General features: G+C 32.9%; 2 protein-coding genes across 2 annotated transcripts; one reads left to right on the plus strand and one right to left on the minus strand.

Moving 5' to 3' along the window:
• Window positions 1–1,629: 1,629 nt before the first annotated feature.
• Window positions 1,630–9,262, minus strand: LOC132726256 (ankyrin repeat domain-containing protein 54-like; the record flags this gene model as incomplete). The annotated part of the gene is given in 7 exon segments (XM_060711535.1): window positions 1,630–1,677; window positions 5,190–5,261; window positions 5,860–5,958; window positions 6,496–6,500; window positions 7,198–7,261; window positions 7,608–7,821; window positions 9,025–9,262. Coding segments are annotated over 7 exon segments (577 nt in total), but the record flags the coding sequence as incomplete, so codon positions are not given.
• A 32-nt stretch (window positions 9,263–9,294) lies between these two features.
• Window positions 9,295–35,658, plus strand: LOC132726255 (chitobiosyldiphosphodolichol beta-mannosyltransferase-like). The gene is made up of 13 exons (XM_060711534.1): window positions 9,295–9,634; window positions 10,337–10,417; window positions 11,535–11,638; window positions 19,930–20,078; window positions 24,246–24,335; window positions 29,685–29,795; window positions 31,042–31,154; window positions 31,467–31,505; window positions 32,108–32,170; window positions 33,200–33,310; window positions 33,976–34,090; window positions 34,985–35,060; window positions 35,432–35,658. Exons 1-13 carry the CDS (start codon window positions 9,436–9,438, stop codon window positions 35,594–35,596), a joined length of 1,416 nt encoding a protein of 471 aa, XP_060567517.1. The 5' UTR covers window positions 9,295–9,435; the 3' UTR covers window positions 35,597–35,658.
• The last annotated feature ends 36,431 nt before the right edge of the window (window positions 35,659–72,089 follow it).

A 72,089-nucleotide genomic window follows, 5' to 3' on the forward strand; every position in this document is an offset into this window, starting at 1 on the left:
TATAGAAAAGAAAGGTTTTTCCAACATCCCATTGATATAGAAATAAGATCTTTACAAAAAAGTTCTCACATATGTTATGCTGTTAGTCATTCGGCGAGCAAAGGTGAGAAAGTGTACGTAGAATGAAACAGATACAAAGCACATGATATTCACACCCAGCGCTCATTTAGATTGTATATTTACGGACAGTGGTATCGTTATAATTACTAGACAATCCTTATGTTATTCATATTTCAACACTAGTGTTATTGACTGATCAAATACGGTGATACTATCATGGGTGTGGCTCTCAGATTCTTGGTGTTACTTATTGGGAACTGAAATTCTCTCTATATAATTATATAGATAAAATATAATGTCAGTCCATAACAACATGTCTGCCATATAGTGTTAGAATTGTAGTTTTACCACCATAAATTGATGAAACTTATCATATTAAGTCAAACGACAAGGATTTTTATTATTGGCACAATCAGGCACCTATTCAGAATCAATGCCAAATTAGTTTAGTTAAGATACAAACAGGCTCTTGGGAAAAAAATCAATGAGCAATTATTTAGCCACATGAGCTGAAATATTTGTAGAAACACCATGGTTCAATCACTGGCCAATCACTTAAGGCACAGACAAATGCCTAATATATAAACCATCACTCCCATTTTAGGCACAAATGGGAACTTTAGTAGGGGTACTTGTGCAAACACAAGGGTGGCGGCATGGTCGAGAGGTTAACATGTCGAACTAGTAATCTTAGGATTGTTGGCTGCATGGGTTCAAACCCTGTCTTGGGCAAGCTGTTGTTTCTTAGAGCAAGAAACTTTACATTCATTGATTAGTACTCACTGGTTCCAGGAAAGGATATAACTTCCAACACAATTTAACTTAAAATAAATATGTATAAACTAAACGCAAGGGCGGAAATAGGAGATTATCATTTGTTTTGTACAGTCTAGTGTAGAATGTAAAAAAAGACAACATTTACAGTATTCTAGGAAATCATAAGTATAAAAAAATCATTATTTCTTTAAAAACTAGAACTCCGCGAGTCGGATGTGTTGCCTTGTGAACAATATAGTTTAGGAGAAATGGCCAGGACAAGAAAATTAACAAAGGGCAATAACTCAAAAAATAAGAAGTGCAGAGCAGCAATTTCTTTGCACTGCACTTCTTATCAATAAGATCTATCATCCTATGAAGTTTCAAGTCCATAGCTTTTATAATTTATGAGAAATGGCCTGGACAAAAACAAAGTATGAAAAAATTAGGAAAGGCAGAGTACCGGTTCTTGTGCACTGCACTTCTTCTTAATGAGATCTATCATCCTATGAAGTTTCAAGTCCATAGCTTTTATAGTTGAAGAGAAATGGCCCGGACAAAAATAAAGTATGAAAATTAACAAAGGGCAATAACTCAAAAATTAAGAAGTGCAGAGTACCGGTCCTTGTGCACTGCCCTTCGGGTTATTGAAAGAAGCATGCATACCAAGTTTGAAGTCCATCAGACTTATAGTGACTCAGTTATGGTCCCGACAAGCTTTTGGGGACGCCGACACCGACGAAAAAAATAACCCCTATATGTCGCCTTTTCAAGGCGACACAAAAAGGAAATTTTTCTTTCTAAAGTGCTTACCTGCTTTTAGCAGCAGTGTTACAACAGGTATCTGGCATGTACAGGCCGCTAAAACAGAATATGAAAACAAAAACATTTAAAATACATACAAATGTGTCAAGCTATCTTACATAATTCCTCTTTTAATAGGTATAATAATAACAATTCTATTTTTAATAATTATGCATACCTCAAAACACGGTGGAATTAAAGCCATACTCAAAAACAGAAAACATATTTTCAAAATCCAAATTGAATTGACAGTTTTAGAGGTGCATAGTTATTTATATTCCAAAAAATCATTAAATAACTTGGCATCATTTTTACTGTACTTCTAAAGGAGAAGGGATGTAGGAGTAATTTAAGCACATTTTAATGATTCTGGCACATTTTTTATAGGTAAAATCTGTGGTAAATTGTTTGCATACTAAATATCTTAATTGGTCATGCCCATCTTTTAATTTCAACAAACCATTCATAATCTTTAGGGACATTTTCAAAAGAAATATTGACTGAACAGTAAACAGTTCCATGATCAGACTTTAAAGAGGTGCCGTCTTTACTGGTCTGAACTAGTTGCATGGGTAGAATAAGCTGCCACCAGCATCACTTTAGGTGATCTTCTTTCGTGTGTGTGTTTTGTTTGTTCTTTTTTTGTTTTAAATCACAACATTTTAAATTTATTTGAAAAAAAAACAACAACTATAAATCTGGAGGCTTAGTGTTTGAAAGTGATTAATATAAGTTGCAAGAACTTGTTTCGCAATTGAGCTTAAATAAATATGTTTAAACCAAATTTACTCGAACTAAATTTCCTAAACCAAATTTACTCGAACTAAATTTCCTTTTCACTCTTTTCCTTTCACTTCATACTACAATATCAGTATTAACGATGTTTATTAACAAAGTGTTTTCTTCAAAATAATTGGAATAAAAATAACAAGAAAGAATTTCTTGACATTTTCCTGACAAGTAAACAACCAAACTGTGTCATTTTTTGTACATTTATTAATCAAAACATTACAAATAAGAATTATACAGTTGTTTCAGAAGAACTGTTTTTAAGACAAGGAATGCCACAAATGCAGCTAAAGTATCACATGTTCTAACAATATTTAGTTCCAAATTTGTATGCAACATCCATTTTTTCATTCTAAGTTCAAGGCCCTTTTTCATTATAAGTTCAAGGCCCTTAAACTATTTAATATTAACACAAACTATTTTTATACAAAGATCAAAGACCTGTCAACCTTTTGCAAATTGCATATTGCGAATTTGTAGCCGAGATAATGATTAGAAATTTTGATTTTTTTTAAAAATACTTTCCAAGTTCAAGGGGGATAACTGTCAAAAAACATCTGACCATGACCAAATTAGAACTTGTCTTGTATTTTCTGGTAAAATACCAGCACAAGCAATGTCAACCTTAGACATACATTCCTACAAAAGTTAGAGCAGAAACTGAAATTTTCTTATTTTTTTCTAAGTTCAAGGAGGATAACTCTGTCAAAAATAATCGGACCAAAACAAAATTCAAATTTGACTTGTATGTTCTGGTTAAATACCTGCACATGCAATTTCATCCTTACATACTTTTCCACAAAATTAAGAGTGCGGAAACTGAAACTTACAAATTTTTCCAACAATCAAGAGAGATAACTTTGTCTGAAATCATCAAACAATGTCAAAATTCAAACTTGGCCTGCTTATCTATATGTCAAATTTGATTTGAATGTGTACAACTGTTGGGGAGATAATGAACAGACACTAAAAATTTCTTATTTTTTTCAAATTTCAAGAGGGATAACTCTGTCAGAAATCATCAATCCATGACCAAATTCGAAACTGACCTGTTCATTCTTATGATATATCCACATATTAAATTTGAGTTGAATATGTTGGGGAGATATTGAACGGAAACTGAAAATTTCCAGTTTATTTTTTTTTTTTAAATTAAAGGGGCCAAAAATCACTGAACCATGACCAACTTCAAACTAGACCTGTGCATTTCTTTGACATATCCATACATCAAATTTGAGTTAAATGCATACAGCTGTTGGGGAGCTAATGAATGTAGAATGAAAATTTCTTTTTTTCAAAGTTCAAGAGGGATTACTCTGTTAAAAATAATCTAACCATGACCAAATTCGAACTTCTTGAGCCTGGTCAGGGTGGCCAGACTGAATACTGGTGGCTCAGGCTGATTACTGGCTTTAAACAAGGTAAGGTTTAAACCATACTTTTCTAATCTCCTTCAATCCTAAACATCATAATCATTCTTTTATGTCAAATGAAAATAATGTGTGGTAGAAAACAGTGGACTATTGTTTGATACAGACTTCTTGTCATTGTCTAGGTTAGTCCAACACATTGTGTGCCAGGGCTTATTATATATTATAGCATAAAATCGGCTATTTTTCCCTCTTTTGCCCATGTTATAACGGGGCCAAAACCATGCGTTAACATAGTCACGCGCTCTTGTTATAGCCCGGTTTTACCTATGCGCAATACATACAGGGCCCAGTAAACAAACAAAAAATGTCGATTTGGCCTGTTTGCCAGAGTCATGCGCTCTTGTTATATTGGAATTATTAATTCGAGGGCCTCAGTCGCATAACGGCGAGCAGCATTCAAGTAATTATGCTGGCAATACGGCGTATAGACATCGCCGCTTATCTTGGTTGTCGCCCTTTCTTAGAAACGGACAGTTGTCAATGTAAACAAATAGAATCTGTCATTCAGTTTAATCCCCCGATTAACTTACAAAAATGGAAAGCACAAAATGAATATAAGAAAAAGTTGTTTTATTGACGTTTATATTGATAAATGTTCTGTATGTTTCTTTGAGAGAAAAATGTTTTATGCCTGATTTTTTTTTAACTTGTGTGCTTAAAAAAAACTGATTCTGAATCTGATGTCACTGATCTTTTTCCTACCGCCAATCTGTAATCATTCTAGGAATTTCTGAGGCGTCTGTTTTGTCTTGGGTAGAGTAATGTTTAGTTTTTCTTAAGTTAATATATCTCCAAAGTTAAACTTTGTTAAATCAATTTAAATTCGAAATTTCGTTCGGTTCTCAAGTTGTTGGCCCCGGAAAAAATAAAACGCATACGTAAAACATGTAGAGTTGGATAAATACCGTTCAAGCACAAGGATTTAATGTTTGTGTTTTATATATAATATACATCATGACTTTGTTTTAAAATTTTATGCTATAATAGCGTCAACGCACGTTTATTTCGTGTTATAAAGTCTGCAGAGTCCCTCGGAACTGTTGGAGCCCTCGCCCTACCGGGCTCGGGCACCAACCGTTCCTCTGGACTCTGCAGACGTTATAACACGGAAAAACATGCGTTAACCCTATATTTATATGACAGTCACACTTAGATCAACACTTGTAATATCAATTTGTAAAATTGGTTGGTCTTGCAGTAAAAATATTGAGACTATGTCTAAGAATAAATACATTGTATTTAGTGGTGTTCACCCTAAATGGTTGACTGTGACTCTGTTATGCCATGTCAGGGGAGTTAAATACAGCATCAATATGACACAGTCTAACTTTAAAAGCAATCACTTACCTAAATGCAATGGAGTGTTCCCGATGAAATCTTTTTTATTTGGATCTGCTCCTTTATCAAGCAACACTTTCACTGAAAAAGAAAGTCAAATGCAGTTTCTTATAGGGTGGTGCTGTTTTTTACCACAGAATAATTTTTTTAATATTTTCGAAAAAGTTGTTAGAATGAAAAAGGACTTTGTTTCACTCAGGTTCCGCATCTTTACTTTAAAGTACATGTATTCAACAAAGTTTAGGTCAATGATCAAGGACAATATGACTAAGGACCAGTGTGCAAAGATTGCCATAACATTTACTTTTTCCAGAAGATATAACATATAAGGGTTTTTTCTTAACATCCAATTATGCCTTAAAGGCACATTGAGCTTAGAAAATGCAAATATTTTTCTCCTTTTATGTTTTAGCAGTCAATGCTGATAAAGTAATTTGGTATTTTATTTCTGTCACAGTTCAAAAATGTGCACTATTTAGGGGAGATGATGATGTGTAAGCAGCCGGGTAGCTCAGTCAGTACAGCCACAAGGGAACCTGGGCCTGAGTCCTGGTGAGGCTACACATTTGTGTCACACTATGACATTTACATTTTTATTTCCATTTCACAATTTATTTCAAATTCAGCGCTGTTTTCTTTGAAAACTGAACAAAAATGAAGCTTTGAAAAAAATATATACCTATTTGTTGGTAGCCTTGAGAAGCAGCTATATGAAGGGGCGTCCTTTTCTTGTCATCTTCACCGGACGGGTCGGCCCCGCCTTCTAGTAACTCAACAACTGAAAACAAAAATAATATTTTGATATTTACATAATTATATACATTTGTATAATGATTCGCAGCAGAAATAAAGTTTGAAATTCATACATTATGACCTTGACCCTAATTTCAGGACACATAATGACCTTGACCTTGATTTCACGACACTCGTAAAACCTGTGCTAAGTTCATTATCTCATTATGCTCAACATTTTATGATTCAGAAGAAACAGAGCAGACATCAGATTTCTTACCAATAAACAGATGGATGTCCTTGGGCATATTACGTTTTAATTCCGACATATAAAACTCGTACAAAACCTTTTTTGAGAAACAGTCTGCAATTCATCAATACATGGACAAAAAACAAGCAACAGCAGACTTATTTATTATCATACAAACAAAACGGGCAGGATTTTTTACCATTTAGAATTTCATTAACTTAAGAAAATCATTTTTTACAGAAAACAAGTATCACATGACTGGACAAAGTCTTCCTTATTTTTAAAAAGCCACACCATATTTATCTAACCAGTCATAATTTATTACGATGTTACCTTTTCTAATTTTCAATACAATCTTTGTTCAATACAGACATAGATCACAGATTCTATAAGATGCGTATAGTCAACGAAAATGGGGAAATTTGATGAAATTTTTTTACCTACTATAACATTCACTTTTTTCAAATGATTTATAATTTCCATAAAAACCTATTTATGCCTAAAACTGTTGAACTGCTTTGGGGGGAAATCTACAGAATTATACTAAATTGTTAATTTTTAAACACTTTTGTCAATACTGCTAGATGTTATACAGAACTAAGCAAATGTGGATTTTTCCACCACTATCTGTGTGTCGCTTTATCTTCAAGGTGCACAACATGCTGAGCTTACTTTCAATATATTTTTCATGTTGTAAACCCAATATTCTCTTCGGAAACCATGTTTGAAAAAAAAACAACCCTATATTCAACCTCTTCTTTTTGCAAATATTCACTGAAAGTAATTATTGTGTTTAATCTCTGGAAATTAGGGATTTTACATTCAATTTTAGAGTGTTACATAAACCATCTCATCATGTGAGTGGCTCATTACACACTCAAAAATCAAAACAAAATACTTTTAATTCTAGTGTAAAATTAAGACCTTGACTTATAAATAATCTGACCTAACCCTGACTTATAGATGATCTGACATACATGTATAGGCAAGTCTTATACAACAATTAAATATATTACGCCAGTGATTGATGCCTACAGGAAAAAGAACTTACCTGTCACATAATCATTGTCATTACAAGCTGCTCTCAATCTTCTCTCATCTGAAAAAAGTTAAGTTCTGACGTAGGATGACAAAAATAGCAAAGTTTTATCTGTTCATGGGAGAAAACAAAAGCTGCAACATCTCTAACCCCCACTAACATGTTAGTAAGAAAGTAACTAACAACTTTATTTAATGAGGCTTGCACATTTGGTTTCCTGATCTCCCATGTGAACCTCAGCATATACATACATTATGTAGCATAAATTATATATTATCAACATTTACAAAACGTGTTCAAGACTGCATGTAAGTATTTGAACCAATGATATGGAGGAACTTGAAAAATATAACAACGGTGTGAAGAACCAGTGCAACTTTTAACAGCATCCTGGCACAGCACTTACCGACAATATTTCTACATGTTGTTCTTCCCGAGTGAAACTCCTTCAGTCGCTGTTTACGATGTGTAGTCGACACTTTAATCTTTCCAACGTGACATTCTTGCTTCCCGACTAGGTGAGTTTCCATGAAAGGCACAAGAGATACAAACTGGAGCCCGGCAGGACCCTGTGGACTCCATGAGGAAATCTCAAAACAAGGAACTTGGAATGAATTTTGCTGGAAATAAGAAAAAGACATAAGCTTTGTAGCATGTAGTGTTTAGTATAGTTCTTTAAAAAGTATTAGATTTATATAAAGTCCGGTTTTACACTTTTTCCTAACCTTAGGCTATGGGTTATATGAATATTAAAGTAGCATGCCTCCAGACTTGTGCCAATTTTTAAGAAAATCTTGATAATGTACGTACGTATTTAAAAGTAGAATATTTTGAATTATACAAAGAAAGTAATAATTTATGACATAATATGTTATATTATAGTGACAAAACTGTTATATATGGAAATATCATGGCCTGGGGCGACATCGAGGAGTTTTCTCTACAAAATATGATCCAGGTCGTAAAGCTGAGAACATTTTCTGTAGGGAAAACCCGCTGTAATTTCTCGTGTCAAATCTGGTCTCGGAAAATCTCGCGAAAATGTGAACTTATGTATCTTTGATACAGATTTAAAATGTATGACGTCTCTAAGCTTCCTCACCATTTAAATATAGCTCTGTGACACTTGAAATAAATTTTTTATCTCGAATACTTTTAGCAAGCATTGAAAATTTCAAGCTGGTTGTTTGCTCACCATTAAAAGATGCAACACACCTGTTTTTCATGATTGCATAAGAGCGCTATCTTATCAGTCACTGACTTTAATTGACATTCAAGTCTGTGGGTCAATTTCCAGCGGTAGTTAGATTATGACAAAGCATTTTTAATAATTATAACTTGTAAATTACACAAATTTACATCGGTTAACGAAAACTTTTTATCAAAGGTGAATTTATTTCTGATAAATCTATCCGATATTTTGTCATATCATAAATGGCCGAACATCATGGGTACCGGAACATCATCAATAAAATTATTTGAAAACAAAATACAATCATGGCTTTCTGAAAATGTAATATATATGACATGCCAGTTACTAACTTCATCATTGCCATTATTTATTATTGGAAAATGCTGTACAGCTAGCCTCGACAGTGCATATAGGATAGAGGTATGTGACTCACATATGGCTAGAACTTTTGGCTGGTAGTACAGGACTGTACGGATAGCCACTTCAATATATTTTGACTAAGGTGTGGTTGAGTAGAGTGATGTTGGGAAGTTGGGCACACAAAATTTTTTAATGACACAATTTTACAAAGTATTAAAAAAGAAATTTTTATGAAAATAGCAATTTAGTCTTTGTTGAACATGATATCTACCTTTTGTTCAGAACCACTTTCTACATTAGAAAGATTGTCTACATCTGCCTCGTTACTACTTTCATCTGTTTCCATCTTTTAAAGACGTCACACTTCGTTATCAGATCATAGTTAAATGAAACAAACATTTACCCCTAACGAATTTGCAATTATGTTCTTTAAATCTGCATAAAATATCTAAGAAATTAACTAATAAAGCAAAATAAAAAATAAAAAGTCTATGTCAAATAGACGCCCATTATACCTTCTTCAATATTTTCAAAAGCGTCTGGCCCGCTAGGATTATTTTTTACTCAATGATGCAAGAGGCGGAAGTCACTTCATTAAATGACACATGTCAACAGACGTTTACTTTCACTTTACGTTTATAAAGTTTAATCAGAAAATAACCGAAAACTTTAACCTGCAAAGATGCTGATTGTTGGAACTATATTTCTTATGTTACCTCCGACAGTTTTTGTTCTGTACATCCTGTTGAATTATTTTGTGGCTGGAAAAAGAAGTGTATGCATAGTCGTTTTGGGAGACATTGGCAGAAGTCCTAGGATGCAGTACCATGCAATGTCATTTCTTAAATGTGGTTTTAATGTGGATATAGTTGGATATGGGGGTATGTTTTATGTAATCATGTAATGGAAATGAACTGCGAATTATGCTTGTTAGGCAAAAAGTTATTAATAGCAACATTTGATAATTATCCCCTGCAGTTTTCAGTATAAAAAGTTACTAAAAAACAACTGTAGAATTCTCAAGGCAATGCTTAGATAGAAGAATGGTAAAAGCTGCTGATTCTTGTATTATCTGCACCGCCTTTTGATTGCAAAAGTTTTACATTGGGTAACATGTCGGGTTTCTTGCTGTCCTAACCAGTAACAGGTAATGGCAATGGTTTGTCTTGTTGAAGTGGAAAGAGATTTCTCACCAATGGTGGTAATGGAACCCAAAACCCCTGGGATTAGAAATCTGATGTTCTACTCCTTATGGGAAATAATATATGCAACTAGATGGCAATGACAGCCTCTGATGTGTAAGATCCAAGGGCGCCGCCCTCCAAACATTAAATTGTTCTGAAACTCTGAGACTGAAATACCTGACCTCTTGCAACCTGACCTCTTGCGGATTTTGTCCCCACACTTTGATACACATTTTCTTCCCTTCTTTTTGTGCACTGTTGGGTCAGTGGGGTGGTTTTGTTTTGGCGACAAGATATTTGTCAAATTTGCAGTGCAAGGGCATTATACATATACCATATGACTGTTGCCGTAGAATAATACTTTTTGTATGCTAAACAGTTTTACTTTATTAATTGCAGGGTCAGAGATTCAAGCTGACTTAAAGAATAATGAAAAGGTGGATATTCACAACCTTTTGGAAGTACCCGGCATTTTCAAAGGTTTGAAATTTTCTTCCAAATATTCTACAGTAACAATTTTTATTATTAGAATCCTGGATGATATATAATTTTGATATTTAGTATTTGAATTTAAAATCATCAATGTTAACAATTTATTGCATGACATTAGCTTGTCTTATTTTAATTTAGATAATCAGTTATGTATATACTATTGCTTTATAGTTATATAACACACAGTTATGCCATATATTATTGTCACAACATCATAATTATAAGCATGGGTGGAACATCAAAACATGTTTATTTCATAAGTTTGGACCATTTAGATAGATTGACAGTTATGTATCATATGAATAGAAACCTTTTGAAGCCTGATTGGCAGGATTTAATAAAATGGCTGGGGCATATAGTGTTACCCCATTCTGTCTCTCTGTCATTCCATCAACATTAGTTTCTGTTCATTATCTTGGCAAGAGTTCACACACACTCAACTTTGACATGTGGATATATCATAAGAAAATGCAGGTCAAGTTCAAATTTGGGCATGGTTTGATGATTTTGGACAGAGGTAATTAAATTTTGCCCTCTGTTAAGGCATGAAAGGCCATGATGGCTCTCTTGTTGAAGGTCACTGGAGTTGAATAATAAGTAAATCTAGCTTGACAACATCCTTCACTGTTGCCCTAATACATTGGTATTATTAGCCTGACTATTCAAAGAATATGGAGAGCTTTTGTACTCACCCTTGTGTCAGCATCACACTTTGGTCAATTTTTTGTGTGTAAGTTGGTATCTCAAAAAGTACTGAAGGGAATGGGTTGAAACTTCACATACTTATTTTGGAGCATAATAGGTCACTGACCAAGGCACATCATTCTAACATAGTTTTCATGGCCCTTTTTGAACTTCTACATAATCTTGTTGTTCTATGAAGCACTGAGAATTGTAGAGCATGATGTCCTACCAACAGCTTTTGTAATATGTTTGATAGACTTTTATATCAATAAAACTTTAACCCATCTTTTGAAAAAAAAGACAATCATGCTATCAAAATATGACCTCAGATATGTTTTCTTCAAAAATCAAAGAAAGAAGAAAATTTATATTAATATATTGATATATTTATATAATGTAAGAATACCATTTCTTGTTTCAGGATTTCCTAAATTATTACTGTATGGTATCAAAGTCATATGGCAGTCTGTAACACTTGGTTTGTCGTTGCTTTTGCTGCCCAAATCTGGATATATACTCATACAGGTATTTGAATTTTGATTTAATTAACACTTTCACCGCCAGAGCTATATAATGTATTTACCAATAAAAATAATTCTGCAAATTAAAGGAACTAACTCAGGGCCTTTTTACCTTCTATAACAGGGGCCGGTATAGGGCTGCTTCCCCAAAGAAAATTTCTTTAAAATCATGCAGTTTTCCCCAAATATTGAATTTACATCAAGTTTTTTCTTCCCCTTTTGCAAATATAACATGTAATTTTTCCCCAAAATTAAGGGCTGGGCTGCTTCCCCAACCTGTGAAAAAAAGCCCTGTAACTTCATCTAATATCATAACAGATTGATGCTTATTTTTCATTTGAATTTCTTATATATTTTAGGTATAAATGAAAGAAAGTGAATGAATTTAAAATAAAATGATTTTTATGATGAAAAAGGTACCATAAAAAAAATCAACAACTCTAACAAATGATATATCCCTCTTTATATTGGTATTGCCTTAAAGATGGTACCCTGAGTAGAAAGGGAAAATATACTCAGTGAAATGGCTACAAATGTTGTAGTTATGTATGTAAATATACTGTTTCTTCTTTGGTTGTTTTGATTGTGTATTCTTCACTTAATCTTTACCTTGCAAAATTTGTATCCTTGCAGTGGGCTTGCTTTAAATTCAAAAATGTTCTTTGGTTTTATAATTAGGAGGGTTTCTTTCTATTTGAGATATGCGTTTCCCCCAAAAAAAACCTGGACAGAGCATATTAAAGGGACTTCACACCCTTAGATTTTTTAGGACAAACCAGACTGGAGGTCTATAAATGTATTGCCAAATTTCAGATCTTTATCTCATTGTTTTCTTCAATAATCATTTTTATTTTGCAAAAAGACCTAAATGTGGAAGGTGTTTAAATCTTCCTAGCTCAAAATATTTTTTTCTTCATACAATGCAGTTTTTTATTGCACCAGATGAGCTATGTAAGATTCTGAAATTTATGTGTTTTTAGGCTTTGACCTCAGTGGAGCTTCTTCATTAAGTTGTCCTCAATTCACAAGAACATTTTTGAGAAGCAGCATAAAAATTATTGATTGATACCTTAGATATTTGGTGTCCATTGTTACTTTTCATTGGCCGTAAATTTATACCCATGTGGGAAATTCAGGTGGATTAGGTCAAGGGAACTGAAGCTTAAAATTATTAATTTTCTTTAGATTTCCTCATGATAAAGACAGTCACTGTGTTTTCAGATTTTTCAAAGCAAGCATTATCCGTCAGTTTTATTCTGATATTGTGAAAGTGCTTCTAAGGCTTGAAATTTGACCCAAAATATTGGCCGAGTGGTTTAGGTCCTTGATTTCAAACCACTTGCCCCTCACCACTGTGGATTTGAATCCTGACAGTGACCTTGGAGGAAGCTATCCAGCTAGCTTACAGAATTCTATGTTTCATCTGAGGTGCATGAAAACAATGGAGGTCTTCTGTCACCAGTAAAGCTGGAAAGTCACTATATGACCTATATATATTCTATGTATGTGCCACATAAAACCCAACCAAAAAATAAAAACCACAGAATATATAATTTCCGCTATTTCTGTAAAATCCTTGCGAGTTGAAAAAATGATCAACTGAAATAAGATTCATTTTATCAAAAGGTATTTCTTTGCAGATTTAAATGATAATGATATTGTTTCTTAATTCAATATAAGATGGAATGTTTTCTCCTTTTCTATAGTTTCTTCTTCAAGTTGTCAGCCCTGCAGCCATTAAAAAAAGCACTTATTTATATTAAAATGCTTAACATACATGGAGGTAGGTAGGTACATAATGTAGCAAATTGTATATATACATGCTAGATTGCATTTTGAATCTTGTCCAGCTGTAGATATAAATTCAGGCTGGCCTGGCTCTATACTTTTGGCATTAAGCAAGTCCTTAAAGTCACTGGTATTGAAAATATTACGTTCCGAGATGAAGTATGGATGCAATGTTTTATAAATCAAAGAAGGACATTTTTCTTAGGTATTGATAGTTCATTCACCAGGAAAAAGAAAGAGAATGTATATATTGAAAAACTTATAAACAAAACTTGATGATGTTGATCATGATAATAACAGATTTTTTTCCAAAAAAGGGGGTTTTAAAAAGAATAGTTTAAATTAAATTTTCCAAAATTTTTCACCCACTGTAATAAATTTCTGTAAAAATAAAATTAAACCAGCATGAAAATTTAGTAGGGACGAAACTTTTGTTTGTAAATTAAAACACAAATTAATTTTTCCTTTGGATGGAAATTTAAAACCAAATCAAAGGGTTTTTTCCAAAAAAAACATTTTTATTTTGAGTTTTCCCGTAATTGGTTTTTCGGTAATGGTTTTTTGAAAAATTTAACACCCAGAAAATTTTTTTCTAGTCCTTGAACACAAAACAGCCCCTTGAAATTGTGAAAATTTCAAAGGGTTTAAAAGAATGCAGAAGTACCCTTTTAAAAAAATGGTAGGGTGGTGTAGGATGGAAAAATTTTAAAATATATAGAAACCTTTTTGTCTCTACTCTATTATGCCCCTTCTGGGGGCTTACATTTTTTCAAAAGGTGCAGGGGGGGTCTTATTAGAACTATTAAAATGGGCTTTAAAATATATTTATCAAAGATATAATTCAATTATGAAAATCACTATTCATTATTATCACATACCCGTGCAAATTTTGCGACTCCGTAAAAATGGTATTGCATGGCCGTGCATATATTTTGTAATCAATCTTGTGTAAAGACATGCTTAATGTTAGCATTATTCTATAGGCGCGTCAATAAAAACATGACTCTTTTTTTCGGTTTAAATGGACTTTATTTTGGGTATGTGATAAATAGAATATTAAATTTGTGTAAGTTCATTACTGACTTAATTGAACTTGTTGAATAAAATAATATTATGCTCGCCAGAGGCTCACATAATATCTTATTCAACTCGTGCAATAAATTCAGTATTGAACTTACACTCATTCAATATCCTCTATTTATGATCTAATATATAATACAGGAATATATATTATTCTTAATAATTTCACATAATACTTGAGTGTCATTAATAGCTATTTTTGAATAAAAATATTTTGATTTTTGGATTTCTCTTTTATTATGGATTATTAGTCTATAAGGTAGGAGGTTTTTTTTCCCTACAAAATATGGTAGGGAAGTTGGGCACTGATTAGAATGGGTAGACGTTAATTGGAAACAGTATGGTATATCAAAGGTGTTTTTATTGTTAAAACTCACAGATTTCACTAGCTCTTGTTGTTTTTTTTGTTGTCAAAAAGTTCATCCATATATCATTTCCTTGATGAACAGTGATTACACTGGCTCAGAACACAGAAGTTAATAGCTTTTCTAAAGGATTGTTAAAATTAATGGACAGTGTAAAGTTATGACTGCCTTGTCTGTCTCATTAGTTTATTTTATATGACAATTCACTATGTCTAATGAGATGGAATTTCTTCTTAAGGTTAGGTAGGTTGGCTGGTGTCAAGTTTCTGGCCTCTCTGTTAAAACAGATGGGAAATAAAAAAAATGAAGTCTGTATGTGTTTTTTACTTCATTGATATGATGTTAAATGGTTTGAAATAGCACCTGCTCCAGGAAATAAACTTTTATTCAGGCATGTATATCGTACGTAACACATAATTCGGTTCAATTCAAAATCAACTCGGCCAAAGATTTAATTTTCCCTAACAGAACCAAAAGTGATTTGACCTTTGCCCTCATTATAGAGCCTTGTCTGTCTTCATACTTGTCCAATCTAGGCAGATAGTGGCCTTCCGCTTTTCTAAAGGTGAAATATGTTATTTTAGATCAATTGTTTCATATAATTGTTAAATCTAAAGAATAAAGGTGAAAATTTACTGACGATAAAATACATAAACATAAGGAAACCCTTGATATTTCTAATCTGCTGGACCGCCCTCTTTATCTAAATTAGTCAAGCAGACAATTTATTTCCTGGGCTTCTATTTTTTAGAAAGGAACATTACTGCGTGCTATAAATAGCTCTCAGATGCTGTTTTGCAGAAGGCTTAACAGTGATATGATGCACTTTTCCAAGATAAAATTCTTGAAATACTTAGTTTGAGACAACACAGAATTGTTTTTCCAACAGAAATTAAAAACTGAAGGCTGCTTTAACTCCAACCATGCCAGAAATCTTATACATGTATGGACCTAAAGGTGATATTTTGTATTTTGCAATTGAAATTGTTTAGACTTAAAATCAATTTTTTCAGAGGAGGGCAAATCCATTTCTCAAATCCAGCAAACTGACTTTATATGATATGACATGATATGGTATACGCTAAAATGACATATGAATAACTCTTTGAATGTTAACAAACTTAAGCTTGCCTTATAATGCCACCATGCAGTCTTAAGTTTGGTCAGACTTAAACACTTACCCAATTTAAATACTATAATAGGCTTGTCCATCTTTCAATCTGGGCAAAACCACTCATCATTTCTAGAGAAAAATTCAAAAATGTACGGACTCAGAATAGCAAAAAATGAACTTCATTCATGCACCGGTCACATGGGTATAGGCAGGGTATAATTATTGGCTTTTCAGTTTCAGTACTTTGATACTGAATTCTCTTGAAATAGCACAGGACAGTTCCAAATTTAAACTAGGTCAAGTACATTTATTATATCTTTTTTCAGGCATAAAGCCATTGAAAGAGAGTAAAATGCCTTGATATTTTGACATCTTAATGTTTCAAGGATGAAAATGAAACTATTTCGCTATCTGTATAATACAAATAATGTCATCGAAGCACCAATAGAAGCAAAGTTGATACAAACATTCTAGAGTTATGGCCCTTGTTAGTTAATAGAATAGCTTAGTAGTGTAAAATGGAAACTTGACTAATATTTGGGGAATCCTAATAAGACATGGTCAGAATATATAATTACTAATTTACTTAGCTAATTTTCCTGACCAAACTTGTTACAAATAGAATTTACCAAGGCACTGTAGAGTAATAGCCATTGAGTTATCAAAAAAAAAAGAAAAGAAAGAAAATAATTTTTAGAGGTCTTAATGAAACTTGGTCACATAAAAAGGAACATAAATTATGTGATATAAATTTTCATTCTAAATGTATGCCTATCAAAATCTAACCCAGGGATTGTAAATTGTTCTGATCTTTTGAACAAGACAACTTCCACTGCTAAAAATAGAATTCATATTTACTTATAATAATGATAGAACTAATTAAAAACATCTTTTAAAGTATTTGGCTGATATAATTAGGGATTTAAATATCTAAATTATTATTATTTAAATATTAGGAGTTGTTTCTTCTTGCTAAAAGGTGAGCGATTTTTGGCCAACATGCAGTTCTCTTGTTTGAAATTTAGATCGAATACAAAAAATGCTTCATTATAATCATCATGCATGCTTATCATAAGAGTAGAAACAGAAACTACTTTTTTAAATGAGGAAAATTGAAAAAAAACTGTAAGGATGTGATAATTTTAATGTGATAATTAATTTTGCTAAAACAATAAAATGCATACTTTAATAGTCTATAAATATATTTGTAAGGAATAAGGTCTCTTCTTGTTGTAATGACAATATTATAACAACTATTTTCTGGTGAGTTTATTATGCCTGAGGTTGAGGTAGCATTTTGTTTTTTACATTTCTTTCTTCCCATTTTACCTAGCCATAAAGTGAGCTCAAGTGTCAGTTAATGAGTTTTAAGCTGTCACCCCTTCTGTATCATAATGGTTATTTCAGACCGTCTGAATTTCTCATTAATAAATAAAGAAGAGTTTATAATAGTAGAATACTGGGGGGGGGGGGGCTGGAAATTGTGCCATTATCTGTTAAATGGACTTGTCCACAAAACACATTAATGATACATTAAGTCACTGACTCAGGTTCTCTCAGGATGAAAAAGTCAAAATACAATGTTTAGGTCATATAGGGTTACTCAGAGTTGAAGAGGTCAGTGTGGGAGGGCTTATAAAGGTCAGATGAGGTCATTTTTCGAGAGCACTAGTACATGAAGAGTAAATGACCTCAGAAAAGGTCATGTAGAGGTAGTTCTTCAAAGGCAAGGATGAATGACAATTTTCTGAGGTCAGTGTCTCCGATTATTGAACTGTGAAAAAATGGTCTATACATGACATAGCACTATGCAGAACAAAGAATGTACAATGAGTTTTAATATCCTTATTCAAGGGAATGGCAAAATGGAAAATTAGGACCCATGCTGTGAAAGTCTCTAATTGGAAATATAATTAGGGAATTGTGATTAAGGGGAATATGATCTACTTGTTTATCATACTTATCTCTAAAGCTGAACTAAATCCTGGAATTGTTGTGTTACAGAGGAGAATTTTGCAATCGGAATTTGAGTGGTTTAAAAGAAGTATTTTGCCACTGAAGCCACATGGCTGAGTGGTGAAGTTTACTGACTAGTCATCACTTGCTCTTTGCCTCTGTTGGTTTGATTCTCATCAGGGTACATTTATATCTCATTTAAAAATAAGTTTAGAATTATCTTTATCTTTTTCACAAATTTATTCTATAAAAGATTTATTTTGGATGATGGTTAATTTGTGAAAAAGATAGTAAAAAATAAGGTTGTAATATACTTATACTGGTGGTTCCTGCTTTTGTCTAAAAAAAAGGCAGTGAGGGGAAAATTCAGCTTGTGAAGCTGTCATGCATTGAATGAGATTATAAATATTGATGTAATTTGAAAGAATTTAATTTAAAAAAATCAATCAATGAATAAAGTAATAAAAAATAGGGTGTGTAAATTAATTAATTAATGAAATTGATTAAATGAATTCTAATTAATGACTGAAAATGATTTATTGATTAAATTTAATTAATTTATGAAATTGATTGATTAATTGATTGATTGATTGATTGATTGATTGATTTATTGAATGAATGAATGATTTTATGTATGAAAATGAATGAATGAAATTGAATGAATGAATAAAATTGAAAGAATATGAATGAATGAATGAAATTGAATAAATGAATGAATTGAGTTTGAATGAATGAATGAATAAATGAAATGCGTTTGAATGAAATGAATGAATAAAATGAGTTTGAATTAATTAATTAATTAATTCATTCATTCATTAAATGAAATGAATGAATGAAATGAGTTTGAATGAATTAAGGAAGGGGAAGGAAGGAAGGAATGTGAATGAATGAAAGAAATTGAATGGAATGACTGAATGAATGAAATTAAATTGATCTATTAACTAATCAATAAATGATAATTTTATTGATAAATCATAAATAAATAACATTAAAGTAAAAATTAAACATGATCACTTATTGGGTTACTAATATAGACAGACATTATCTTATAGACAGACAACATGATCTTTAAAAAAGGAAACATTTACTAGGAAAAATACTTTAAATCAGTAACTCTTTTACACAGATTTAATTGTTATAAAAATATTACATATTGAAAGTATTACCATTACCATTCTTGCCTTTAATTTAATTGTTGCTAAGATATAGTTAGGTTTATTAAATTGTATATTGCAATGCTGTATGGGGATAATTGTTCGTTTATTATTAGCGTTCTAGAATAGTTAATAATAACTTGTCAATAAGATTATATAAAAATAAAAAATCTCTGGCTCCAAAGTAGATTATTTTAGATTTTTATTTTTATCGGGACATAAATCATCTCCGGGACAGACACCTTATTTCCGGGACAATCCCCGACATCTGGGACATTATGGCATGTATGGGTTTAATGTTGAAACTGTGCATATTCCATAAGTATTTCAAATATTACATGTAATAATAAGTTTAACCATCAGATAAGATGGTACAGAATGTGATGCCTGAACTTGGGCCACAATGGTTGCATAGGTAGAATCTGTTGCAGTAATTAACTACCACAAAAGTGAAGAATTCTTGAGTCATTCACATTTTGTTGCTTCCTATAATTATGCCCCTTGGAGTGTCCAAAAATTTTGGTTGCATCTTAGAGGTTGCTCTTCAGAGGTTAAAGTCCTTGTGAAGTGTAATTTTGAAAGGAATCAATACTGTTGTTATAAAGAGGTTATTGCAGAGGGCCACTCAGTACAGGGGTTAAAATGTACTCAAATTTAGGACTACTTCACCCATAATCTCATTACTTCGCACAAGTTTTAATGAAAAAGCGAAGTCCACTTCGTCTTTAATTACAAAGTAAAATATTTCTTTCTTGTACAAATCACACTCAATACAAATGCCCATAGGGTTGTTTACACATATATGTAAAGTACCTAATTTGAAGTAGTGTTTTTTCAGAATCCACCATGTATACCAGTGTTTCTGGTTGTGTGGGTAGTGAGCTGGTTGCGTGGCAGCAGGATGGTCATCGACTGGCACAACTATGGCTACACAATAATGGCCATGTCTCTAGGTCACACAAACCCATTGGTCAAGTTCGCTAAATGGTGAGAGGTCATATTTTCATCTTGTAATTATAATAAGAATTTTATTGTGTATTTAAGATATTTATTGTGTTTAAATCTATATTTTAACTTTAGTTCCCATTTTGAGAACAGTCCATTCTCAATATTGGGGATTTCAAGATGAAAAAATTGAAGATGGTCAGCAGTGAAAGCCTGGTGAGACAGGGTTATTCTTAATAGGACAAAAATCATAATCGATCATCGGAAATAACGGAAGAACCCTTTTTGATCAATCAGTGATTATATAATTGGAGAATTTACAATAATGAAGAAAATATGTAAGCATCATGCTTTAATACAGCAGAAATTTATTTGTAAAACTTCTTTATTATCCCCCGCCGAAAATTTTCGGCGGAGGATATAGAAATAGTCTCCGTCCGTCCGTCCGACCTTCGGTCCTTCCGTCCGTCCGACATTTTTGTCCGGAGCATATCTCTAAAAGTATTTGAGTTATCAACTTGAAACTTCATAGGTGGATAGACCTCATTGAGGAGGAGTGCAGTGCACAAGAATGATAAATCTACCTTGCATGATTTTTGAGTTATTGCCCTTTGTTATTTTTCAAAATTGATTTTTGTCCAGAGCATAACTCCAAAAGCCTATGAGATATTAACATGAAACTTCATAGGTGCATAGATCTCACTCAGGAGGTGTGCAGTGCATAAGAATGATAACTCTACCTTTCATAATTTTTGAGTTATTGCCCTTTGTTCTTTTTCATACCTAATTTTTCACCTGAGTGGAGCATAACTCAAAAAGTGTTTGAGATATCAACATGAAATGTCATAGGTGGATAGCTCTTATTGAGGAGGAATGTTGTGCGCAAGAATGATAACTCTTCCCTATACAATTTTTGAGTTATTGCCCTTTGTATTTTTTTCATGCTATTTTGTCCAGAGCTTATCTCAAAAAGTATTTGAGGTATCAACTTGAAACTTTAAAGGTGGATGGATCTCATTGAGGAGGAGTGCAGTGCTTAAGAATGATAACTCTACCCTGTATTATTTTTGAGTTATTGCCCTTTGTTATTTTTCATAATTAATTTTTGTCCAGAGCATAACTCAAAAAGCCTTTGAGATATCAAAATGAAACTTCATAGGTGCATAGATCTCACTCAGGAGGTGTGCACTGCACAAGAATGATAACTCTACCTTTTAAAATTTTTGAGTTATTGCCCTTTGTTCTTTTTCATACTTAATTTTTCAATTCAATTTTTTCTCAAAAGGTATTTGAGGTATCAACTTGAAACTTCATAGGTGGATAGATTTTACTGAGGAGGGATGCAGCACACAAGAATGATAACCTACCCTGCATTATTTTTCAGTAATTGCCCTTTGTAAAATTTGTTATTTTCAGCCATCAGTATTCACATAGGTTTCAAATCTGTAATCACTATAGCCATCAGTTTTTCATTACCAAAAGACCTCTTAAAATGGAATTATTCCGCTCTACTACATATACATAATCTTCCAATGAGCAAACACATTCGGCTGGGGATGGCCATGTTGACATGGCTCTTGTTAATATTCTATATAATATATTTTGTGTAATTACCACTTTATCAACTGAATTAACTGAAATTTAATAAACTAGTTTAAAGATTTACAATGCTCATCCTTGAGTAAACTGTATATCAAATAAAAATCAAAATCTATGAAATTGTAATGTCTAATTTAAATAAATCCGTAAGATCTCTACTGAATAGATATATTTTGTACAGGAGAGGCTGGCTCTATATTGGTAGTTAGTATTTTTAGTAAGGTTTTACCTTCACCATTTTGCTTGTATTAGGTTATATACAAACACAATTCTTTCATACAGGTATTTTGGAAATTATTTGGTACATGTATTTTATAATTCTTTTTCAAAATTAAAAAAAAAATTTGTAAACTTAAGGCAGCAGAAATATATGATTTATACATTATAAAGTTCTAAAATAGATATTGAGTACAATAAATATTTGTAAGTGATGTTGTACTTGGCATGACGGCAATTGATACACTGTATATATATTTATATCAACATACTCATTATGTTTATTTTTGTATATTTTGACATATTAACAGTAATATTCCAATGAATAGAAGTGGTTTCGAAATAATTATAGAAAGTACATAGTTATTCATAGAAATTGAAAGTCATATTGAATTTTTTACTTTTCATGGAAATTAATTGGATCACAGACTCTGGACATACATTTATGTTTCAGAAGTGGTTTCAAAATAATGATATTACATAATTATTCATAGAAATTGAAGGTCAAGTTCATAATTATTCATAGCTATTGAAGGTCAAGTTCATAATTATTCATAGAAATTGAAGGTCAAGTTCATAATTATTCATAGATATTGAAGGTCAAGTTCATAATTATTCATAGAAATTGAAGGTCAAGTTCATAATTATTCATAGATATTGAAGGTCAAGTTCATAATTATTCATAGATATTGAAGGTCAAGTTCATAATTATTCATAGCTATTGCAGGTCAATTTCATAATTATTCATAGATATTGAAGGTCAAGTTTATAATTATTCATAGCTATTGCAGGTCAAGTTCATAATTATTCATAGTAATTGAAGGTCAAGTTCATAATTATTCATAGAAATTGATGGTCAAGTTCATAATTATTCATAGCTATTGAAGGTCAAGTTCATAATTATTCATAGATATTGAAGGTCAAGTTCATAATTATTCATAGCTATTGAAGGTCAAGTTCATGATTATTCATAGAAATTGAAGGTCAAGTGCATAATTATTCATATATTGAAGGTCATATTGAAGTAACGTCAGCTAAGACCACATTTTGTTCATAATTACATGTGCATGTATATTTTAATCTGTATCAAGTTATGGAAGATACCGTAAATGAGAACTTGACGGCTATATTTGAACACTTATTAATCAGGAAAAATCAGTTTTTGGATTGTACTGAAGACATGCCGGGAATCAATTCACTGTGAATAGAAGATTGTGTTGTAGCTTTTAATTAGATTTTGTAACTGCACCTGATCCTTGTCATTATATAAGATTTTTATTTTGTTCAGATTTGTTATACATAATGGCATACATGTATTATTATGATAAAAGTAATTTGTATAGAATCTGTATTTAGAATTATAGTGAATGGATCAATCAGTTGCCATGGAACAGATTAAAGAAAGATATGTTTATGTTTGTATGAAATAAATATTTTAAGGTTTGAGGGGACAATCGGACCCCCTGAGAGTATTATGGGGATGAAAAAAAAAGGGTTGCCCAGCCTGAGAGCCTATAATAAATTATAGAAAAGTAATGTGAATTTTATTGTGTTTTAATGACTCAATGACCAAAAATGTCTAGCTTGCTGTTATTTCGACATTATGTATTTAATGCAAAAAAAAACAAATGATCTTAATTGCTGGGTCTAAGCTTTTCAATAAGCCCTTCCTTAATGCAATGGACCCATGATTAGTGTCTGTTTTGACAATGATGTTGGACAAATTTTAAATAACATACATGTACTAGTATATGTACTGCCAGTTTAGCTCAATTTGGCAAGCATTGGATTTGTAATCAAAGGGCCACTCAGGTTTGATCCTCAGCGGAGGCAAAAATCTCAGATAATTGATATCAGACTGAGAGTCATTTGGTAAATTGTCTTTCACCATTGATTGAAAAAATCTTTTGAATTAGTAGTCGGTCACTTGCAGAGAAATTGTTAAACTGCGGTCTGACTGCTGTTATAGGGCAAAAAATGTGTTAAAATTTTTAATCAGCACAAAAAAAAACCCATAAAAAACACAGATAAATAAACAAATGTGTACTATACAGAGTAGAAATACACACATCTATTTTAGCCCTACCGTTGGTCCAACTAATTTTACTGCTTGACAAGATATTGTGCTATTTTGTGTCTTGGCAATATGTCGTAAAAGCCAGATTCTAACCAAACACAAAAATATTTCTGAATCTAGCTTGGCATGTCAAAATATTTCGACTACCCTACCCTTTTGACTACCCTACCCTAAGAAAGTTTCTCCTGAACTATTATTATGGCCAGAAGTGGATCATGTTTTTTAGTTTTGTATAATTATGATATACGATGTAATTCAAAAATGTTCTACTACAATTTATGATTATTTTTAATGTTTATTAAAACTTTATACTTCAGGTATGAACATTTCTTCGGAAGATTTTCGTCACAGAACATTTGTGTTACCAAGGCAATGCAGAAGGATCTTCAGGACAATTGGGGAATAAGGTTAATATAAACTTTCCTGTAGGGGATGCCACGATTTTGGTCAAATATGTTTTGTGATGTATTGCAATATAGTTAACCCAAATTGCTATATATATATATTATATATATAGCAATACATTAAATATATATAGCAATACATTAAAGATATATTGATTTGCTCAAATTTGATATTAGAAAATACTGAAAATTGCTACACTGTTTCTTTGTAAATATAAATCAACATGTTTTAACATTAAACAAAGTAGATATTATATGTTTTAAAGTCTACACAGTATAGGAGGCCACAATATGAATAAAAAAATGGCAGTGTTTTTTTTTAAGAATGGACCAACTTAACCTGTAATAGGGAACGCAGTTTCCCATACATAGTTTGTACAATAAATAATATGTTTTATTCAAATTAGAAATATTTAGTAAGAATTTCATAGATTCCATTAAATTTCTGTGATGAAATAATTTTACTCAAAGATTAGCAGAGGGAAAAACTATATAAAACTATGTTTGTATTCATTTTTGAAATTTCTGAAGTTTTACGGTCTTATAATAACATTTCATTTAAAAAGAATAAAAAAATTTGAAAGGTTAAAGTGTTTGAAACATGAAGTCTTTCAGATACTGAAAACACATGATGAAGATGTTTTTTACAATGTTAAAGTCGTTGAAATTTTAGTCTTTTATGAAATTGGTCACAATATGGCATCATATCTCGGCCATTATCGGTCCTTGAATTCTATAGTTACTCTTGCATTAAATGAAGTGTCAAATTTATTTCGAGAGAAAATATTATGTAGATACTCAAAGTGGAACAGGAACGTATAGGAATGGAAAAATTGGGGGTAATTGCTAAGGTTTCAACACCCACTGAATGGTGTTATAATATAGTTGTTACTGCAAAAAGAGTAATGGCGATATACATCTTTGTTTAAACCCTTGTTTGCTTAAGGCACATTATGCCTCAGAAATGCTATCATTTTTATTTCTCAAAAAATTTCAAATTTTTGGTATCTTGTTACAGTTTCCACAAAAAATACTCATTTGCCATATAGATGAACTATCTTTGCTTCTTTTGCTTTGTTGGCAATTGGTATAATTATAGTGAATTAGTATTTTGTATGGAAGTCAAAATACTATTTGTTTACATTTTGCTACCTTTACGACACATTACTGAACATTCAGCCAACTTTCTTCAGCTATTAAGTATTTTACATGTTTTAAATCCATTATCAAAACATTAATAAACACGTGTTTGATATTTCTAAAGAATTTAATAAATATGGATTTTTGAGGCATAATGTGCCTTTAATAGTGCAATTAGGCGTACACCCTACTCACTCAAAACACTTGATGACGTATTGCATAAGTTTGGTAATGCAAAGTATTTTGCTAAATCGGACTTAACTGGTGTTATTGGTCAAGAAAATCACCTGATGAGTCGTCATATTTGACCGCATTCAACAGTCAGTTGGGCGACTATTCAGGTACCTTCGTTGTCCATACTGCTTTAACATTTGGGAAATTTGAATGTAAATAAAAATTTGTTAGTCAACATTAGATTAACATAATTATATAGAAGATATTGTGTGAGTGTAAGTTAAATTTTTTTAAACAAGAACAGCTGCGCATATATTTTGATGTCATGTCATTTGCATTATACAAACACAATGTAAAGACATGCTAAATGCTAGCATTGCTGATGAACTTGTTGAATAAAAAATTATTTTGCTCGCCTCAGGCTCTCGTAATATAATTTTTTTCAACTTGTTCAATAAATTCAGTATTGAACCTGCACTCATTCAATATCCTCTATATATGTAATAATTTATTCAGTGTTATACAGAACCCAGTCGAAACAATTAATATTAGTTATTTTCGAATGCAGTCATTCTATACATGTAGCTCATGAGAATTGTTTGTTGTAAAAATATGAAGTCTAATAGCCGTGAAAATGGAATAATTGAAATAAATATTTATAATCATATTTAGATGATATTTTACACTTTTTTGTTTAAGTGAAGGAGTCGAAAGTGTGGTGTTTCTTTCACACTTTGTCACATCCGTGCCAAAAAAATCCTTAAGCCCACATAGTAACGATTTGCATACTTGCCAAATTATCTGACATCTAACATTTTGTCTCCTTGTTAAAAGGTTAAAACCCAGTACCTTCAGACGTGAATGGTTTCGTGAATGGTTTCGTTGAAAAATATCTGTATATAGAATAGACATATCATTTCAGATGTAAAGGTGTTATCATGATTAGCACCATAACATGTTGGAATACGGTATTACGTGATACATATTATTACATATCCATGGCAACAGGTATAAAGATAATCTTAAAATAGTGAAAGTGTGATGATTTTATACATAATTATACTGATGTAAGTATTCATGACATTTCGCTGTTCATTAAACGGCACAATTTAACGGCCTCACCTAAAAAACATGGTAGAAAATAGTAAATTAAAGAAAGGTTCTTGTTATTTGTTACTTTGTAAACTGACACCTATTAGTAGATGTATATAATTTAGGAGAATAGATTCCAGCAGATAATAAAAGTCTTAATTGTGTTCATTTATTGTGTCGCCTCTACGGAGTAGTGGCGACATATAGGGATCACTTCTCCGTCATCTGTCTGTCCGTCTGTTGGTCCGTCACAAAACTTGACAAGACTACTCCTCATAAACTGCTGATGCAATTTCATCCAAACTTTTCAGGAATGATCAGTACCAAGTCTAGTTGTGCATGTTGTCAGCATTTTCCGGTTCAATGATTTTTGTCAGAGTTATGGCCCTTTAATAACTTTTTATTTTTAAAGTTTGTCCGGACGACTTCTCTTATACTACTGATGCAATTTCAATGAAAGTTTACAGCATTGATCTGTAGCTCAAGTCCTTGCGCATATTGTACGTGTTTTCCGTCTGTCCCAACATGAAATTGGCCGTCATGAGGCGACACATGTGATCACTGATCGCTCTTGTTAACATCTTGATATCTAGTGAGGTCACAAAATGGTCTTGATCAGTTTTAAAGAACAAACCTTTGTTTTATTTATTGGTCAGCTTGGAAATTTTTAAAGTATAATTTCAGGTATGAATTAAGTAATAGAAAGAGCATCATAACACAAGGTTGTCTGATTTGAACAATTTGGCCTTGAGTATAAATCAGATTGCTAAGTGTTTTGATGTTCTTTCTCTTTTTTATCATAGGCAAAAATAAAAACACATTCCCTGTCGTCACAATATGAAACCCCGGAAAAAAATGACCAAATAAATGAGCATGTGAATATGACTTTTCTATTGTAATCCCTTTCTCTGTCGTCACAATAAGTAAACCCCCAAAAAAATGAGCCAATCAATGAGCATGCTGTAGAGTGCGGGTAACTTAAAATACTTGCACTCCAGTTGATGCACTGTGCATGTTTGTGTGTACGATTTAACACTAGAAAAGTCCCCAAGCTATGATACAAGCTTCATTTGACTGTGTGATATTCACACCAAAGTAAAAAATTGAATTAAACTGATGGTATATTAATTGCCAATCAACTTGATTGTATAGAAATTGCCAATCAACTTGATTGTATAGAAATTGCCAATCAACTTGATTGTATAGAAATTGCCAATCAACTTGATTGTATAGAAATTGCCAATCAAACTGATCGTATATCCATAAATCAAACAATCTTTGAAAACTTAAAAAGCAGTTGAATATTTTTTTAGAGAAGTTTTATTTTGTTTTATTATACAATTCAGGCCACTGGATTGTGCTGTTTTCGCATTTTATGGCCCTTCTTTGTGAGGCATAAAGCTTTGCCTTTGTCCTGTTGTAATTCTGCAGACGACGGAATGTCACAAGACATCTGTTTTAGTTTGATTGTGAAGAAAACATTAATATTTAAGAGTATAACTAATTCTGGTCTAATAAGTGTTGATATTACATATTATAAGCGGAAACATGGTCATGCCTTAGGTAGGTCTAAAATCCTTATCTGTTTGAGAGGCAGACAACTTCAACACTAGGTCCCTTTTCGTAATAATTTATGAAATGACTTCAAGAGTTGGTTGGGGGTAGGAAACATTGCAAAATAGAGCAAGATTGGGAAAAAAGATGCAATTTGCAATTAGAGAGAAAAAGCATGACTTACTTATGATCTTATTTGTAATGAAATGTGAAGCATGGTGTAAAGGAAATAGTCACCTGTAGTGTTGAAAATGTGGGAAGATCTAATCTAAGTGTGACATGAACCCAGCATTTCTAGGCTGAAATCGCCTAGTTCTTGTTTCCTTTATTTGCGTATACACCTATTCAATATCATATGCGTACTTCGATTTTCAAAGTTCAAAAGGACAGGAGAATATTTCCTCTTTCTCTTTTGTGAGACACTGTTTTTATTTCCTTTTATATGATTTTTTAAGGTATTGTCGGTGAATTATATTTCCTTAAAGGAAGTAAAAAGCTATGAGGATTATAGTTGACTATGGAAATATGAGCCGCGTCACAGCAAAACCAACGTAATGCGTTTGCGACCAGCATGGATCCATACCAGCCTGCGCATCCGCACAGTCTGATCAGGATCCATGCTGTTCGCTTACAAACAATATTACAAGTAGAGAAACTGATAGCGAACAGCATGGATCCTGATCAGACTACTTTGGTTTTGTCGTGACGCGGCTCATATTTTTATTGTAATGGTTATTTATATGGCCAAAAAATTGTTGGCGTATATTGTTATGCTTCTGGTCATGTAGTTAAACCTTTTTTTTGCTAATTGGCCATTTAAAAATGTATTATAGTATTTTGTATGGAAGACAAAGTGACACTTCGTTTATGTTTCTGCTACTAAACTTATGACTATGACAATTATTCTGCATTTAACCCTGCTTTCTTCACATGGTCAGCATCTTACATGCTCAAAATCTCATTTAAAAGATATGCTACACTCATCCTTTTGTAAAATATTTTTAGCACAGAAATTTTTTGATATCTATGAAATTCTTACGGAATAAGTTCAACTTGAATGAAAGAATGGATATATTATGTATCAGAAGCTGGGTTCCCTATTACAGGTCAAGTAAAATTGGTCTTTTTTCTGGGAAAAAAAAGCCAGTTTTTTAATGACACTATAATTATATTCATTTTATTACCACCTATAGTGTGTAGAATTTTAAAGACAACATCTACTTTGTGTGAAGTCAAAACATGTTTATTTTATATTTACAAAGAGACTATGTAGCAATTATAAATTTAATACTATATCTTTATTATAAAACATGTGTCTGCCTTTTTTTTTTTCAGAGAAAAATCTTAATTCATTTCTGAGACGTTAAATGATATTTTGTGGTATGTTTACAGAGCAACAGTTATGTATGACAGACCAGCTCATATTTTCAAGGAGACAGCATTGAACGATCGCCATAAACTGTTCACTAGATTAGCTGAAGAATATGATGTGTTTAGACCAAAGTAAGTAATTTAATTTATTCTCTTAACCCTTAGCTTACTGGTGGAAAATGAATCTACCCATGCGGCCAGTGCAGGCCAAAATAATCCAACACATCTGCGCCATCTGATTATGGTTAGGTCTGCACTGTTCACTCTCTATTCAGTGACAAAATGTTTTGAAATTTTCACTAAAAATGATGGATGGTTTAGCCTAAATTTAATGATTTAATTTAATTTAATGACAAGTCCATTTAAAATATTTTGAGGGTAAGGGTTAAGATTAATGGCATAAAGGAAAGAAAGATTTGCATTCATTGGTAATACATGTACTTGCAAAGAAAGAAGAAAACAAGAATTGTGTTGGCAAAGGTTATAACTCTAAATATAGCATCAAGAATTTAGGTTATAAAAAGTTTTAGATTTTCGTTATTACCTACATGATTTGACAGATTAAAAAAGACATGTGTTTTAAAATTGCAATCCAAAATTGTTTGTCTTGATGATCTAGAGCGTTACTTCATGAAGCAAAGTTAAAGGGAGATAATACCTTCTAAGCAAGTGACAAATTTTCTTTAAGTAAAGTCCCTTTGAATACAGCACAAGTGAAATTTTAAGAACATCATTAAATTTTAATGATAATTGTTGTTACTCTTTAATTTTGTTATTTGTCCTGTCATTATTACTGTTTTTTAAGGAAAATAATTTTTCTGTGAGATTTTAGGTTGCCTTGATATGGTTAAAGTCATTTGTTGACGTTCCAGCTTTACTTATGAATGAAAACTTTCTGTACCCCGCCATGCTTTATTGCAAGCTCTGAACTTATGTAGATATGCTAACCATTCATAAACTTATTAGCTTAATTACCTTCTGGCATGCAGGAACCCATAAGTCAACATTTTAAGGGAGCTCCACTATGTTAGAAAGCCTAAAAACATAAACTTGAAATACTTACATAGATCATGACTTAGTGAAGCACTTAAATTTAATGAGTTTCATTTATAATGAAATATACTCAGAATTAAATTGAATATTAAATTTTTGTGCGATTCTTAGCCCGGTTTGGGTGAAAAGCATTGCAACACTTCATTTTAAGATCAAAAACGACCAGCTGATCTGAAAATTTCACACAAGTTACTGGTTAAGACCTACATCAAATAGTACAAAATTCTAAGAAAATTATTTCCTGTCCAATCATGTCAAAACACCTCAGTGGAGTCACTTTAATAATATGTAGTTATAAATCATACTGTTAAAACATGCATTTTAGGAGTGGCACAGTAAGTTCAGATGAGACAGCTTTCACAGTAACCAATGGCAACGGAGATGCATATTATTTACAGAGTCGTCCAGCAATGGTCATCAGTAGCACAAGTTGGACAGGTCAGTTAAATTTTTTTGTGGCCTGAAAAAAAAATAGCAAAAGAAAATAGTTGAAACTCCAGTAAATCTGATGAAAAAAAATACAAATGTCGTGTGAAATTATTTTTTGTGGGGATTTAAATCAGAATTTTTTTATTTTTTTTATGACTCTGTATATATAGGTGAATGTGTATACTTAATATGTTGAATAATTTCAATAAATGTAGCTCATTTAAGTACTTGTAATAGTGAAGATTGTTGCAAATGACTTGTGGCAAAATTATTGACCTAAATGTTATAAAACTGTGAATAATATTTTTGTATTTATTTCAGAGGATGAAGATTTTGGGGTTTTATTAGCTGCACTTGAAGGTAAAATGAAAGTGTATTGGTGTAAAAATGGTTTAAATTGTGAAGACTTGAAACTTTGATCTCTATAACATCTTTTTAACATGGTTTTGATTTTCCACTTGGCTTTTACTGAAATATTGTTTCTGATTCCAACATGGGACCTCCATAGATGAGTGGTTATGGTCATTGACTTCAAACCACTAGCCCCTTACTACTGTGGGTTCAAATCCTTTTAGGGGCCTTGGATTCTTTCATGTCAGAAAACTTATTCAGCTAGCTTTAAAGGGAGGTTATTAGATCAGACAAGTTAGGAAGTTACTATATGAACAGTGTTGGAATGACTTAAAACCAAAATGATTTAAAAAAAAAAAAAAGCTGAATCATATGCATCTGCGTAATGATGTCACAATATACTAAAGAAAAGACAAATGCCATTAATATTTATTGATGTTCTTAAAACTCATAATTATGTTTCATTTGTTGTGACTTAAGCTGTATAAATAACATCCTTATTTTGAAAATAAAGAGTTACCATGAATTATAGTAATACATGTATAAATCAGCTATAATAGATATTTCTATGTGACGACAACTTATAAAAGTCAAATATTTTTGATTTTCAGCATATGAGAAGCAAGTTTCGACAAAATCTGCAGATTTACCAAATATAGTCTGCATTATTACAGGTATTCTGAAATTTGTTATTTTTTAAAGTGACTTGACTGAGGGTTGTTTTTACATGATACTTCTGGAAATAACTTTTTAGAGGTTTATATACCATTTGATTTAGGTCTTGTCTAATCTCTTGTGTTCAAAATTTCAGTTCAATATATGTTATCAGGAACTCTGCAAATATGGCTTTTTCCTAGCTAATAGTCGTAGGTACAAACAAACTTTTACCATTATAGCTTCACAATGCACTACCGGTCACAATAGATTAGTCAACTTGTTGCTCTTATTTTCGAAGCTGTAATTGTAAAAGTTTGTTTGTACGTACAGATTAGCTGAAATAAACCCAAATATTCTTAATTCTGGAGTAAGTCTATTGCTCACACTGTTTTTCCAAAATAATTATTTTGATTAAAAAAAAAAAATGATTTTGATGACGACCACCAGATGCTTTGAATTTGGAACAGTTTATAAGTAGTTGAAGGGAAGCTAGCTGTATAGAGCTTGCTCAGACTACACAGATTTTCAGGCTGACCTGGCTCTATACTGGTGGTCTGGGTTAAACCATAACCTGCTGACATTTGTGTAATAGATTTAACCTGCTTTGAAATAAGAACGGCCCATTCAATGTTTTAAGTGATTTAATGACAAAAACAAATATTGAACCATCAATACTGTAGAACCTGGTCAGACTACACAGCCCATTCCATGTCTTAAGTGATTTCATTTCAAATACAAATTGAATTACCAACAGTACAGAACCTGGCAAGACTGTAAGAAAGGGCAGTCTGACCAGTGGCTCTATACTGATGGCAAAAGCTAAGGTCAAAGGCAAGTTGTTGTTACAGCTAGAGTTTTAAGTGTTTGTATATTATTTATTCAATGTCTCCAGACTTTATAAAAATTACCAAAATAGATGTGATAATGTTGTTTTGTGCATATTGTATGTGAATGAAATCTCAAATGAGACATTGTTTTGTATAAACCAAAAGTAACATTTTATTTTCAGTTTCCAAGTTAGAATTATACAAATTGTTAATTTACAGGTAAAGGGCCTTTAAAGGAATTTTACAGAGAAAAGATAGAATCACAACATTGGAATCATGTTTCATTTTGTTTACCTTGGCTTACACCAGAAGATTATCCACTATTATTAGGTAAGTTCAGTTAATCTTTTCCTGAAAAAGTCAAGCTATTGTGATTGATGGGGGGGCATTGTGGTTGTTATCATTATGAAAAAAACTTTTATGTAGCCTTTTACTCGAATACTTCTTTATCATGACAAGAAGCAGTTGTAAGACAAGGGGCATAATTTTGATAGCTATATTTTTTTAGTTATGCCCCTTATTTACTTAGAACTTTAGTCAAAAGTGGTTACTTTAACAGATACTTTTAGATTTTAAGTCACACAAAGTCTCTGTAACGGTCATATGGCAATTTTCCATCTTGCATTATTTCTAGCACAGGCAGCCTCCTTATGAATGGCATATTTAATGATACAAAATAATTTCCTCAAGCTAGAATAAAGTAATAGTATATGTTTGAAAATGTTGATTTATTGCCCATTTTGAAATAGTAATGGCAAACAGATGTCTACAAGCATTTGAAAAAATTGACTGAATGTGTGTTGCCTACTTATGCAGCTCTTTGATACTTCATTCTGATTCTAACAAATTTATTATTTTGATATTTTGCTTTTGAAATGACCTACTGATTGTTGGCTACTTGTGCAGCTCTTTGATTTAACAATTTCTTTTTATTATCTTATTTTGTTTTTCGTAATGCTTCACTGTATGTAGAATGATTCATTTCTTTATTTTAGGGAGTGCAGATCTTGGTATATGTCTACATAAGTCATCCAGTGGCCTTGACCTTCCTATGAAAGTTGTTGATATGTTTGGTTGTTGTCTGCCTGTTTGTGCTATTCATTTTAACTGGTGAGTTCTCTCCCCTATTCCCCTGTTTCTGAAGAAGCTATTTTATTAGTTTGTTGGGCTTTAAAATATACCAGAGCAACTAACGTTTTTTTAAAGGCACATTTAAGCATTATTTTATTATTCACATTATGAATTCATAAGAAATTAATGAAATTCTTGTGTAGAAAAGACAGCCCTATGTTAAATGATGTTTTAATGATGGTTTCAGAGCATGTAAGATGCTTATTACATACTACTAAATCACTGTAGTTTTACTAATGGCTAGAACGCTAAAGATGGTGATGCTATAATAATGGCAACAGAGTTATGTTTCAGGAACTGTAAAAGAACAAGAAAAATAAGAAGCTTTTGAAAAATTTGTTTAATGGCATTTTGGGAGGCTTGATAAGCCTTTAAATATTTGGTACTTTTAATCTCTATGAATAAATAAAAGAGAATGGGGCATCTGTAGCCAAGTGGTTGACTTCAAAACCACATGCCCCTCACTGTGGTAGATTTGAATCCAAACAGGGGCTTTGGATTGTTTTGTGTATGGAAGTTATTCAGCTACCTTACAGATTGTTGATGGTTCTATTCAGGTGTCCATTTGTGCCTGAAAAAAAAATACTTTGAGGTACTCCTGAGGTCTTACTCCATCAGTAAAGCTGGAGAGTCGCCATATGACCTATATCTTGTTGGTGCAATGTAAAACCTAACCAAAAAAAAATAAGTCGTATGTGCTTCTTCATCTATAAAGTCTTCTTTTTTGTTAGATCAGAAAGGACACTTAGATAGGTATAAAAATTGATTTTTAAAAAATCAAAATTCATTGTTTAGGGATAAACAAATATATTGATGCTATGTTTCAAACAAGAAGATTTGATATAAATTGAATTTAATTATTTTTTACTCCAGTATAAAGGAGTTAGTGAAACATGAAGAGAATGGTCTAATATTCAAGGACAGTAAAGAATTATTTAATAATATACAAGTAAGTGAAGAATTGGATGTAGACATTGTTAATAAGGGTCTTGATTTTGTCAGTATTCACTATAATTAAGACACACTAAGCGATGCCTTCCCATTGTCAGAGAAACTAAATGATCATTTCTACTTACTATAACATTACCCTCTAGTATGTTGATAAAGTAATATTTATTCAATATTTATTTATTTAGTAAGAAATTGCAGTTATAGTTCTTGTGTCTTATAGTGGCTGCCCAATTTATATGATTTGAATTTCATTTCTTTTGCAATTTTTGGAATCCATCATTCTTAAATAAATTCACGGTATGTATATTTTATAGCAAGGAGTTAGTCGTTGTAGTATTTTCTTATTTACATTATTCTTTTATATCTTAGACATTACTCAAAGGATTTCCAAACAACAGCAAAAAACTTGACCAATTTAGGAAAAATTTGACTGGTTTTCAATCTTCAAGATGGCATGAGTGCTGGACTAAAATTGTTTTACCAATATTTGACGACCATTCTGGAAATGCAGCAGACGACAAGAAATCTCAGTGATATTTTTAGTGACAAAAAATAGTGTTGATCTGTGTTTTCTGGAGTATTTATTTTTTTCAGGGTCATTAAGCTGTACACAAGCCTTTATTAGTAAATAAATGTTAAAAAAAAATTAAGGTAGTCTTACTGCAATCCTTTCCCGCCAAAAAGTTTCTAACATTGGCCAGTATCGTAATAAATCGGTTATTTCCCCAACATTATTTTTCACTATCTTCTGTATTCAATGATTCTAACCGTTTATAACCAGAATTAAATTAAATACATAGTGATAAAGGATAAGTGATTGTAAATAATCTAATGCCCATGTTCCGGAACCGATTTGCTACGATATTAGTGGATTTTAGAATTTTTTGCTTCGCGGGAAAGCATTACAGTTATACTACCTTAATCTTAACAAAGTTTATTAGTTTGAGAACAGTTTTAATCATACATTATCCAAGTTACAAAATGTGCATTAATTATGCAAAATACTATACTGTAAAAGTGGATATTTCGATGTGTCAAAAAGGTAGCGAATTTAAAATTCCAGACATTTTGCGTGAGGAAATATTAGTGAATTGTGCAAGGGTAGAATTTAATGACAAGTTGGTTGATATTTATGCTAGAGACAATTTTAGCAATTTTCGTAAATTTGCGAAATTCGCCAATATTTCCCCCATTGTTAACATAACTGTGACTTACACAGTTTATATACTTCATGGTACTAGGGTCTCGAGAGATGTAGGACTTTTACATTAAATCTCATGAACAGATTCCATTAATGTCTGACATTTTCATATGAAATTGTTGTTTTCATTGCTTTTAAGGGATCATCCTTTCTCCAGTTTTTTTTTTAAAACATTCTAAATTTCTAAGCTGTTACTTACTAAATAATAGATATTTCTTCAAGTTTTGACACAAAATTGTTACAGGTATTTCCTGTTTAATACAGTCAGTGCTTAAGCTTAGCTTAAATCATTGAATTAAATTTTGTACTCAAGACTAAACATTCACTAACGAGGATTATTTTTTTCTCATTTACATGAAAAAATTGCTTGAATTGGAGGGATGCTGCTTTAAGTGACTGCCAAGTCTAACATCATTATAGCTAGTGCAAGTGTTGCTACATGACAGTCCTTCTGTCACAATTGCTAGGAACTTTTTGCTATATTTTAATGAAATTTTATGCAACTGCAGACATTCAATTAAAAAATTCAAAGCTTAGCACGTTTCCTAAACATACCTTAAGAGACAGTATATTAAGTGTAAAATCTCTTTGTACTTCTTTTGTGAACAGAAAAATCACAAATCACATTAATGGATTCAAATGTCACACATGTATCTTAATATCATTAGATGAACCCTCTAGTCAAGATTTTTATATTAATTATGTTTTTCTATCAAGCCTCAAGATAAATATTTCTTTTTGTTTTCCACTTCAAGTACTCTTAAGAATATTTTTAATAATAGTGCTTCATACAAAATGTCATTTGTCATCAAGAAATGTGGCTTGGGGAAAGTTTTGTAAAGCAAAAGAGTTAGGTCCTTTTGAATTCTAAATACTGTGACTTGCTATGTAATAATTTATGTTGTAAACCAAAAACATTGAGTCAGTCAGCTTTCTTTCAGATTTTTAAGACCATATAATCACCTGGATAAGGTACAAAACTCATGTATAGTGCTATTTGCTTGGTCAAACCACTTAATTTGTACCATTCAAAACATTTTTACTTAGTAATACAGAATTTCTTTGTCGATTTTTAAGTTTTCATAAAATTTAACCCAAATCTTGAGATGTGGTGCTTAAAACCTTATCAATTAGATTCTTTTACCATGTATGTTGTATTTTAAATACTTAGGCCAGGAGCAAGGCTACTTTGGAAAAACCAGCCTAAGTGCTTTCAAGCATCATGGTGTTTTAAGCATTAAGAAATATAACCTTACAGTCAGACTAACATATCACTATTACGTTATCAAGACTCTAGTTTCAAGATGTTGAATGATGCTTTGCAATGTATTTTTATACAATATTGCATGAGTATGGGTTCATTACCATATTTATTGAATGAGTTGAATCATATTATATTATGCGAGCCTCTGGTAAACCTATTATTTCATTAATAATAATAATGATAATTAAGTTCTTTATTTAACAGAGGTTACAGCTTATTAAGACAATACATAAGTATCAAAGAAAGACATATAATTCAAAATCTTATTTTCAACAAGGCCTTAAATAAACATAAAAATAGACATATATCGGTATTAAAGATAATAACATTTAGTACATCTTATCCAACAAAAAACACTTAAGAGTTCAATAAATTTTGTAATGAACCTAATTGAATATCATATTTTATTTATCACAAACTCTAAATAAAGACTGTTTAGAGTAAAAAAAGTATCACTTTTCATTAATGCACTTTTAGAGTAACACTAATGTTTAGCTTGTCTTTACACTAGGTTTATGTAATGCAAATGATGTTGCGTAAGAATATGTACAGGGGTGCAAAAAAATATTACCGGAGTCGCAAAAGTGGCAAGGGTATTGTGATAAATGATCATTTTAGATGATCTTGACTAATTATGCCCCCATTTCGAAGAAAAGGGGGTATATTGCTTTGCACTTGTCGGTCCGTCGGTCCGTAGACCAAATGGTTTCCGAGTGATAACTAAAGAACCCTTAGGCCTAGGAACTTCAAACTTGGTATGGTGATTGGTCATGACCAGTAAATGACCCCTATTGATTTTGGGGTCAAGGGTCAAAGGTCAAGGTCACATTGACCTTGTAAGCAAAAACGGTTTCCCAATCAATAAACTAAAGAACCTTAAGGCCTAGGAACTTCAAACTTGGTATGGTGATTGGTCCATGACCAGTAGATGACCCCTATTGATTTTGGGGTCAAGGGGTCAAAGGTCAAGGTCACATTGACCTTGTAAGCAAAAACGGTTTTCCGATCAATAACTAAAGAACCTTAAGGCCTAGGAACTTCAAACTTGGTATGGTGATTGGTCATGACCAGTAGATGACCCCTATTGATTTTGGGGTCAAGGGGTCAAAGGTCAGGTCACATTGACCTTGTAAGCAAAAACGGTTTCCGATCAAGAACTAAAGAACCTTAAGGCCTAGGAACTTCAAACTTGGTATGGTGATTGGTCATGACCAGTAGATGACCCCTATTGATTTTGGGTCAAGGGGTCAAAGGTCCAAGGTCACATTGACCTTGTAAGCAAAAACGGTTTCCGATCAATAACTAAAGAACCTTAAGGCCTAGGAACTTCAAAACTTGGTATGGTGATTGGTCATGACCAGTAGATGACCCCTATTGATTTTGGGGTCAAGGGGTCAAAGGTCAAGGTCACATTGACCTTGTAAGCAAAAACGGTTTCCGATCAATAACTAAAGAACCTTAAGGCCTAGGAACTTCAAACTTGGTATGGTGATTGGTCATGACCAGTAGATGACCCCTATTGATTTTGGGGTCAAGGGGTCAAAGGTCAAGGTCACATTGACCTTGTAAGCAAAAACGGTTTCCGATCAATAACTAAAGAACCTTAAGGCCTAGGAACTTCAAACTTGGTATGGTGATTGGTCATGACCAGTAGATGACCCCTATTGATTTTGGGGTCAAGGGGTCAAAGGTCAAGGTCACATTGACCTTGTAAGCAAAAACGGTTTCCGATCAATAACTAAAGAACCTTAAGGCCTAGGAACTTCAAACTTGGTATGGTGATTGGTCATGATCAGTAGATGACCCCTATTGATTTTGGGGTCAAGGGGTCAAAGGTCAAGGTCACATTGACCTTGTAAGCAAAAACGGTTTCCGATCAATAACTAAAGAACCTTAAGGCCTAGGAACTTCAAACTTGGTATGGTGATTGGTCATGATCCGTAGATGACCCCTATTGATTTTGGGGTCAAGGGGTCAAGGTCACATTGACCTTATAAGCAAAAAACGGTTTCCGATCAATAACTAAAGAACCTTAAGGCCTAGGAACTTCAAACTTGGTATGGTGATTGGTCATGATCAGTAGATGACCCCTATTGATTTGGGGTCAAGGGGTCAAAGGTCAAGGTCACATTGACCTTGTACGCAAAAAACGGTTTCCGATCAATAACTAAAGAACCTTAAGGCCTAGGAACTTCAAACTTGGTATGGTGATTGGTCATGATCAGTAGATGACCCCTATTGATTTTGGGGTCAAGGGGTCAAAGGTCAAGGTCACATTGACCTTGTAAGCAAAAACGGTTTCGATCAATAACTAAAGAACCTTAAGGCCTAGGAACTTCAAACTTGGTATGGTGATTGGTCATGATCAGTAGATGACCCCTATTGATTTTGGGGTCAAGGGGTCAAAGGTCAAGGTCACATTGACCTCTTAGATAAAAACGGTTTCCGATCAATAACTAAAGAACCCTTAGGCCTAGGAACTTCAAACTTGGTATGGTGATAGGTCATGACCAGCAGATGACCTATTGATTTTGGGGTCAAGGGGTCAAAGGTCAAGGTCACATTGACCTTGTAGGTAAAAACATTTTCCGATCAATTAACTAAAAACGCTTAGGCCTAGGAACTTCAAACTTTGTATGATGATTGGTCGTGACCAGCAGATGACCCCTATTGATTTTGGGATCAAGGGGTCAAAGGTCAAGGTCACATTGACATTGTAAGTAAAAATGGTTTCTGATCAATAACTAAAGAACCCTTTGGCCTAGGAACTTCAAACTTAGCATGGTGATTGGTCATGAGCAGCAGATGACCCCTATTGATTTTGGGGTCAAAGGTCAAGGTCACTTTGACCTTGTATGTTAAAAACGGTTTCTGATCACTTACCTAAAAACGCTTAGGCCTAGGAACTTCAAACTTTGTATGATGATTGGTTGTGACCAGCAGATGACCACTATTGAGTTTTGGGTCAAGGGGTCAAAGGTTAAGGTCATGACCAGTAGATACTTGATAACCCTTATTAATTGTTTGATCACTGGGTCAGAAGTCATGCATAATAATCTAATCACATGACTAATTGGCTGCTGATAGGGGGCATACATGTTTTACAAACATATCTTGTTTTTATTGTAAAATAGAATTTAATAGCATACAAATTAAATACTTCCGAGTACAAACTGATACATGTTGTTATAATATCATTCACAAGACAGCTGAAGTTGTGTTACGAAATTTCTGGGGAAAAAAAACCCAAAAGATAACTGCACCAGAAACTGGAGTTACGATATTTCTCACAGTAAACTTGACTGCTATGTTAGCAGAGAAAGTACTGTGAAATACTAGGGCAGTATGTGGCTTGGTAGATCAGGCGTCTTCCTTTAAACCCAGGAATAATGGGTTCAAGCTATTCTATTGCCACAAATATGTTATTACTCCTAAGTCACTAGCACTTGATTATAGTCCAGGTAGCAGAATATTGGTAGTGGTGTTGTTGGTAGTTTTCACTCCAGATCATGGCAGCAAGGCTTATTGAATTTACCAGTGCACAGTTCACCCCTGCATCGTTTCTTGGCAGGCTGTCAAGTAGTTTACCAGTACTAGTTGCCTTAATTCACTTTCGCAAGGAACTTGTAACTTCTGTACATGCCAGAGCAAATGTACAGTTGCGGATGATCGTAAAAAAGGATTTCATGATCAATTATAATGAAGGTGACCTGTACCATCTGGGAAACGAACTCGGATCACCTGATTTACAGTTTAGCCAACCAGGTGATGCCAAGCAAAATCTGTCTCTTGAGAGCGATTCAGATATACACAGTCAAAGTGGAAATAAGTATATTGTCTGTATAGTAAACATTTAAAATATGAAATAAACATTCTCAGTATATACATATGTAAAATTTTAGATTCTTTTCATATGCTCAATTTGTGAAATGTGAACAGATACTTACGAAATCAGGAGACATTTTATTTAGTTATAATCTCTTTAAGTAAAACAGATTTGATCTATCATTATCTAGAATAATTGCATCAGATGGAAGTTGGCTTTATGGAAGATCAACAAATTTTTGTAAACGTATCATCTCAGCACATAGAAGCCTTATTCTTGTCTGTACAGATTTCTGGAGGATTTCCAATTATCTGGATTTTAATCCAGACAAAATATTTTATTCTTTGATGTTCCTTAGCCTACATTACAAGGTTAACTATATACTGAGTTTATTGATTCAAAGATTTTATATAACTCAGAGGGATAAGCATGTGTAAATACAGAAAGTTTTATCTGTTTGTGAACCATAATCCCTTGTGCGTGTTAAGAGATTATCCATTGTCAATTTTGGCGCTAAATTTTGACATCAAGTCAACCTTGATTTATATAGCCAATGTTCCAGAATTGTTATTGATTGATATGACAAATTTTATGAATTTTTTTGGAACAAATACTATGAATGTAAGTATAAAACAGTCTATGAATATATAAATCATATACTTAGGTCATATGAATTCTTGGTTGGCTAATTTTCAAAATTTCTCATTGCGTTTTAAGACCTTTTCAAAGAAAAAAAGGGGCACAACTTTGTAATTGAGTGCAATACAAACTGTGATTGGCCCATTGAGCTTTCTTGTGACTCCCCATATATACATTCATGCAGATTTAAAGTTCCAAAATATTGATACTAGCTTAAGAGATATCAAAGTAATGGACATTTCTTGACAATTTCTAATTTTAAAAGGGACATAACTTTGTTAAAATATAAACCACATGGATATATCTGAAACCAGAGATTTTGACAAGGAACTTTAAAACATGTAAAAGGGTCACAAGGTGGATCAATCTGGTCATTGAAATAGTCATTGCATCTTGTAACTGAGATTATTTCTGAAATTTACTCTTATCAAATTTGGTATAATAATATTTCTAACAAGAGATAACCTCTTATTTTATGACTCAATAGTTACTCCCTTTCCCAGTTTTATTTAGGCTGCATTTTAGCAATCAGATCAACCTTATCTATCCATCACCAAAATTTGCTTCATTAAAAAAATCTTTCATAAAAGTGTGCTTCAGTTATGAAAATATGTCAGTTTGTGGCAGCGCTCTATCAGGATTACACATCCATAATTATATGTTGTATAAAATCAAGCAATGAGAGGGCGAGTTTTTTAATTGTTTTTGATAAATATCAACTATAATGTACATACAAAGTCAAAATGCTATTTTTTCCTTATATATCTCCTTGATAGTTATCCATTCTGTCATTTGATGCAGTCTTCAGTGAGATATTTTTCTTGTTGTGGATTCTGGTGAGCATAATGATGTGGAAAATATGATAAAACAGACTCGAAATCAAACAGTCCAACAACCGGGGTATGAATTGGAGTGACAGCATGAATTGGAGTGATGGGTTACATTTATTCATATATAAATGGCATAAACTTACATGAAAAACCTTTTATTATTTTATTATCTTTGGACATAAATGATGGGGTTTTCAAGTTGTAATCAAGAGATGACAGCTTGAAAATTAACAGCCACATTATATTAAGTCCACTTTAGTTTAGAGACAATTTTCTTATACTGAGGCTTTTCATTTCTTGAAGGCAGTGTACATACACTTTCCATTTGTCTTTTATAACTAGAAGCATTGTAATATAATAATGTTGCATAATGTGTCCACTCAACTATGAAGTGACGATGCCAATTCTGTACTTCAGTACTTTGATTTATAAAAAGCTTGAGATTTTCCAAAAAGTGCCATCAGTACAAGTGTACTCCCTGTAGAATTTATATCTTGTTTTCTTCTAGTTTCCTTCTTACATGTGTAAGATTTTTTTTCTCGAATTCAAATTCCATCTGTAAAGGTTTTTTTTTTAATATTCTAATTTGGTTCCATTACCTTATGAGAAATAACCATATACCGTGAGTCTAATAGGGCATAATAACTGGTTAGGGAAAAAGTTTTCTACTTAAATCCTACATTTGCTGCAAGCTATACGCCTTGACTGATGGGACAATTACGTTCAGTTTTCTTCTTGTATGCTTGAAAATCAATGATAACGCCTTTTCATGCATTAAATCTGTCTGAATTGTTCATTTTCTGTTTCTAACTGTTATTGAATTTTATGTTTAGTTTTGTTACATTCAACATAATTTTGGTAATCATAACAATTTATCTATTTCCCATATATAATATTTATGCCTCTGAAAGCTAAGTAGCATGTAAGAATCGGAAATAATAAAATTTATTATATATATGTATAGGTCAAGTAGGACCGAATGTTCTAGAATATCCAACAAATACATAATTCAGCATAATTGTAAGGAATTCTTCAACCAATACTTAAGGCATGACTATTACATTTGTCACAGGGGCCACCATGACTGAGTGGTTAAGGGCACCATCTTCAAGCTACTTGACCCTCACTGCTCTGCTTAGAGTTCAAATCCTCATCAAGCTTTTTAAATAAGGCTACAGTGTTGATATGACTTTAAATAAACTTCAAACAAACTTTTTGACATATCTATGGAAACTGACTTGTTTTTTTCATGTTTCATTTTCAGCACCAGTATTTTTACAAGTGGACATCCCTGAAATATGCAAGGAGCAGCCCCATATCAAGGCAGGATAATAGTTCATTACACATATCTTGATAGAGTCATTCAGGGAAAATAGGTACCGTAAGTTACAAGATCAAGAAAGAATATGTTTCCTTCTCCTTGATTTAATAAAAATACCATAAAGTTGAGAAGGGGGCCTTCAATACTTATAGTGGCTTGGTATAGTTAATAGACGGATATTAAGTACTATTTAAGAAATCTGTCTGCATGGCTTATCCTCTGCTTAGTTAACTTTGTTTTGTAATTCATTAGACCTGTGTCCCTTTTCTTGATAGAACTTATACACACAGAGATAATTTAGTGCTCCGCCATCTGTAAAGCTAGGAAGTTGCCATGCGATAATTATCTAAATTTTGGTGATTTAAGTTAACCTTAAACTGCTAGCACTTCCTTTAATGCCAATGTAGATTCTTACCTTTAGGATTCGATGGCCAAGTGGTAAAGGTCATTGACTTTAAACCACTTGCCTCTTACCAGTAGGTTTGAACTGCTCCTATGTCTTCAAGTTCTTCATGTGAGAAAGCTATCCAGGTTCCTAACAGAGCATTGGTGGTTCTACTCGGTTGCCCTTTTGTACCTGAAATAATGTACAGAGGGGCACCAGAATCTTCCTCCACCAGTAAAGCTGAAAATTTGCAATATGACCTTTGCTCTGTTTGTGCAACGTTAAACCCCCCTACCCCCACCCAAAAAAAAAAATAAGAAAAAAAAAATGATCCTTGCCTGCATGAATGTTCATTTTTACCAAGCAGTCTTTACCTTTGTTATGTAATATTATTATATTATTCTGTACACACACAAACTTTTCCAAATTCAAAAGAAAGCAAGTCAATCACACAAATTTGGCAAAGTAAAGGTTAAAATCATACTAACTGCATGGTAAGAAATTCACATTATTACACTCTTGACTACAAATCTTGCTAACATCAACTACAAATCTTGCTAAAATCCCGCCACACAATTACCACGCGATTATATTTATCATACAACAATAGATCTATAACTGCTCAAAGTTCGGCAACAAGAATCAATAAGATGTCTCTCTTATACAGTTATTTCTTTAACAAATCTTATTTTTGGCAATAATAAACATTCACTTTATTAGATACGAGTCACTTCTTCCCATTATTAACCAGTCTCGTATTTATCATGCACCACTTAACAGAATAAGAAATTTTCCGGGACAATTTTTATCTGTCACACCATTTTGATGGAATTAATTGAATAATATGTTCCTATCGTGTGAGAGATTGTTTTTTTATTTTTTTTTTTTATATGTCATTCTTTTTTGCTTGACTATTCAAATATGGATAGGGAGTGCAATTGTACTCATGTCAGCACCAATGTTGCTGTCAAACTTTGTTCAAGTTTTTGTGTGCAAATTGGTATGTTCTGAAAGAAATAGGTTGAAACTTCACACACTTCATATTTAATATTATTATATTAAATTATATTAACAGTTGCAAGGTCAAGGTCACTACAAATGATTAAATATCCAGATATTGTGCAGAGCTTAATTATTATCTACATACTTGGAGGATTTTTAATGTTACTTTATAGATTTGTTCAATGCCATGAGATGTAGTACCCTGTGCATGAAACAAGTCTCTAGGTCAAAGGTCAAGGTCATACTTAGATCCCTTTGAAAACTCATGTCCGAAGCAAAACTTCTACATGCATTGTTTTATTTTAATATAACTTGGCACAAATTTTCATCATTGTGAGACTTAGTGTATTATTTATTGTTTATTATCATTTGTTCTCTGACCATATTTTGATGACTAATTTTTATTTTATTTTTTATTGCAGTTTGTTGTCATTACTAAAGGATCATACCAATGAGGCTCAAACCTACAGCAGTTCAGTCTTATGACAGACATTAAATTACATGAGCACCACATGCCAGAGGTAATTTTATCTCAAACTTTATATAATGTTTACTCAAATTATTTCATTCTTATGACAAACATTCAATTTCATTGACACCACATGCCAGAGGTAATTTTATCATGTATTCTCAAATTATTTCATTCTTATGACAGACATTAAATTTCATTGACACCATATTCCAGTGGTAATTTTATCACAAAATTTGTATAATGTATACTCAAATTCTTTAAACAATTCCTTTATAATAAGGCCTGATTTATCCGGTGATTGGCATGTTAAGTGTTCTAACTTACAATTTGAGACAAAATTTTCTGCTGGGATTTAGACAATTACTCTTGTCTAGAACATCTTGTCAGTAAAAAAAGACAAACATGGTTAGCTTAGATGTCTGACAGAAATAAACAAGGATTTGACAGAGTAATGTGATAGAAAATTGGAACTATGGGAGAATGGCAGAGTTTGAGAAGGTGGGACTTTGGTCAGGAAAAATTGATAGAATAACATAAATTAAATGTTAACAGAAAAGTCTTTACCAAAGTTCAATTCTGTTTAACAAAACATTTCCTAACTCAATTACATTCAAATTCTTTATATTAAGCCTTTGAGAGCTAGGAGGAATGGTTAAGGTCAATTTTATAGGTCAAGGTCAGTGTTATAGCTAAAGGTCAATTTTATAGGTCAAAGTCATTTTTATAGGTCAAGGTTATTACCAGGCTAGTCTACATCAATGCAGTGTGAGCAGGTAACATGTACTATCAACTGCTCCATCCCAGCATTTTGAGAACCACATTAATTTGAACTATTGAAATTTTACAAATGGTGTATCTTTCTATAGGGTGTGTAGGTCTACCTACCATTTTGCCAAGAAAGTGAAAAAAGAATATGTTTGCCTGCCAATTCTAATAATCATCTGAATATAATTCTTGTACTAAACATATGCCACAAATTAATGCACCTCTGACAATCACAAACAAGATAACAAAAATCTTCGTGGTTCATGCCCTCAGACATCCCTAGAAATGGGCCTTTATGTTAGTTTAGACCGAACTATGCCCTTATTAGCAGCAGGGTAAGTCCTTTATACATTTAGGCACCAGATTACCGTGAAACATCACTAGTCTTGTAATTTGGAATTTCCTGAATTATTCTTGATGAGAAACTAAACAGTTTAGACATATTTAGACAGACTGCATACATAACAATTGATTTCTAAGCACAAGATCAGAAAATTATCTAAATTTTCCAATTAGCCATGACAGCAACGATTTTGTTGCAAATTAAAGATTTAAGTATGAAACATCCATAATCACTTGTTATGAGTATTTAGATTCAAATTAAATAATCATTCGTTAGACAATATAATTGGTCAGATTCAATATTAATCTGATAGAATTATGGTTGATTGATATTTCACATTTCAGGATAGGGAAATTCTTGGCAATTTTGGTAATACCTGCTTTGAAAACAGCCTAGATATAATATATATGCTTGGTTTATTGATGACTTCTCTTAAGCTAGACCAGCCTAGACATTCATGTCTAAAATGAAATATTGGCTATTTCTCCATACATAATACATGTAACTCCAAAAATGAAACTCAAAATAAAATAATATTGGTTTGTTTTAGAATGAAATCTTGGTTTTCTTTAATTACAAGTGTTAGTTTGCACAAATGTTGGTTTTGATCCAGAATGAAATGTAAAACTTACTTTAAAATGCAAAAATGAGTTTTCGATTGGCTTCAAAATAAAATGTTGGCTTCAAAATGTAATGTTGGGTTGCATCAAAATTAGGAAAATTGAAATGTATGTTTATTTCAAAGCTAAGATCTTCCAATTCAGCTTTCTCAGTGAAATGTTAATTTTTTTTACTCGACTATTCAAAGAATAGTGAAAGCTATTGTACCTTAGTCAGCGTCTTACTTTGATAAAGTTTTTGTGTGTAAGTTGCTATCTCAAAAACTATTGAAGGGAACAGGTTGAAACTTCACACACCCATGCTTGGATAAAAATAAAATGTTGGCTTAAAAATGAAATGTTGGCTTCAAAATGAAATGTGGGGTTGCATCAAAATCTAACATAATTGATGGGCACAGCTAGGTCCCATAACTCTGAGTTAACTGCCCCTTTTCTTACTATCAGGTACTGAGAATAGTCAAGTGTGCTGTCTTACAGACAACTCTTGTTTACAAACAATATGTTGATTTTCTTTAATTGTAACAAAACTTCAAATTGCTCTTGTCAAAGAATAAAATATTAACTTACTTCAAATAAAAAATTTGCCTCTATAAATTCATTAAACACCAAGTTGCTCAAGTCTGAGAATAAAATGTAAATTAGTAAGTAAGTAAGTAACAACTTTATTTAATTAGGCAACACAGTTGGGCAAGCCTCAGAAATTTATTTCAAATGAAAAATTTGCTCTTATATTTCATTTCAAATGAAACAATTGCTCTTATATTTGGTCTACTTAACATGCCAAGAAAACACGTGACAGATACTGTTAACTAAGGAAAGTCTCTGACTTCTATAAAGTGGCGTATGTTAGATACTAGATAATAATGGAAAGAAGTGATTGGTGTTCTTAAATACAATGGAATGTTTATTATTGCCAAGATTTGTCTAGAAGTAACTGTATGAGGGAGACATCATATTGATTCTTGTTTCCAAGTTATAGATCTATTGTTGTAAGATAAATAGAGTTTGTTGTTAGTTCTGTGGTGTGGTCTTTCAGCATGATTTGTGGCTGATTGTCATTGTCTAAAGGTTAAAATGTCAAATGACTTTCCCAACAATATACTGTAGCTTGACTCAAAGTGTTTAAATTTTAGTTTTGTTTTTGTGGTTAAATAAGGTGATTGACTTTAAGCACTTGCCCCACAAAACTGTGGGTTCAAATCCCATCATGGACTTTGATTTCTTTCATGTAAGGAAAATTCGTCCAGCCCTTTGATTTCTTTCATGTTAGGAAGCTATTCAGCTAGCTTATGAAACTTAGATGGTTCTAGTCTCATTTAGTGTTTGTTTGTCCCTGAAATATTGCAAGGAGTGTGCCTGCATGAGGTCTTTCTTCACCAGTAAGACTGGAAAGTTGTCTTATGACCATTAATGTTTCAATTTGACTTAAGTTTGTCTTACTGTAATGCTTTCCCGCCAAAATATTTCCAACATCGGCCAATATTTATTGGTAATAAATTAGTCATTTCCGGAAAGTTATATTTCACAATTTTCAGTAATCAATCATTTTTAATTGTTTATAGCCAGAATTTAGTACAAAGCAATTAAAGGATGAGTGATTGGAAGTAATGTAATGCCCAAGATTTTGAAAAATTACGTTGCAGAAATAACTGATTTGCTACGAAATTTGCCGATAGGTGGAAAAGCATTACAGTAAGACTACCATAAAACGTTAATGTTAATTGTTATCAAAAAGTTTTAAAATTGAAAATGTAGTTTAATCTAGCTACTATCTTAATAATAATTAATCAACTATTGATTTTACAGCTGATATTAAGGATATACAGTTGACTCTCAATAAGTCAAAATTGCCTACATGTAACTCAAAATTCTGCTTTAGTCAAAGAATTTCTAAAGTCCCGTCAAATTTCCTTCTTTATCTTTGTACTTTAATACCGCTTAGGTCAAATTTTGACTTACTGAGACTCATGTTTAGTCAAAAGGGGTTTTGGTCCCGTCAATTAAAGTCCGACATCATTTTCATCTCAAGTATTCGTGTGAAAACAGCCGACTGATCAAAGTTCGGTGACATCAAGGTGAGATGTTGTCTCTCTGGTTCACATGTTTCATGGTAATTATGTCTCCCAAAATTTTTTGACATTGCCCGGTGCCCAAATACACACCTGTTGGCAAACAAGCTAGCTCTAGCGGTCACATCCTGGAAATTGGTCTGAAAGCTTGTTTTGATGATTTCTAGGTCAAAAACAAGGTCACAGTGCCCAAATATGGAAAATCCTTGTTAACACTCTGGTGGTCACATTTTTGACTCACCTGTCAGAATGCTTGTCTTGTTTATTGCTTGGATGAGTTTGATGGGTCAGGTGAGCAATCTAGTGCCATCATGGCCCTCTTGTTTTGCTTGGTCTTCATCTTGTCTCTATCAACTCCCTTCTTTGCTGGCATATTGACCATTGACTGATTTTTAAAAAAGAATATCATAAAATGCAGGCCTTTACCACCCGGCGCCCTTACGCTGTCTGTAACATTAGTTTGGCAAAAAATCGCCCGGCAACAGTTTCATTCATGACCATGCAAGGGATCAGATTTAAAAACACCAGGCATTCACGAAGTCGTCAAAGCCGCAGATGTAGTAAAAATCGTTAAATCGTGCGGCTGCCATTTTATTTATGACCTAGGCATTAGCAGTCAATCAACTTTATATACAGTATTGAACTTTGACCTAAATTTTAATTTTAAATTTAGTACCATACTTAGGGTTTAATTATATTTTTTATTGATATTAAACATACCAAATATCATTTATAAAAAACAAGACAGTATTAAAATTGCATGTATAATTGGTTAAGATTATAAACTACACCATAACATTAGTATTTAAAAGTTACATATTGATTAAAGATGTAATTTATATTGATAAATCTGTTTGTAAAAAAATGTTTAATTTCAATTTTACTAATGAGATGTTACTGTAGAGACTTTTAATTTTGTATAATCAGCCTGTTTACTTTACTGAGTTCAATGCATAAATAAAACATTAGACACACATCTTCACATAATTTCTACAGATAAGTGCTCCGAAAAAAATTTTAGCAATCGAGGTTTTGAACATAACCACACCTTTAAGACGTTGGGCATTGTTTATCTTTACTCGCCAAAACACCGCAGCAATTATGTATATGCAGGTGTCTTTAATCATTCTATCGGCGCAAATTGATTTAATCTGTCGCCATTTTGTGTAATTGTCAACAAACAGCCACAGTGTATTTGCGTGTCGCCGATTGGTCAATGCAAACTGCTGCAGATACAGTGTGAGTTCTGATTCATCAATCGCATGAAAACATAATGAGAAAGATATACATAGTGAACTCTTGCCTTGCGGCGTGTATTAGACTTTGTTGATGGTGACACGCGTTCTTAACTAGCGGATTAACGGTAATTGGTTGTAATTGAGAGTTAAACAAATTGTTAACAGACCTAGCGGCGTAAATAAGTATGACATAAAATTATAAAAATCAGACAACTTCAAAATCTCTTTGAAGTTTGTTTTAGGCAAAGTCGCTGATCCGAAGACGACTTCTTCGCCCAAGTCGCCACCTTTAAGTTCAAGCCCTGCTCTCCTTGCAAAAGTCGCTTTTCAAGGCTCAAATACCGTAATGGGTGACTAAATGATGGTGTTGTATGGACTAGACAGGGATTTGCTACATACAGACCATTTATATAGTAAATACTGTTCGGCGCACCTAACTATGATCACTAAAGACAGAACGTCGCTATATACAGGGGGTCATTTAGACAGTCTTTACTGTATTAGGAGTCATAGATGCAGAATTGAAATTCAACCTTGGAGATTTGAATTTTGATATCATTTGACATAGAATTTGACACGGCCACCTTTCTGTAGTTAATGCTTTGTGTATGAAATTTCTACTCTATGCATGGTTAATGCTTTGTGTATGAAATTTCTACTCTATGCATAGTTCCAAATGCAATTTAAACTTTGATATAAGTTTTCCTAGATTTCAACATTATGTCTGTCTTTCATCCATAATTATCAATGTTATTAGTCCTCTTTTATTTTAAGCCTTATATACTTGAGTGAGGGCTTTTCTGCCATCATGGCCCTCTTGTATATCAGAAATTAAGACTCCCAAGAGATGTTTGCAAAATTTATTTTTCATATTACATATTTCATAGAATCATGAAATAGCAGTATCATTCAATATTCAAAATAAATGTATTTGAGTCCTTAGTATAATAATAATATAAGTGTGGTACCGTGACATTTTGGTGTGATAAAGTAATGGTGTGATACAGTGATGTGTTCGTGTGATACAGTGATATGTTGATATGATACAATGATATGTTGGTGTGATGCAGAGATGTGTTGGTGTGATACAGAGATGTGTTGGTGTGATGCAGAGATGTGTTGGTGTGATACAGAGATGTGTTGGTGTTATACAGTGACATGTTGGTGTGATGCAGAGATGTGTTGGTGTGATACAGAGATGTGTTGGTGTTATACAGTGACATGTTGGTGTGATACAGTGATGTGTTGGTGTGATACAGAGATGTGTTGGTGTGATACAGTGACATGTTGGTGTGATACAGTGACATGTTGGTGTGATACAGTGATGTGTTGGTGTGATAAGCATACACGCCATAATTTTGGACGCTTTCCGGGACACTTTCATCGCGGCAATAATGGATGTGATAGGCAGTTTGTGGGAAAATTGCGGGGGGGGGGGGGGGGGGGGGTGTCAATTGTATAAACGTTATTAAATTTACGACGACTTTCTCCTGAATTTTAATGAAAACAGTTAACTTACTTGTTTTATAGTTGTCTTTTAGGTGACATATCTATCATTTTAAAAGTATTTTCTTTATTTAATTTATTTATTCCCTTAAAGTATGATAATTACTACATGTCACGTAATGCAATTCTTCCAGTCATAAAAACAAAACACAGCAAGGTGATTTATTTGACACCTTTAATTTTTTATTTGATAGATAATTTACATTGTTTGTAATAATTAGACTTTCGGCAAGTTAGGCGATTGATCTAAAAATTAATGATTATCGGGGATTAACGATAATTGTTTAGGGCCGTAAACAATTTATTAACCCGACCATTAAACGCTGCCGAATTCAACAGAGAACGTTAATTGCCGATGCATGAAGAATCTATTGCCGAGGGGAATCGACAGTCGATAATTGGGGGGTAGCCTGGGATTCAGGCGTTGATAGTTTTTGCTTATTTATAACATTTTTTTTTCATAACATATGCGCTAAAATATTCCGTATTCGTTCGTCGTTATGATAGTATCGATTTGCCAAACAGAAACATAACATAAAATCGACAGACTGGAACCCAGGCTAATTGGGGGGCTGTATATTGTAAACTTGTAAGTGTCAACGTTCCTGTGTATTATGTGTACCAGGTCAGATTATGTTTTATGATCTCTAGATCGTAAATGTGAAAGGTGAAATGTGCGAGATTTGGTTTAAGAAAATTTATGAAAATTTTGCAAAATATCATGATTTTTTTTTCCGGGATCAAATCGATGCCCGGGACATCTCCGGGACAGACATCCGATTTCCGGGACAATCCCGGGCATCCGGGACGTTATGGCATGTATGGATACAGTGACATGTTGGTGTGATACAGTGATGTGTTGGTGTGATACAGTGATGTGTTGGTGTGAATCAGAGATGTGTTGGTGTGATACAGTGATGTGTTGGTGTGATATACAATTGAGACAATGATAAATAAAATGATTTAACTAAATGAATTTCAAAGACACTTATTCTAAGCCATAAATCTGACTGAAACCTTTAGAAGCCCTGTTATGTCAATCTTGAGTTTAAAATCTTGTCAAGAAGTTTCTCATTTGCACATCTTTAAAATTATTCTAGCCCTGGAAAGTGTAATTTTCTAAAACTTCAAAAGCTCTTTAATGTTAGTACTACAGACAAAGGATAGAATTTTGTTGTTGTTGGGAATTTTTTGTCAGTGTATAGTTTTTCATGTCTTTGTCTATTGAAACTTGTAGATATACAAATAATTTCTTTCTTCCTTCTGATCACTGTGGTTACAGACACACAGTGTTTTTGTTTCAGAAAACCAACATATGGCCTGTGGATAGTTCAAGTTTTGCAGAACAATCCATTTTCTACAGTCAGCATTATTTTCATATTTAAAAATTCGTTTTTAAATGAATAAAAGACAAACCCCATCATCAAAAGGGGGATCCCTATTGGGATTTTGATCCTATCATAGCTTCCTGTCAGTCTCCCCCCATTAAAAACAGAAAACGGCCCTTGTACATCAATACAAAGTTTGGTTGTGTTATGTCAGTGTAAGGATTTTGAAAATAGTTTCCTATTTAATTCTGGGGGATTTTCTTTGCAATTTTTAAAAATCCTTTTTTGGAGTTGGGGGGATTTGAAATTTTTAAATTTTTCCAGATAATGAAGCCCAAAACACTCCCCTTTTTTTTTTTAATTTAGAGGGTTTTTTTTGTTAAAAAAAAAAACTTTTTTTTTTAGAAAGTGTTTTTGTAACAGAATGTATCAACTTTTCATAGTAATCCAAGGGTTTTGAACAATTTGATTGTATGAATCTTGACTATCTAGATCTACAACTTTAATTAAAGCATTGGGATTTATCTTGCTACAATAACTTGATTTCTAGAGCCTGCAGCTATCCCGCTTATATAGCAGTCCTTTTTATCTGTGGATGATTTGACGTAAATTGTGCAGGAAAGAGTCACTTTCTCTGGCTCTAACATAGGCCTCAATATCCAGTTAGTTGCATCAGCCTGAATAAATGTTTCATCAATTTCATCAGGTTCAAATATGTGGTCTTTACACTCACTTGTTGTAGCCTCTTGAGGTTTCAACTTATTTTCATTATAAAGATTCAGTTGCTTAGATACCTGGTCTGATTCTTCATGTGCCATAGGCCTCATTGTTCCAAGGGATGTTTCAGCCTGAAGAAATGTTTCAATAATTTCATCTGGTTCAAATATGTATTCTTTACTCTCTCCTGTTGTAGCCTCTAGTTGTTTCAACTTATTTTCATTATCAAGAATCAGTTGCTTAACACACTTAAGCTCAGTAAAAAGTTGGTCAGCTTTCTTGCATTTGTTCAGATGTTTCAAAGCATTAGCTGATTCTTCAAGAGATTTCATTATAACATCACTTGTTGTTTCTGTTGTTTCTAACATTTCGCTGTCGTCATGTTGGAGTTTATTTACAGCATCATCGGCTTCTATTACCATTTCATCCAGCTTCTTATCAATTTCGGCAATTAATGTTCCAATATGTTCTTTAGCATATGCCAGTGAAGTTGCTGAGCTTTCCAATTTTTGCTTCAAATTTTGCATTTCATATTCAAAGCATTTTTTTTTCAGTCATTTGTCAATATTGTCAGTGTTCTTTTCCAAATTCAATGCTTGTCAATGATTCGTAGATATATCTGGATATACTAATCAATAACACATAATGTTTTGGTAATGTTCCAAAAGTCACAACTACATGACATACTAAAGCCTCATGGTCTTGGCAATAGAATTTGATTATTTTCTTTGGGTGTTTTGAACATGGTTTTGTAAGGTGATCAGACTCTCTTGCCAAGAGTGCGTATGACAGTTTGGAAAAATCTTGTATTAGAGGGCCATTATGATCTCTGTTCAAGAAGTTGAATGACGCCGTGATGGTTTCGGTCGCCTGTGAGTGTCAAAGCAGGTTTGACATAAATGTTCCTCACAATTTGCACAGAACCCAGCAGCAGGTAGGCGGATGTTCTCTTTGTCACAAGGTACACAGATAATTTCAAAATCTTCAGCACTTCCTTTAGACAGGCTAGTGGATATGAAAGAAGACAAGCTAAATGATGGATGCTGAGATTCATTATCTCCTTTGGAAGCCATTGTAAATCTGAAATAACCAATAATCTTAATTATTCATTTTAACATTTATCCATTGAACAGTATTAAATCTGACAAATTCTCCATACAGACTATTTAAAGTCTACTTTATATAGCTATTTTAGAGTTACTCCTTATTATGGACCAGAGCAATACACATGTAAATATTAAGTTGACAGTGGGCTGACAGTCATCCATAAGGAAAAATACATTTAGGTGATGATTTAGGTGATGATATACATTAGAGAAGAAAATAAACATTGTGTCTGAAAAAAACAACATTAAAACAATTTCAAGAAGATTCAGTCTAAGCTGATGTTCAGTATACCAATTCATTAAGTTTGGCGATGATTTGTCTGTTGTTCTTTGAGTCACATCTGTAGTTTTGGACCATTGGATTTTAATTTATTTGTTCATCATTCAGTCAAATATTACCCTTTTTAGGGTCTAGTGCCCCAAATAATAACTGTATTTATTCTGAAAACTCACATTGAAATTTTATATGTTTATTTGGTTTTATGGAGCACCAACACAGTTTAGGTCATATTGACCAAAACAGGAAAGATGATTTTGGCTAACCTCTTCAGAGCAACACCAGGGGTCAAAACCATGTACCCTATCTGCTGGAGCTAAGAGATGCATAGACTCCAATTATTCACACCCATTTAATAGTTGCCTTTTACAATCACACAGGGATAAATGGTGGCTGCAATATTGATGCCTCAACCACTCAAGACAACCCCTCTTGAAGTACGATTGGTTTCATCAGAAGTTGATGTTATAGTTCTGTCTATTAGTTACATAAATAATGGATACTTACTTTTCATCAAAGATAAATGATTTATTTCAACTATTTTAAAATGATTGAAATGATTGTTTATGTTAATTGATCAGATTATCTTTTAGACTGATAAAGAAAAAACAAACAAAAAACAACAGTAAATCGACTCACCTGTAATGTTAAGTCTTTTTCACTATATTAAAACGCTGGACACTTTCCAACAGAGCAATATTTTAGGTCTTGTATTTGAAGTAGATTTTAGCTCACCTGAGCATAATTCATAGTGCTGATGTCCACTTTTAGGATTGTCAGCAATCTGTTAGTCCACAATGTTATGCCCCTGCCATATAATGGCTGGTGCATATAGTGTTACCCTGTTCCGTCATTCTGTCCATGGGGACAGTGACCCCAATTTTTTTTTTCGCTTAAAATGTTTCTGTTATCATATTCTAACAACATGCCAATTTTAAAGAAATTCTATTGAACAGTTTTCATCATATATGACTATATGAAAACTCCGAAAAACGTTCTTAAAACTATAGGGGGGGGGGGGGGGCATTTAGATTTACCCTTGTCTGTCCGTCTGTCCATTCCCTTTTTGTGTCGCACGTAACTAAAAAAGTATTTGACCTACAGTCATGGAACCTTACAAAAATGTTGCTCAGTATGTGTAGTTGTGCACCTGGGTATTTTCGTGTGGATATTTTTATTATTTTTAGAGTAATTGCCCTTGACATAGTAAAAATTTGCAATTTTCAACTTGTGTCGCACTAACTAAAAAAGTCTTTGACCTACAGTCATGAAGGCTTACAAGAATGTTGCTCAGCATTGGTAGTTGTGCACCTGGGTATTTTCATGTTGATATTTTACGTATTTTTAGAGTTATTGCCCTTGACTTAGTAAAAATTTGCAATTTTCAACTTGTGTCCCACGTAACTCAAAAAGTATTTGACCTAGAGTCATGAAACTTTACAGGAATGTTGATCAGCATGTGTAGTTGTGCACCTGGGTATTTTCGTGTGGATATTTTACGTATTTTTAGAGTTATTGCCCTTGACTTAGTAAAAATTTGCAATTTTCAACTTGTGTCCCACGTAACTCAAAAAGTATTTGACCTAGAGTCATGAAACTTTACAGGAATGTTGCTCAGCATTCGTAGTTGTGCACCTGGGTATTTTCATGTTGATATTTTACGTATTTTTAGAGTTATTGCCCTTGACTTAGTAAAAATTTGCAATTTTCAACTTGTGTCGCATGTAACTCAAAAAGTATTTGACCTACAGTCATGAAACTTTACAGGAATGTTGATCAGCAGGTGTTGTTGTGCACCTGGGTATTTTCGTGTGGATATTTTAGGTATTTTTAGAGTTATTGCCCTTGACTTAGTAAAATTGTACAATAATTAACTTGTGTTGCATGTAATTACTCAAAAGTTTTTGGTGGGGTGTGGGGGCACCCGTGTCCTATGGACACATAATTTCTAGTTTTATTATTATATACCAAGCTTCTTAAGCACTTTTTTCATGCACATTGACACATTCAAAAGAACTGTACAGTATAACCAAATAAATGATTCAATATTTAAAAGAAAAAAACAAAAAAAAAACAAATTTAAACATCAATATTGCTCAAGTCACAAATTCAAATCAAATGTAGTTTAAAAAGTTAAAAAGACCCACATAAATAATAAAATTCAGGTAAAAACCTAAAAAATAATCAGTCCAAATAAAACCTCTTTAATAAATGAGTTTTAAGTGCTCTCTTAAACACTGTTAGAGTTTCACAGCTTTTAAGTTTTCTAGGTAGGGCATTCCAGAGTTTAGGGGCTGCCGTCATAAAAGCACGATCACCATATTAGTCACAGTCCTACTACATGTACAACAAGTGCTAAGCAATCATTCTGGGACCTAAGTTGTCTGGATGGGATATAAATGTCTAGCATGTTTTGTATGTATGTAGGTGCCTGTCCATGATGCGCCTTAAACACATATGTAAGGAGTTTGTACTCGACTCTGATGTGCACAGGAAGCCAATGTAGTTCCTTTAAAACTGAGGTTATGTGGCAGTTTCGCGGTGTCCTGGTAATAACACGAGCAGCTGTATTTTGAACATTATGGAGCTTGTTGAGAACGTACTTTGGAGATCCATATAGCAACGAATTACAGTAATCTGATTTTGATGTCACTAACGAGTTTATCAAGGTTCTGGTTGAATCAACAGTCGTATTTTCATGAAGCATTAACGAGAAACTGAGTTGAGTTCACATGTTGTTCCATGTCTAAATGAGAGTCCAATACGGCGCCAAGGTTTCTAACTGTTGTTGATGGTTTTATTACAGAATCACCCACTCTTACAGTAAGATCTTCAACATCACTTTGTTTAGGACTACAAAGACAATCACCTCTGTTTTGTCCGCATTGAGTACTTGTCACCTATTTGGTCAACTCATCCCCTACTTTTGGTCAGCTCATCTTCAACGTGTCAACTTGTCCCTAATATGGGAAAAGAAACAAATTTTTCTCAACTATCAAATATTATTAACTTTGATGAGCATAATATGTCTTCTTACAGCTCTTGTTATATAATGTGGTAATAGATTTTTAAAATGATCTTAGACTATTTAGACCTATTTAATGTTCACTAATAAAGTTGATCTGACAAAATGATTTGAATGCCTTTCATAAATATATTTTCTTTAAAACGATTTTCTGTTGGATATAAATTCATCTAAAATAACTTTGAAAGGCATTATTGTAATTGTGCTCAGTTATGAATGCATTCTTCACTGTATTGAATCATATTATAGAATTTTACCCAAAAAAATGTTTTCGGTATGCACAATTTATTTTGCAAATAAATGTATTACTGAATAAATGTAAATTAAGTAGATAAATACTATCTATAAGATGTGCAGCCGAAAATTGATGAAATTCTTTTACAAAAAAAAAGAGAATAATTTATGCATACTATTTTCTTATAAAACAAAAACTTTTAAATTTAATCATTTTCTTAAAAGGCTATATTTTCAAAACAATGTGTGAAATTTCAAATATGTTAAGTTACAAATATTATATGTTTTAATAACAGATGTCAAAATAATAATATAATGTAACCGGAAGATTAAATGTGGTTTTTCCTCTTTGTCCAATCAATGGTTCTAAAAGTTTTATTATATTTAGGTGATAATGTCAATTAAGCTGTCTGTACTTATTAAGTTGTTTAACCTTATGACTGATAAAATGTCAAGATGATGATTGTTGTTATAAATTCTATGTTGCTATGTTACATTATTTTGTATTGAAACCTGATTGGTTATTTTGTTATTTAAGAAACAAAGATGTCAAAGATGTTTTTTTGGTCAGTGTAAAATGAATATAATGTAAAGATAGAAATATAGAACAGTTAGATTTTTGATTTCCAAGTCAGATAACACTGTGGCTTTCCACTAGAAATACTTGTTACTGTTTTAGTTTATATTTGTTAATGTCAGGATAACCTGTGCATATTTAGTATATTATTAATTTTGTGGTATTCCACTGAGAAACATTAAATTTGTGTTGTGATTCAATACACCTTCAGAAGGACTCTAAATTAGAGCATAAGACTTGTATTGAAAAAATATTGAATATTTTCATCTTATTGTAATATTGTACCCATGGAGGATATTGACATTATTGTCTGTCTGTCTTAAAAGTATGAGACCCATCCGACCCCATAATTGGCACTATATGAAACTGAAAAATTGATCACTAAGTCTGTTAAAATACACCTGTGTGAAAAATTTAAATAAAATTTACAGTGAGGTTTATAACATGAACACTTTACTGAACTGAAACTTGGATATAAGAAGGGCGGCTCCTTTTCAGAAATCAGGAAACTCTAAATAATCAATAATAAATCCTTACAGAAAATGTTTTCCTATTGTTAAGAAATAAATTATAGATAATAAATAACAAGAAAAAAATGATTGTTGCTACACAAAATGTTTTAAATATGTGTAAAAATGTTGCCCTAGGCCTACCCCACCCAAAATGTTTGAAATATGTCTAAAAATGTTACCTTACCCCACCCATTTTAAACCACGGCCCACAGTTTCTGTGTAGTTGACAGTAATTCTAGTCAATTTGAATACTCTTCAAAGAGGAGGTTATGCATTAGGAGAGTCATACTTTGAGGCATTAGACCGTAAGACTTTATACAGAAATTACATATTATTCTGCAGTCTTAGAGGGACTGAGATTCAAAGGGTAAAAGTTATAATACTATCATGACAAAGCATTCCCAATAGCTTGCCTCAAAACCCCTCCCCCTTCCCTCGCCTGCGAAACCCCGCCCCCAACCCCTACCCACACCTCCCCCACTGCTGAAAGACACACACTCCTCTCCTCCTTCTTACTCCTCTACCATCTCAGATATAAAATGTAAATTACTTGTCATATTTATCATTTTTAAGTGAATGTAAAAGTTAGATTTAGGAGCCATATTTTGTTGATGTCTAGCAAAACCTTTTCTATAGTGGTTATTTTAAAAAATTTGTTTTTGAGCTCTAATGTTTAAAAGCAATGAAAAAAGAACAGAGAAAATATAAGAGCAGAGATTTTCACAGATTAAATGCATGAAAAGGCGTTATCATTGATTTTCAAGCATACAAGAAGAAAACTGAACGTAATTTTCCCATCAGTCAAGGCGTATAGCTTGCAGCAAATGTAGGATTTAAGTAGGAAACTTTTTCCTAACCAGTTATTACGCAGCTATTAGACTCAACGGTAAATGGTTATTTCTCATGTAGTAATGATTCTTATTCAATACTTGTATTGACATTTGAATTTCCTTTTAAGGTTTGACATTTTCAGGAAAGAACAGTCTGTTTATAAATCTTAAATAGGCGTTTATCTGTTTCAGAGATGCAAAGATAATTGATCCCTATATAGCTAATATGATATTCTTTATTTGAGCAATAAATTAATTTCAGTTGCATTTTCTGTATCACAAATTTGTTCAAAAATAATGTATATAAATGTTTAAACCTGGATGTAGTAGATCACATTATATTATTACATTAATATATACAGTCAAACGTGTATTAAGTACCGCGCAAGGGAAACACCAAAACGGTCGCTTAAAGAAACGGTCTCTTAAGACAAAGCATGATATAAAAGTCAAAATTTATAAATGACATCTTTCTTTTGCGGTGGGAATGTTTTTCAACTACATTGATATAAATGTTGAATAATTAGTACAATCCGATAATCTAAATGGATGCTAATGTAAAATATAACTTTCTGATATTTATTGACAAATCAGTTTTGATCCATTACTTACATGTTTGACATTTTTCCATTCTGCGTTGTTTTTCCTTGTCTCGAACACGAAAACCCAATTAGTGAAGATGTTTCCTGTTGTGCATTTTTTCATTTGAAATAAACAAACTACATCTAATTATTACGATTCATTTTATTGCTGATCAAGTTCAAGGTCAATTCAATGCAGTCTAAATGTCAACAAGCCAAGCGTATACACCATCTCAGTAGGGGCGGAGCGTTGCATTGTTTATTCGATATTATTGGATAAAACACGTCACGCGTATACTTAACTTCATTTGCAAACACTAAAACGGTTTTGGAAATAGAGTTTTTCACACATTTATTTGTTGTGTTTTGATTGTTGGCACTTGTGACATTACGAGGGGGCATTCTCTAAAAACACAATTACTTGACAGGTAAAAGTGGTTGTTTAATGAAAAGATTTATCTCAATTAGCTGACTAATGAGCGGTCACTGGTCGCATTGAGCAAAAGTCGCTTAATACATTACAGAATTAGATATAGAGAGAAAATGATCGGGGGGAATTTAAAGTGGTCGTTTAAGACAAAAGTCGCTTATTACATGTGGTCGCATGGGCCAGTTAGACTGTACATATGACTGTAATATATGAAAATATGTCTGCTTGCGAGGATTCTTTCTCAACAAAGGCCATTTAAGTGGCGGCATGGCCGAGTGGTTAACACATTAGTAATCTAATGAATAGAAGTTAGCACAAATAGAAGTTAGCACAAATGTAATATAATAATAAGGGTTATTATAAAATCAAGTAATAACTAATATACATGTACTACTCAACTTTTGCTAAGCACCATATGTTTGAGTGTGAATATTTTTTGGGATAAATTTATTAATGCTGTGCAAAAGGTTTTAAATGTTGATTTGCTGTTTTATCAATTCAGCTGAAGGACGAATTAACCCTATAAATGAATTTACACTGATTTTGTGCTAGAGAAGAGGATGAGCCCCCACTTTGAAGATTTCAGAACATGCAGTGTGTTTTTCAAATTTGTTTTAGACTTAATACCGTGTATGTGACCCATGACTATCAATGACAGCTTGGCAGCACCTTCTCGTACTCACTATTAGGTTTCTGATCTTCTAACAGATATGGCTCTACATTCTTTGACCAACATGGCTCCAAGCTCCTTGAAGGGTTGCAGTTGATGAGCTGAAATTCTAATCTGCAGCTCATTCCACATGTCCTCTATTGAATTTAAGTCAGGTGAGTGAGCTGGCCTGTCCATGCACTCAATAGACTCCATCTCTAGGTAGTCCTGGACCAGCCTGGGGCTATGGGAGTGAGCATAATCATGCATTAGAATGAACTGATCACCTTCTGCTCCAGCATACAACCTAACCTGGTTGTCTAAGATGTCATCTATGTATCGCTGACCTGTCAATGTGCCTCTTTTTAGCACAACCAGGTCGGTTCATCCATCCCAGCTGATGCCTTCCTACATCATAACTAACCCACCTCCGTAGCGGTCATGCTCAGCAATATTTGCCTGAAACCATTCACCTGGTCTTCTCTAGACTTTAACACGCCTATCTGTGAAGTCTAGGCAGAACCTGGACTCATCAGTGAACAGAACGTGTCTCCAGTGTTGCATGGTCCATCGTATATGCTCCATGGTCCATTCCAAACGGCCTGGTGATGTCGACGGGTCAAGGGGATACGTATGCAAGGGCTTCTTTTCCACAATTAACCTTCATGCAGCCTTCTACATACTATCTGTATGGAAACACAGACCCCCACAGCATAAGCAAAGACATTTCCAAGAGAAGTTGCTGTCGAAAATCTTTCATAACCGTTAACGCGCCTCAATGACCAAAAACTGATCCTGAGCTGGTGACCCTTTGCCTACCTCCAGCATGCCTCCTGGCGGGTGTACCATGTAGCTGGTATCTCTCCCAGGCTCTGGTTATGATGATGTGGAGTACACCAAGCGCTGCACCAAACTGCCAGAAGGTTAATGCCCACTGCCCTACAGCCCTTCATAACTCTGCTTCTTTCAAATGCGGACCTAATGTTAGCATTCCCCATATCGAAGTGACAGTTGTAAGAAATGTAAGCCACTGAATAACGATAAGCTGGTAATGTCACTGTATAACAAAAGACATGTGGTACACCCCATTAAAAATATGAAAATATTGGGGTGTATGCTTTCAATGCTACCAAGAAGAGTTGTAACGGATTAGTCAACACAGATTCATGTCAGGGGACTATCTCAAAACATTGCTGAATCAGAATTTTCAAAAATTGGAAAGAAATCTGTTTTATTTATACTTGTGATTATATAAAAATTAACTTATTGTGCTTAGCAAAAGTTGAGTAGTATATTTCAAAATTTCATAGTAATTGACTTGAAAATACAGTAGCTTAACTATAATTAAGCTAATTTTTCGGAAGAAATTACTGGGGATATTTTAGTTGTGTTATCTGTACATGTGTTATAAATTTCTTCAACATGACAGCTTGTGGGACTTCTTTGAACTTCATATTTCATTTACGTGTACATGTATTATCTTTTGGAAATTCACATGTTGATCCATGGCCATAATTGTAATTTATTGTCCAAGGTCCATAACTCTAGCTCCAATATTTATTGAATTATACCAATTTAACAGATTTCTGATTAAGGATTTTAGATATTTTATCTGCACAATCTGTCATTGAGTTAAAGTTATATACAAATTTGTTTGTTACTAGTTGCTGTCAATTGTGTTGGACGGTTGGAGGTATTTGCTTATTGAAACACTGGCGAATCCGTAACTGGAACCAACCAGTACTGATATATAAGCAATTTTATTTCCGAGTAATATTTTATGACCGTATGATGTACAGAGAAAAGTCGAGCGGTCACAGCTCCATCAAAGAGCTTTTATTGTAAACAAACTTGATTTAAAAAATGTTTGCATTAAAGTGATGTGAGAAACTATTTCTAATTTTACATGTGTAATGGCTAAATATAAAAACATTCTACATGAGGCATACTGTTCAAGCTAATTCCATTAAAATGGTGTGACAGATAAAAATGTCCCGGAAAATTTCTTATTCTGGTAAAGTGGTGCATGATAAATACGAGACTGGTTAATAATAGGAAGAAGTGACTCGTATCTAATGCAGTGAATGTTTATTATTGCCAAAAATAAGATTTGTTAAAGAAATAACTGTATGAGAGAGACATCTTATTGATTCTTGTTGCCGAACTTGGAGCAGTTGTAGATCTATTGTTGTATGATAAATAGATTCGTGTGGTAATTGTGTGGCGGGATTTTCGCAAGATTTTCAGCGAATATGAATATGAATAAGAGTCATAGCTATAGTGAGTGCAAAGTGTTTGACGTTTTAACCCTGATAATGCTTGAACAAAATTAAACAAGTTCTGCTACCAGTAAAATGCCATGCCAGCCAGCACTTCCATGCAGTCTCCAACAAGCTTGAAAACTTTGAATTACCAACTTCAATTTTCATCTTGATATCCCCAAAATTCATTAAGGATTGTTCGTAAAATGGAAGCTCGACAAGCTTAATTAGGTGCTGGTTGCTTATGAAATAAAAAATGAACCACACACTAACATTAGTGCTGATAATATTCCAGATGTGAACTTCTGCTGAAATAGAAGTTAATACAGATGTGCAGGCCAGCAGGCACTTGCCTAACAAATGACACAGTAGTTCTGGCTTCCAAAACTTTATAAGCCGCTATTTAACATTTTTGTTTTTCATCTGATCATGTCATGTCATAGTATATAAACGGGTACGCTGAAGACCTTAAGCTAATGACACAGAATTCAAAAACTAAGCTTTATAACAAGTAATAATGTATGAACTTGAGAATCGGACATTCTTCCTGGAATGAGACCCACACCCTTTACCTTTTGTGTAACAAACAATACAAGGCATTTTGTGCTTTTGTTAATGTCTTCATGCCAAACATAACATTTACCATTTGGTGAACAACGTGCACGTCAAAAAGCCTGAGCCATATTCTAAGATGCATTCTAACACAACCCGCATTTTTCCCTTTTGAACATAGAAGAACCAAAAATGTGTGTTTTTATGCGACAAAATCACTGTTGGTGTTCTATATTTAGATATGTGACGTAATCATTATACGTGTGACTTAACCACTAAAAATACTACATGCTGAAAATAAGTACGGAAACAAATAAGGCACAATTTAGCTTAATAATCACGTTCGGCAGCATTTATTTGTTGATGTTGTGTTAGGATCGAAATAATATATCCAAATCAGTGATTTTATCGCTTGATTAAATCACTGTTTGTCGTTCGGATGTGCAATATTTAATATTTAACATTTAACATAATTCCTCGCATCCGAACTCCAAACAGTGATTTTATTGAGCGATAAAATCACAGTTTGGGATATATTATTTCTTAAATACACCCCATATTGTATTACTTATAACAATGACTAATTCAATAGTTCTGTGTTTTAATTATTATTCTTACAAGACCCACATTTTTTCCTATTGAACATAGTAGAACCGAAAGTGTGTGTTATTATGCAACAAAATCACTGTTGACATTCTATATTTATATATGTGACGTAATCATAATACATGTGACGTAACCACTAGAAATGCAATGGGCTGAAAATAAGTACGGAAACATCAGGCGCAATTTAGCTTAATCATCAGGTTTGGCAGCATTTATTTGTTGATGTCGTGTTAGAATCGAAATAATATATAAATTAATCGGTGATTTTATCGCTTGATAAAATCACTGTTTGTCGTTTGGATGCGGTTGCCCTTGTGATATAATTCCTCGCATCAGAACTCCAAAGACAGTGATTTTATTGAGCAATAAAATCACAGTTTGGGATATATTATTTCTTAAATTTATAATGTTTATCTTGTTTTCTTGATGATAAAATTCATTAGTGTTGTTAGTTGTTCTCATAAGATCAAAATAAGTCATTATGGTGTATGCTGCAAGCCTCAAGATGACATCGGAAAATATCAGACCTTCAACCAATTGGAGTGCTGGAACAAACAGCCATTAATTGCCAAGTGAGTATAGAACCAATTGTCGACTTGCACATATATTTAGTCAGTCTATAGCCCTGTTGACAAATTTTTTTAATTTTTATCTTTATTAATAAATCACCACCAGACATTACTGACCAAGCTTATAACACTGCTGGCCGGTTGACAAAATTTTAAATTTCATCTTGATATCCCCATAATTGATATGGGCAGTGCCAGAAAATGAAGTGGTGAAGTTTATTTTTCATAACAGATTTAATTCTTATTTCAATGGTATAAAATATTGGGTCATTATGCCCCCGCCATGTAATGGCCGGGGCATATAGTGTTACCCTGTTCCGTCATTCCGTCCTTCCGTCCTTCCATCCTTCCGTCCTTCCGTCATTCTGTCATTCCGTCATCATCAGTTTCCGTTCATTATCTTAAGAACGGTTGCACACATTCAACTCAAATTTGGCATATGGATATGTCATGAGAAAATACAGGTCAAGTTCAAATTTGGTCATGGTTCGATGATTTTTGGCAGAGTTATGCCCCTTTTACTTTGAAAATAATATGAAATTTCAGTTTCCGTTCATTATCTCCCCAACGGTACAACACACATTTAACTCAAAATTGAGATATGGAAATGTCATGAGAAAATACAGGTCAAGTTCGAATTTGGTCATGGTTCGATGATTTTTGGCAGAGTTATGCCCCTTTTACTTTGAAAATAATATGAAAATTTTCAGTTTCCGTTCATTATCTCCCCAAACGGTACAACACATTCAACTCAAACTTCACATATGGATATGTCATGAGAAAATACAGGTCAAGTTCGAATTTGGTTTTGTGGTCCTTCGATGATTTTTGGCAGAGTTATGCCCTTTTACTTTGAAAATAATATGAAATTTTCAGTTTCCGTTCATTTAATCTCCCCAAAGGGGTACAACACATTCAACTCAAAACTTGACATATGGATGCGTCAAAGGGAATGTGCAGGTCAAGTTGAAATTTGGTCATGTTCAATGATTATTGTCAGAGTTATCGCCCCTTTCACTTTTTGAAAGTAATATGAAATTTTCATTTTCCGTTTATTATCTCCCAATGGTGCAACACATTCAACTCAAATTTGACATATGGATATGTTTTGGAATGGGCCCAGGCCAAGTTTCGAGTTTGGTCATGGTTCAATGATTTTTGGCAGAGTAATGCCCCTTTCACTTTGAAAATAATATGAAATTTACAGTTTCTGTTCATTATCTACCCAACAGTGTTACATATTCAATTAAATTTGACATATGGATATGTCAAACGAATGGGCAGGTCAAGTTGGAATTTGGTCATGGTTTGATGATTTTTTGGCAGAGTTATGTCCCTTTCACTTTTTGAAAATAATATAGATACATCTTAGGAATAAGCAGTTTAGTTTGAATTTGGTTGTAGTTCAATGATTTAAGAGACAAACTTATCTTTCCTGAATGTTGGAAAAATTTTGAACTTTCAGTTTCAGCACTCTTACTTTTAGCCATCATTTTGGCTACAAATATGCAATATGCTCATTTTTAAAAAGGTTTAGACTGAATAATTTCAGTGCTTGAACATTGTATGAAAAATGGTTTGTGTTAACATTGAAAAGTTTTAAGGGCTTTGAACTTAAATGAAAAAAATAATTAATGCACCATCTGAAATTTTGGCTGCATGCGGGGGCATCCGTGGCATGATGACACATTGCTAGTTACAACATTTCGGTAATATATTTTCTAGCACAAATATAGTATTTATTTAGGTTGTGGACAACAGCAGCTTCCACCTTCCTGCACCTTGGGGACCCTGTTACCTGCTTTCTATACCTTAATACAGTTCATAGAATATTTGTGAACTCTCATCTTTAGAATATGAGATATGGCTGTGATTTCTGTCAGACATTCTTAAGTTAACCGTGTTTGTCATTTCCTGGTATAGGAAGACATTTAGATCCAGTAAGGAGTTATTTTCTACATCCCCCGAGTGTAATTTGCCTTAGATTGTTAGCTATTTGATCACCGTTAAAATACTTTTCTTGTCAATTTATATCATGTCATGCAGGACAAAGTAGTAAACCTAGGAATCTAGTGGAAGCATTTTACTAATGGAATAAATACATCTGTATTACATAATTGGTGGCCATTTAAAGCTGCATGCCTCCATATGAGCCAAACTATTTCAGGAAAATCAAATTTGAGAAAAATGTACTAAAATTTTAAGAACTGTGAAAAGGACTTAAAATTAAGGTAATCATCCATTTACATGTTCTTTTGATTAAAGACTGATTTTTCAGTATTTAACATCATATTTGTACTGCATGCAGTAAGGGCTTAACTTTTGCATATTCAGACTTGTAATGCTACAATGTTAGGGTAATAATATAAATATTCAGATACTATTTAAGTTGAGCATTTTGTATGATTTGACAATTGATATGTAAACTTTTATGAAATGATTTCAGGAAGATGTTGTTATAAAAGCAAGCCTCTTTTTATTATATGACAATCGGTTTATAACTTCATTGTCATTTATAATCAGATCTGATGCTTTAAACATGGAACAAAAGTGGTCATTATATTACATGTGTATAATATGAAAAAATATGCAATTTCATAGAGAAAAGGGAAGTCACTTTATAAGATATAAATATGTCATCAAACAGCAATCAACAGTCTAATGTTTTTATTATATCATACTGAATTTAATATTTACTCATCTTTTGTGAAGATTTTTAAAGTTGGGTTATTATGATTGCTGTGGCATCATTGTCATTTCATCATGCAAACATTTTAATGTAGCTTATTTATCAAACATTTTAAAAGTTATCAACATGAAACTTGAAATTCTTGCTTATCATGGTAAGGTGCTGTTGTTAGGTAAGGGGCATAATTCTGAAAGCAATACTTTTGGAGTTATGGGGGCGCCCCTTTTGAACTTCGAATTTTTGACAGAAAAACATCTTTTTAATTAAAGAAATAGATTAGCCAGCAATTTATAATGGCCCACGTCACACAGTCGATGTAAAGCGTGGAAAGACTCTTAAAACTGTTAACAAAGGTCTCAGTGTTAGAATATAAGACTTCTATTTCAAGCTTAATTCAAATGATTTAATTTGATGAGATTTTAAGTTATGAAAAGTTGAATTTTTCCTTATATATTATTTTGCCTCAACTCATATATCAACTGTTAAGTGCCATTTGAGTTAGACAATAGGATCATAACCAGTTACTGTATTTATATAACGGTAATGATGTGAAAAAAAACGTTTTTTGCTTATTTTCCATCTTGTTGACCTTTCAAATTGAATCAGCTCAAGGTCATGAGAAATGGAATGACTTTATTACATGTCTGACTACTATTGCATGCTGTATGACCATTATAGAGAAACTTGGAGATTGTATTTGGACAGCAAATCAAAACTAACTTCCTATAACTTCATATTTAGCTATCAGTTTACAGACCGATTGTTAGTTGTTCTCGTAGGAAATGGGTTTTAAAGCAGCACGCCTCCAGATTTCATGATAGTTTTTATGAAATAGTTTAAAATGTATTCAAAAGTGAAATATTGTGAATTGAATTAAGAAAGTCAATGTTTACATATTACAAAATTAATGGCACTTAGAATCCACTTAAATTATCTGGGGGAGGTCAAAATATGCAAAAAATATTGCAAAGAAAGCTCTATAGCAAGAATTAAAAAGCCAAGTACGGTAACCTCTTTTACTTCATAAGAATCCTGAATCTATAATACCCATTTTTCAATTTTATTATTTCTGTAACAGGAAATGAGAAATGAAACCTTCATCAGAGCCTTCTCAAGGGCAAAGGAAATTTCCAAAAGAAGGAGCATGCACACTTCTATTTTAGGTATGTATCTTCAGAGATTTGTTTTAGGTATGTAGATATTTGTTTTAGGTATGTTTTTATATACCCAAAAGAATTGCAGACATATTATGTTATATCCACTGGCGTCCGTCCGTCCATTAGCAATTTGGTTTCCGGAGCATAACTTAAGTTCCATTTGGCCCACAATATTCAAACTTCATAGGATGATTGTCCATATTGAGTAGTGAAGACCCCTATTAATTTTTGGGTCACGAGGTCAAGGTCACTATTACCTTAAAACTGATAACAGTTTTCGCTCAATAACATAAGTATTAATCAACCTATAGCTGTAAAATTTTATAGGGTTAACAGCCATGTCCAATACATGATCCCTATTGATTTTAGTGTCATAAGTTCAAAGGTCAGGGTCACAATGACCTATACACTTAAAATTGTGGTTTCTGGAGCATAACACAAGTTCCCTTTGGCTTACAGTGTTCATAGGATGATTGCTAATATATTAAATAAAAGATCCATATCTATATTGGGGTCACAAGGTCAAAGGTCAATATCAAATGACCTTAATATTGTTAACGGTTTTACAACTGTCAAACTTCATAGGATGATCACTTATATTGGGAACATTAATTATATGCCCTAAAAAATTTGCTTATACATGTACTATGTTATACCCCTGGCGTCTTTCTGTCCATCCGTTGTAGCATTTTTACTTACAAGATAACAACTTGATGGTGGTGTTTTGGAAACAGCAACTGTATATATATATGAAGGTTCTTCAGCTATAAAGGAGGATTGCTTTTTGAAGGAGGTAATACTTTATTTTAATGTGTTCATTTATCAATTTTTTTAATTTATGTATACATTGTATTTCCTTCGTAAATGGGTACAATAAAAAATGGCTGTTTTACAGAAGTCACAATTTTTTTTGTTTATTCATTCAAGACTAACACTTTTGGGGCATATAGTGCTCTTGTTTCAGATCTGTTTTAGGTATGTATTTTCAGATTTGTTTTAGGTATGTATTTTTGGAGATTTGTTTTAGGTATGTATTTTTGGAGATTTGTTTTAGGTATGTATTTTCAGGGATTGATTTATTTTAGGTATGTATTTCCAGAGATTTCCAGAATGTTAACAATAATATAAAGCTGAACAACACCATTTCTACTTTGAAGTGTTCAGGGGTACTCCTTTCTTTATAATAAAGTTGAAAAAATGTTCATTTGCTGATGTTGACTCAAATACAATATACATATACATGTAGCTCATGAATAAATCAACACTTTACAGCAATATTCCGATATAAATGACAACGATATAGATGTTCCTAAATTATGGAAATAAAAAAATAATATATGCAGTCTGTAAACTGTTTTATTTTGATTTAAATCTCAATCAAGCAAACAAATTCCTAATATTCATAAACTACATCTGTTAAATACTCTCACAAATGAAGGAGGAAAT

This window comes from Ruditapes philippinarum, unplaced genomic scaffold (assembly GCF_026571515.1).
Source record: "Ruditapes philippinarum isolate M1 unplaced genomic scaffold, ASM2657151v2 ctg4015_1_1_1_1, whole genome shotgun sequence".
NCBI lineage: Eukaryota > Metazoa > Mollusca > Bivalvia > Venerida > Veneridae > Ruditapes > Ruditapes philippinarum.

What these genes read in the sequence shown, in the direction of transcription:
- LOC132726255 (XM_060711534.1), top strand. Translation starts at nt 9,436, where the DNA reads ATGCTGATTGTTGGAACTATATTTCTTATGTTACCTCCGACAGTTTTT. An exon ending in AGTACCCGGCATTTTCAAAG is followed by an intron (nt 10,418 to 11,534) that starts GTTTGAAATTTT and finishes TTCTTGTTTCAG; the next exon opens with GATTTCCTAAATTATTACTG. An exon ending in AATTATTTAATAATATACAA is followed by an intron (nt 35,061 to 35,431) that starts GTAAGTGAAGAA and finishes TTTATATCTTAG; the next exon opens with ACATTACTCAAAGGATTTCC.